This window comes from Malus sylvestris, chromosome 11 (assembly GCF_916048215.2).
Source record: "Malus sylvestris chromosome 11, drMalSylv7.2, whole genome shotgun sequence".
Classification (NCBI taxonomy): Eukaryota; Viridiplantae; Streptophyta; class Magnoliopsida; order Rosales; family Rosaceae; genus Malus; species Malus sylvestris.
The window spans coordinates 7,439,546-7,503,464 of record NC_062270.1 but is presented as its reverse complement, the minus strand read 5'-3'; the positions used below and the strand labels follow the sequence as shown (position 1 = coordinate 7,503,464).

The 63,919-nt window shown below is 37.4% G+C and overlaps 7 protein-coding genes, 2 long non-coding RNA genes, 1 other non-coding gene and 2 pseudogenes across 18 annotated transcripts; 7 read left to right on the top strand and 5 right to left on the bottom strand.

Annotated features, from left to right (window-relative positions):
- Positions 1-14,772: 14,772 nt before the first annotated feature.
- LOC126589110 (cytochrome P450 736A117-like) lies at positions 14,773-25,928 on the top strand. Of its 4 annotated transcripts, none has more exons than XM_050254312.1 (3): positions 14,773-14,830; positions 24,258-25,132; positions 25,236-25,928. In XM_050254312.1, exons 1-3 carry the CDS (start codon positions 14,794-14,796, stop codon positions 25,848-25,850), a joined length of 1,527 nt encoding a protein of 508 aa, XP_050110269.1. In that variant the 5' UTR covers positions 14,773-14,793; the 3' UTR covers positions 25,851-25,928. The 4 variants fall into 4 exon arrangements, with proteins under 4 accessions (XP_050110269.1, XP_050110270.1, XP_050110272.1 ...); XM_050254313.1 differs by having other exon boundaries at positions 14,794-15,198; positions 24,626-25,132; XM_050254315.1 differs by lacking the exon at positions 24,258-25,132 and having other exon boundaries at positions 14,794-15,705.
- On the top strand, positions 18,207-22,889 carry LOC126589170 (protein THYLAKOID ASSEMBLY 8-like, chloroplastic; annotated as a pseudogene).
- Positions 25,929-26,873: 945 nt separating the features above from the next.
- Positions 26,874-31,011, bottom strand: LOC126589137 (protein SPIRRIG-like). 5 transcript variants are annotated; one of them, XM_050254366.1, is made up of 6 exons: positions 30,971-31,011; positions 30,553-30,639; positions 27,906-28,157; positions 27,606-27,748; positions 27,397-27,510; positions 26,874-27,215 (listed from the first exon to the last, which is right to left on the bottom strand). In XM_050254366.1, exons 3-6 carry the CDS (start codon positions 28,126-28,128, stop codon positions 27,009-27,011), a joined length of 687 nt encoding a protein of 228 aa, XP_050110323.1. In that variant the 5' UTR covers positions 28,129-28,157; positions 30,553-30,639; positions 30,971-31,011; the 3' UTR covers positions 26,874-27,008. The 5 variants fall into 5 exon arrangements, with proteins under 5 accessions (XP_050110323.1, XP_050110320.1, XP_050110322.1 ...); XM_050254363.1 differs by lacking the exon at positions 30,971-31,011 and adding an exon at positions 30,910-30,931 and having other exon boundaries at positions 27,397-27,541; positions 27,703-27,748; XM_050254365.1 differs by lacking the exon at positions 30,971-31,011 and having other exon boundaries at positions 30,553-30,901.
- On the top strand, positions 29,027-29,671 carry LOC126589187 (uncharacterized). The gene is made up of 2 exons (XR_007611753.1): positions 29,027-29,168; positions 29,552-29,671. It is a non-coding gene; the product is annotated as an uncharacterized LOC126589187 (long non-coding RNA).
- A 410-nt stretch (positions 31,012-31,421) lies between the features above and the next one.
- On the top strand, positions 31,422-33,252 carry LOC126589181 (uncharacterized). The gene is made up of 3 exons (XR_007611746.1): positions 31,422-31,831; positions 32,195-32,424; positions 32,534-33,252. It is a non-coding gene; the product is annotated as an uncharacterized LOC126589181 (long non-coding RNA).
- Positions 33,253-36,511: 3,259 nt separating this feature from the next.
- Positions 36,512-38,562, top strand: LOC126589136 (protein THYLAKOID ASSEMBLY 8-like, chloroplastic). Its single transcript, XM_050254362.1, has 2 exons — positions 36,512-36,984; positions 37,803-38,562. The coding sequence occupies exons 1-2, from the start codon at positions 36,607-36,609 to the stop codon at positions 38,193-38,195; spliced, it is 771 nt and encodes a 256-aa protein (XP_050110319.1). The 5' UTR covers positions 36,512-36,606; the 3' UTR covers positions 38,196-38,562.
- A 3,482-nt stretch (positions 38,563-42,044) lies between these two features.
- Positions 42,045-44,968, top strand: LOC126589144 (uncharacterized). Of its 2 annotated transcripts, none has more exons than XM_050254373.1 (6): positions 42,045-42,561; positions 43,249-43,345; positions 43,882-44,048; positions 44,172-44,247; positions 44,343-44,404; positions 44,627-44,968. In XM_050254373.1, the coding sequence occupies exons 1-5, from the start codon at positions 42,433-42,435 to the stop codon at positions 44,357-44,359; spliced, it is 486 nt and encodes a 161-aa protein (XP_050110330.1). In that variant the 5' UTR covers positions 42,045-42,432; the 3' UTR covers positions 44,360-44,404; positions 44,627-44,968. The 2 variants fall into 2 exon arrangements, with proteins under 2 accessions (XP_050110330.1, XP_050110331.1); XM_050254374.1 differs by having other exon boundaries at positions 42,047-42,561; positions 43,249-43,336.
- A 285-nt stretch (positions 44,969-45,253) lies between these two features.
- LOC126589127 (uncharacterized) lies at positions 45,254-47,838 on the bottom strand (annotated as a pseudogene).
- A 145-nt stretch (positions 47,839-47,983) lies between these two features.
- LOC126589167 (uncharacterized) lies at positions 47,984-48,780 on the bottom strand. Its single transcript, XM_050254396.1, has one exon. It carries the CDS (start codon positions 48,620-48,622, stop codon positions 48,062-48,064), a length of 561 nt encoding a protein of 186 aa, XP_050110353.1. The 5' UTR covers positions 48,623-48,780; the 3' UTR covers positions 47,984-48,061.
- A 123-nt stretch (positions 48,781-48,903) lies between these two features.
- On the bottom strand, positions 48,904-48,975 carry TRNAD-GUC (transfer RNA aspartic acid (anticodon GUC)). The gene has a single exon. It is a non-coding gene; the product is annotated as a tRNA-Asp (tRNA).
- Positions 48,976-50,633: 1,658 nt separating this feature from the next.
- Positions 50,634-51,987, bottom strand: LOC126589143 (universal stress protein PHOS34-like). Its single transcript, XM_050254372.1, has 4 exons — positions 51,680-51,987; positions 51,426-51,535; positions 51,001-51,119; positions 50,634-50,901 (listed from the first exon to the last, which is right to left on the bottom strand). The coding sequence occupies exons 1-4, from the start codon at positions 51,855-51,857 to the stop codon at positions 50,820-50,822; spliced, it is 489 nt and encodes a 162-aa protein (XP_050110329.1). The 5' UTR covers positions 51,858-51,987; the 3' UTR covers positions 50,634-50,819.
- Positions 51,988-55,153: 3,166 nt separating this feature from the next.
- On the top strand, positions 55,154-58,433 carry LOC126589130 (uncharacterized). Its single transcript, XM_050254354.1, has 5 exons — positions 55,154-55,613; positions 55,751-56,047; positions 56,269-56,617; positions 57,588-57,698; positions 58,004-58,433. Exons 1-5 carry the CDS (start codon positions 55,329-55,331, stop codon positions 58,114-58,116), a joined length of 1,155 nt encoding a protein of 384 aa, XP_050110311.1. The 5' UTR covers positions 55,154-55,328; the 3' UTR covers positions 58,117-58,433.
- The last annotated feature ends 5,486 nt before the right edge of the window (positions 58,434-63,919 follow it).

Sequence of the window (63,919 nt, the reverse complement as noted above, 5' to 3'; positions counted from 1 at the left end):
TATTGTTTACAATGATGTTTACACAAACGGGGGAATTCTGTGAACAGTTTCACATTAAATGGAACCAGTTTTCCTCTTGTTCATGAAAAAGATGTAATGAGTCGATTTTATAATATATATTATTCCCTATTCTTGGTATATTTTAGTTATTATTTTGATGAGATTTTAATGCTTTGCTATGTATTTTGGAGCATTAAGTAATCAAACGGTGGAATTTTTGAGTGATTCTAATTGGAGTGGGTTCGTGAATCTGTTAAGAAGGTTATATCAAAATTTCATAATTTTATCCCGAAGCATCTGATCGTGATGAATTAATTTATGTCCAGCCTGCAATGCTGGTAGATTGGGCTGCAAAGCTTGTTTGTAATTTTTGGGCTGGAAGATGATGGATTTTGGAATTGGGCTCTTCTTGGAACTTGAAGTGAGGTCCTAATCTTTAGTTTGAGTTGTTTTGGGCCTCTTTTGGAGCCCTCAAGGTCTAGAAACGTGGTTATTTTTGTGTTGGGCAGATTTCCTAGTCATAATGGGAATGTAATTCCTACCTATCATTTTATTATTTATTTCCTGTTTTTTAGAAAGCCTTTTCTTGGAGGGTTTTAATTTGGGGTAGTATAAATAAGGTTTTTAGCCATTAGGGTTCATGACGCGACATTGAGAGAATTTAGCAAGCTTTGGAGAATTTCGGACTTTTTACCGAAAATGTGTTTTCATTCTTTTTCTAGTTAATGATATTTTCTTTGATTTTTATTATGAGTATGCATAACTAATCCGTTTTGCTAGGGCGAAGCTTTGAGCTTTAGTATGAATATGTAATTTTTATTTAATTGCTTATGATTGATTGAATGCATACTTTGAATTATTAATTACCGTGATTAAAACTATCTAATTGTCTTAATGCCTGATCACCATTAGGATCTTTAGAAAAGTAATTTGATGTAATTTTGGTCGGAAAGTTCCTTGAAATTAGCGTTGGCTTCTTGTGATTAATAATTGTAATTTCACTTAAGATGAACATCACGTCTTAAGGGTTGCATGATTTTTCAAAATGTTTTCATAAAACTTAATAAGTCTCTCATGTTTATATTTGATCCGAACGTTCTGACAGATTGCATGTTAGATATACGTTCTATTTGGAGGTTCCAAGTAGGATATATATTACGAAAACCTAACCTTCAAAGTGGCATGTGTAGATCATAAGTAATTGGTAAAAATGCATAGGATTGGTAGGTGATGGGGGAACCCTAGTGCTTTTATAAATTGGTATTTAAAAAACTGTTTCTTTTTCTTTCAGCTTTAATATTGCAGATTGTTTTATTAATTAAATTCGTTTTATTAAATTAGGTCATAAAAATCAATCATCTCGTATTTCTATTTTACAATAATTAATTGGAATTTGGTTTGCTTCAAATTATTTAATAATTCTTGTGGTGAACGATCTTGCGAGATTTGTTTATACTATAATAACCTTGTCATTCTTACAAGTATTGTAGGAGTTTTTAGCCCTTTTGCGTGTGTAGTAAAATCTCTATCAAGATGCATCAAGTGATTACACGGAACAAGATGCCAGGCAACTCTTGTACCTTCTTTAAAAATTATACAGTGATTAATAAGGTATCCTGCAGATGTAATGAACATTTATGAGGGCATGACGCAGTCTCCAGATCCAGCGGAGGAGCTGCCATTCCGGATTTTGTTGAAGGGACATCTGCCACACCCCCTTTTGAGAAACAGAGTCAAGCAAGACTTTGAGGAGCTGTTTCCCGAGCAGCATGTGTACGATCCTCCGGAAGAGATATTTGGCAAGCGCGGCTGAGGTCTGCATTCTATGCTTTGCTCCTACTTCAATCTGTTGTAGAATTTTGCATGCGCTTCTCTCCACACAGATGTTATACATTGGAGGGGTTCGTTGTATCCCAACTGATTATAAGGTAATGGATTGCCTGCTAAACCCTTTAGGTGGTTTATCCCATACATGTAAAATTGTTATCTTTCTTTAGAGCATCAAAGATCGGAGTTCTTGGAACGTAACTTGTCACATTTTGTACATGTTCTTGTAGGCATGTAAACTTTTGACCTGATTATGTGGACAAAGATGAGCACATATGATTGATTGTGGTTTTTGTACCCTTTGTATCTTGGTACTGCCAATCTCCAAGTTTAGGAGGCTGCAGTAATACGGAACGGAATAAGCTTTTATGGGATGGACAAGCCTCGGATCCCATGGAGGTTGCCCAGCGTACTCTCAGCTGGCAGCAGGAGTTTAGGTAGGCTAATCTACAGCCCAGTCATGTAAAGCCACCCAAGCAACTGAGATGGGTGGCCCTTAGGGATGGATAGTTTAAATTAAATGTCGATGGGGTGGGGCTGCGAAGGTGAAGGAGGGTGTCGGTGGAGTTGGAAGAGAGATCCGAGGTATAAATGGGGCGTTCATGGTTGCTGGTATCTGGCGGTTTCAGAGTTGTTTCTTGGTGGAACAGGTTGAGCTGCAGGCAATCCGAGAAGGGCTCATGCTTGCGATGCGTTTTGGTTTCTTGAGAGTGCAGGTGGAGATGGATTCCCTCGAAGCTGTGGAGGCGTGCAAGGGTGTTCTCGTAGAGCTCTCTAATATTGGCTTCATTGTCTCTGATATTCAAGAGCTTCTGGTGGAGTTCTTGGAGTGCACAATATTGTATATTCCTCGTGAATGTAATAGTGCGGCTCATTGCCTTGCTAAATGAAGTTTAGTAGGAGGTGTCTCAGTAAGTTGGTTTGAAGAACCTCTTGATGTTCATGTCATTAGGGAGCTTCTTGACCATGAAATATATTCTCATTAAGTTCCATTTCAATAAAATTATCATATTCCTTTGAAAAGAAAATTGATTTGGCTCAAAATGACGTCGTTTTGGCCAAGTAATTTAAAAAAATTGTTTGTTCTCCCTCTTTCATTTGGCAGCAGCAGAACTTGTAACTTAATCTGCAACCATGATTGCTCTTCGTCCCCCACAGCCCAGACTTAGGTGGTTCTCATGGCCACTCATTCGAGCTTTTGGATGGTCCCGATGTTGTGCGGAAACGGCATTCGACTGTACGTGAATAGTAAAACAGAACATAAACAAAACCAACATCAACAAGAACACCAAGATTTATACTGGTTCGGCAATGCCTACATCCAGTTTGGAGACGACGGAGTATTCCACTATAATCAATAAGAACATACAATAGTGTTTATCACTCAATTTCCCAAAGACCCAAATAACCCAAGCTCTCACACTTACAATAGGAAGAGAAAACCAAAAATACAAAGCAAGACAATTTGAGAAACTTCTTCTCTATGCCGAATGGCTTCTTGCTATTTTTCTCTCTTCCTTGTTGTCCTCTTGTCTCTACTCCATGCTTATGAGATGCACCTTGCTCTCCTTTTATAGCCAAAGAAAAGCTTCTCAAAGACATCAATGGCCAAAGGCCTAACATCAAGTAAAAAAGAGTTAGGCACAATTGCATGTAATTTTTGTTTCCCACATGTAGCATGCTAACCAACAATTTTGACCACAAAAGTAGCCGAAATCAATTGTTGGTTTTAGACTACTTTGTTTGAGTCAATAATCAACAATCTCCACCTTGGCTCAAACCCTCTAAGTAGAACTCCTAATAGTCGTCTCCCAATCCCCCATGGGGCAATCAACAAATTTTACAAATACCAATCAAGTCTAAGCAGTGCTTAAACTTGTGCAATGAAACTGGCTTTGTTAACATATCCGCAGGATTGTCAGCGGTCCCAATCTTCTGAAGAAGAATATCTCCCTCGTCAATAACCTCACGAACAAAATGGAACCTCACGTCAATGTGTTTCGTATGTGCATGATGAACTTGATTCTTTGCTAAATGAATAGCACTCTGACTGTCGCAATGAACATCCACATGGTCTTGTTGAACCCCTAAGTCATCAAGCAACCCTTGAAGCCAGATGGCTTCCTTTATAGCTTCTGTTACAGCCATGTATTCTGCCTCAGTAGTCGACAAAGCAACTGTAGATTGCAGAATCGACCTCTAACTTACTGGACCTCCAGCAATAGAGAATACAAAACCAGTAGTGGACCTACGCTTGTCCAAATCACCTGCGTAATCAGAATCCACATATCCAACAACACATTTACCAGTAACTTTATCCTGCTGGAATAATAAACCAACATCCACAGTACCCAGAATATACCGTAGAATCCATTTCACAGCTTGCCAATGCCCTTTTCCTGGATTATGCATATATCTACTGACAATGCTAACAGCTTGTGAAATATCAAGCCTAGTACACACCATAGCATACATCAAACTACCAACAACATTTGCATAAGGAATTTGAGCCATGTACTGACTCTCTTCAACAGTTTTAGGAGACATAGAAGCGCTAAGTTTGAAATGAGAGGCAAGAGGTGTACTAACCGGTTTTGAATTTTCATTCATCCTGAAACGTTGTAGTACCTTCTTCAAATACTGCTTCTGACACAGACTAATCTTGCCCTTCGCTCTATCTCTTTCAATTTCCATACCTAGTATCTTCCGAGCTTCTCCCAAGTCATTCATCTCAAATTCATTACTTAGTTGAGTCTTCAACCTTGTAATCTCCACTTTGCTCTTACATGTTATAAGCATATCATCAACATATAAAAGCAGATAAATGAAGGTTCCATCTTGTAGTTTGCGAAAGTATACACAATGGTCATAGTGACTTCTTGTGTACTTCTGCCCGATCATAAATCTATCAAATCGCTTGTACCATTGTCTTGGATACTGCTTCAAGCCATACAATGATTTTTCCAATTTGCAAACCCAATTTTCCTTTCCAGCAACCTTAAAACCTTCTGGTTGAGACATATAAATCTCCTCCTCCAAATCACCATGTGAAAATGCAGTCTTGACATCAAGTTGGGCCAACTCAAGGTCAAACTGCACAACCAAAGCCAACAAAATACGAATAGAAGAATGTTTTACTACAGGAGAAAATACCTCATTGTAGTCAATGCCTTCCTTCTGAGCGTAGCCTTTAGCTACCAATCTGGCTTTGAATCTTACATTGTCTTTTCCCAAAGATTCCATCTTTTTGGCATACACCCATTTACAACCAATTGCTTTCTTCCCCTTTGGTAACTGAACCAGATTCCAAGTCTCATTTTTATGAAGAGATTTCATCTCCTCATCCATAGATTTCTTCCACAACTCGCACTCTAAACTCATGACAGCTTCTTTGTAGGCGGATGAAATATCATCTTCAATAACGGGAAATGCATATGCCACAATATCAGTAAATCGAGCAGGCTTTCGGATTTCCCTTCTCGATCTTCTGGTTGCAATATAGTCTTGTTGCTGTGGAGGCTCTTGGGTAGGTGCCTCCTCTTCATCATCCTCGTCCTCATCATCAGAATTAACTGTAGGACTAGTGGTTGTAACATCAGACCTTACTGGAACAACTGGAGTCTTCAGTAACTCCACCTGCTTTGAGCTACTCATGGTATCGGTCGCTTCAGTTTCACCTTCATGCTTGTTCTGATTAACCATAGCAGCCTCATCAAAAGTCACATCTCTGCTTACAACAAATTTCTTCTCATCTGGACACCAGAGTCGGTATCCCTTCACGCCAGTGCTAAAGCCCATAAATAGAGCTTTCTTTGCTCTTGGATCCAACTTGCTTTCTCTGACATGATAGTAAGCAGGACAACCAAATATGTGTAAAAACTTGTAATCAGTACAAGGTTTACCAGACCATACCTCCATGGGCGTTTTGCCCTCATTCGCAGCAACTGGCAATCGATTAATGAGATGGCTTGCATAAGTGAGTGCCTCAGCCCAAAATGCCTTGCCTAATCCAGCATTAGACAACATACACCGAACTTTCTCAAGCAAAGTACGGTTCATGCGCTCCGCCACCCCATTCTGTTGTGGTGTCTCCCTAACCGTGAAGTGCCTCACAATACCCTCATCTTGACAAACTTTCAAGAAAGGATCAGACTTATATTCACCCCCATTGTCTGATCTGAGAGTCTTGATCTTTCGACCGCTTTGCGTTTCAATCATCTTTTTCCACTTCAGGAATATCTTCAAGACTTCATCTTTACGCTTCATGGTGTACACCCATATTCTTCTAGAGAAGTCATCAACAAAGGAGACAAAATAATGGCTACCTCCCCAAGATGCATTCTTGGAAGGTCCCCAAACATCAGTGTGAACATAATCAAGAATGCCTTTAGTGTGGTGAATAGCAGTGCCAAATTTTACTCTAGTTTGTTTACCCAACACACAATGCTCACAGAATTCCAATTTGCATGCCTTTGCACCTTTCAATAAGCCTTGCTTCACCAATCCTTGCAACGCTTTTTCACCAGCATGCCCAAGACGCATATGCCATAACCTTGTGGTGTCTGTGCTATCTGCGTCAGCAGCTTCGGTGACAGCTGCTCCACCAATAACTGTACTCCCCTGCAAGAAATACAAGTTATTTCGTCTTGTACCTTTCATCACCACCAGTGCCCCGTACACAGCTTTAAGAACTCCACCCTCCATGGTGATCTTGAGACCCTTGGATTCCAATGCACCCAGTGAGATGAGATTTTTCTTCATATCCGGTACATACCGAACATCACTTAATTCTCTGACTGTTCCATCATGCATCTTCAAACAGATTTTGCCTATCCCTTGTGTTTTGCAGGCATTATTATTACCCATCAAAACAACTCCACCATCCAGCTCCTCGAAATTAGAAAACCATTCTCGAATGGGACACATATGATAGGTGCAACCTGAATCCAAAATCCACTCATTGGAGTGACCATCAGCATATGAACTAGCCAAAGCAAACTCGAAATCATCATCTCCAGATTTTGCAATATTTGCTTCAGAACCCGCTTTCTCCTTCTCTTTGTTCTTCAATTTGGGGCAGTCTTTCTTCCAATGACCCTTTTGGCGACAAAAAGCGCATTCATCTTTAGCAGGAAACTTCCCTCGTGACTTTGAACGAGATTTTCCCCGCTTCCCAGATTTTCTTTCCTCTGTTCGACCCCTTGCAACAAATGCCTCGGTTTGTGAATTGTAAGTCTTCAGTTCCTTCTTACGACACTCATGATTCACCAATGCCGCAGACACCTCATCAAGTTTCACCTCGGATTTTCCATACAACAGAGTAGTTGTCAAATGATCATAATCATCAGGCAATGAATTTAACAAACATAGTGCCTTGTCCTCGTCAGGAATTTTCACATCAAGGTTTGCTAAATCAGCAAGTATTTTATTATAATTATTGAGGTGTTCGTGCATAGAGATACCTGGACGATACTGAAATCGGAAGAGTCGCTTCTTCAAGAAGAGACGATTTTCTGCGCTCTTGGTCATATACTTCTCCTCCAATTTCGTCCATAACTCCTTAGCAGAAGTTTCCTTCATATACGGGTATTTCAACTCCTTATCAAGGAACGATCGAATAGCAGCACAAGCATGAAGATTAATTCGCGTCTACTGCCTGTCATCAATATCTTCTGGTTTATCTTCCAGAACCATATCCAACTCTTGTTGATACAACACATCCATAACTTCACATTGCCACATACCAAAATTATTAGAGCCATTGAATTTATCAACCCCTAACCTTGTAGTAGTGGTTGAATTTCTATTGGATGAAGACGATGCTGACCCCTTCTTTACAGATTCATCTTTATCTCCAGCCATCTACTCGGCACTATTCACAAATACGGCACTGTTCACAGGTACTGTAACAGTTCACTGTTCACGGAACTGTAGCGCCAACACTATTCACAGAACTGGGCTCTGGTACCACTTGTTGTGCGGAAGCGGCATTCGACTGTACGTGAATAGTAAAACAGAACAGAAACAAAACCAACATCAACAAGAACACCAAGATTTATACTGGTTCGGCAATGCCTACATCCAGTTTGGAGACGACGGAGTATTCCACTATAATCAATGAGAACATACAATAGTGTTTATCACTCAATTTCCCAAAGACCCAAATAACTCAAGCTCTCACACTTACAATAGGAAGAGAAAACCAAAAATACAAAGCAAGACAATTTGAGAAACTTCTTCTCTATGCCGAATGGCTTCTTGCTATTTTTCTCTCTTCCTTGTTGTCCTCTTGTCTCTACTCCATGCTTATGAGATGCACCTTGCTCTCCTTTTATAGCCAAAGAAAAGCTTCTCAAAGACATCAATGGCCAAAGGCCTAACATCAAGTCAAAAAGAGTTAGGCACAATTGCATGTAATTTTTGTTTCCCACATGTAGCATGCCAACCAACAATTTTGACCACAAAAGTAGCCGAAATCAATTGTTGGTTTTAGACTACTTTGTTTGAGTCAATAATCAACACCCGAGACCTCTTCGGTCCCTTAAGGGTTTGTTTGTTTGCACTCACAGTCTTTCACTAGACTAAGTTTTAGTCCAACCTTGAGTTTGTTCCCTACCCATACTAAGTTTAGTGGGATTAGCAGGGACTCGCCTTGACTGAGTCCCTCACTAACAGGTCTTAGCAAGACCCTCCGATTCGGAGAGGACTACTAAGCCACCTTCTAATCTTGTCATCTCCCTTCTCTTTCGTACCTTCACACATCAACCGCGCAGCTGCAACTTACTCCCTCGTTGCCTTTGCACCTGCGCCCTTGCCCTTCTCCTTCCTTATCGCACCTCCTTGTAGTTGTCCAACATATAAACAATCAATGATGGATCTGTATCGCTGGCGATGGTCTTTGTTTGGTGCTTTCTGCTACATCGTGAAATTGGAGTCCCAACAATTGAAGGAAAAAAAGACGAAGAAGTCTGCCTTGGATTTGGGTGCCCTACCTTTCTGATTTCTAAATTCGTTTTGGTTTTCTAGTCTTTCATGTTGATCTTTGTTGAATTGTAGTTGGGTTAATTTTCATTTGCTGGGCTTGTGAAATCTCGTTCCTGGATTTCACTATTATAATTTACATATTTGTATTATTGAGATTTTATATTATTTTTGAGAAATTATATTAATTTATTTGGATTTAGATTTTAATTAAATTAGTTACGAAGTTTGAAGTTTGGAAGGTAATTATAAAAAATTCATTGACCTTTTGAGATCACAAGTAACGTTTTCGAATAGGTCTCGAAGCCACGAGCGCATAGGCGAAAGCCGTTTGCGAGTCCGAGTTATAATGGTATAGTTACGGACGTTTGAAATTGTGAACTATAGATTGTGGGAATTATGTAATTCTCTCATGTGGGTTAAAGGTTAAGGGAGTTTAATAAAAGAGGGAGGGACCAATTAGAAAGGGGGAGTTTTCTGGAAAAAAAAAAAAAAAAAAAAAAAGGAAGGAGGGGTATGTTTTTTTTTACCCGTTTTGGGGCGTTTTCAACCCAACCTCAAACTTGACCCGCTTGTATCTCCTTCATCCGATCTCCGTTTTGGGTGATCTTGGTGTCCATGGAAAGCTCTTGACAAGCCCTACAACTCTATAGTGTTAGATTTTCCATTTTCATATCCATTTTTCCAGTTCAAGGCAGCAAAATACCGTGGGTTTTCCGACGATTTTGTCATTTTTCCGGCGATTCCAACAACCATTTCCTTCAAGTGAGGTATGAAACTTCATCTACTCTTCATAATCTTCAAGTTGGCATGCTTAGTTTGTGCTTTCGTATTCATTTTAGAGTTGGGTGTGTAGAACCTTAGAAATTCGGTTTTCATCGGTGAATTTAGGCGGTTTCCGGTTAGAATTTGTCGTCGGCCTAGTTGTGAAAAGTGTTTCCCTGGCTGAGCTCTAGCTACCACGTAAATTTGAGCTTATTTAGTTAATGTTGAAAATTTGGGGTTTATAAACCCTCCACCTTGACTAACCCACGTGTGGCAGTGCGTGGGACCGTCCACGAGTGTTGTCTAAGTACCAAATACCTTTTAGTGACCCTGTGAACCTATATCTAGCTTGGTTTCCCGAATTTCAATTGTTTGGTGTGGTGATCAAATTGGACCGCCACTTATTTGTGTGATTGATGACAATCCGATCGTTGGTTCGTTGTACAATTTTGTGAATACTCTAGTTATCAGTTGTTGGACCTTTGAGAACTTACAGATCAAAAATCCGATGTACAGATCTTCCAGATTGAATAACGTTAGGTTGTTGACCTTAATGGACCTACCTTATCGACGATTGATGTTCTAGTCAACGTGTTCTACTATAGGGTGTCGCTTATCTCTAGTTTGTTATTGAGGCTTGATGGAGCTTAGTTGGCTCATCACGATGACGTGTCGTGTCCAGTTGACGTGTCTCGATATATGCATTAGCGGCACCATATTGAGTTATACTTGTTTATTAAATGTACTTTCTAGTGAATTGTTTTCTTTATTTTTTTAGCATCGATCTATGTTTATTAATTGTGAATCGACTGTAGCTTGGAGACGTTTATGAAATGTGGTTAGATAGATATGATTAGTATGATGTATATGATTGTTTTTATGACGATGTGAACCTAAAATCTTATGAGAAGTTTATGTAGAACTTTTATGCTTGTATGATAAGATAGTGGTCATGAGAAGTTGATAGTGCAAGTGATTACGATGTAAATCATAATGGATGAGATAAGGGTACGTGGGTTGTGTGTTGATCTTACTACACCATGTAGTAGTTGTACGTTGATGGTCATGCTTGGTATATTCGCATTGGGGGACCATACGCATTTTAGGAGTGATCATGCTTGGTATATCCGCATTGGGTGATCACTACCTACTTGATTATCTTGACCCTGCTTGGTTAATCCGCATTGGGGAGGGTCACTAGTGGTTCTTCTTAGTTAATTCGCATTGGGGGGGGGCACTTCTTATTTGGTTACTTATATAGGCTTCGGCCGAACTACGTCCCTCTAGCCCTAGTTTTTAATGCACGTATGAATGATGGTTTTTTGGAATCTTTGTTGGTTGAATGGGAAAAGCCGTTGGATGTTGGGTGACTCCTATGGAGTTTTCAATGACTTGATTATGATTCCATAAAGCATGATTCTATACTTGATGTTTATAGATTGTGATCGATGGTATGTTTTTATTGAATATCTCATATTGAATTATTGTCACTCACCCAAGCTCCGCAGCTTATCTAAGTTCCATTTGGCCAGTGCACCATTTCCATGATGTAGGCATTGATTTTACCTATAATAGGTCTGAGTATATTGTGAGAAACCGCTTGATAGTTTGGTTCCGTTTAGTGGTCTAGAACCCGAGGTTGTTGGATTCCGTTGAGTGGTCCAGAATCCTTACTTTCACTAATTCCCATAAGATTAGTCTAGAACCCTAGATTCGAGTGAATGAGAATTACCCACAATGGATCTTGTGAATACAAATTAGAATTACCATGTTATTATTCATAACCCAAGTAGGGAATTATGTAGGGTTCTTTAATTAAATTCGTGAAATGATATGCTATCTCACTGATTGATTAACGTAATTAAATATTAATATTGTGCTTCGTGATTCCTTGTTATGTTACAAGCTATGGATTGAGATATAATGTTGGAAACTTAGTGATTGGTATGATGTAGTGAAATGTGATTTGACTTGTGTATTGGAAATGGTTGTGACATGTGATTGAAATTCTTATTGAATTGCTTGGGTGATGTGAGGTCTGGTAATAGACCGATAATCCATTATGATGGGGATTTGTTGCTCGATATTGTTTTGTTTCGTTAGTCTTCGTGAATTGACTAACTTGAATCATGTCTTGTTCCTTCGAGTCGTAGTTATGCTTCTTGGACTTCCGTTCAATTCTGTTGAGTGGTCCGGAACTAAGTTCTGCTTGGATTCTGTTGAGTCATGGTCCGGAATCGTATCCTGATTTGGATTCCGTTGAGTGATGGTCCAGAATCGTATCTTGATTTGGATTCTGTTGAGTGATGGCCCAGAGTCCCCTTTGGTGCTTTGATTATGTTGGATGATCCAAAATCCCCTTTTCCAGAAATGTAGTCTTCGACCAAACTGTGTCACTCTAGTCCTGCATTTCGGTCTATGATATGTGATATTGATTGATGTGATTGTGAATGATGTTGGTTGTGATTGTTGTCATTATGATTAGACTTGTTGACCAATGTGGCTAGATAATAACATTGTGCTTCGTTGACCGTTCTTTGAGATGTTGCATACTATGAATTGTGGTGATATGTGAAACATGATGATTTATGTGATGCATGAAGTGGAAATGTTAATCGTCATGTGGGATTGTTATGTTGGATATCATTGTATTTGTTATGATTAGACTCGTTGATAAATATGGCTAGAAAATATGTTGTGTTTCGTCGTTGTTCTTTAATATATCGCATAATATGCATTGTAATATATTGTTGGGACAAAACGTTTTATGTGATGGATATTCGATTGTAGTGAAACAATGAACTACAAATGGCTTGATCCCTATTGAGGGTACGTGGGCAGTCTAACGACGAGATTAGATGCAGCCATAAAATATACAAAAATTTCTATGAGATTTGGATCTTGAATTATGCTATGTACATATCTCGGATGCGGGGTAGGTTGAGATACGGGTATTTGGTGACGTCATGTGTCGATCCTGGACGTATGTCGGGTTCGGGACATGACAGGGCTAGTGGATTGGATTGCCACCTTTGTTTCTGATTTTGCTTCATTTGAAATTTGCAACTCTAATTAGGGTTGGGTTTTCGGAATATCTTCCATTTTTGTGTTGAATTTCAGTGATTTTCCTTCATATTTTCGGAAATTTCCTTTAGATTTGGGAAATTTCCATCTTGTCATTCGTTTCTTTGATCTTTGAAGGTTTTTTTGAAGGTTTTTTTTTCCTTGATATGATGCTAATATGAATCTTTGAAGCATATAAGTTTTTGTGAATTCATTGATTTTGATGTTGAAATAAATATTTGAAGGATTTTTTCTAATAACATACTTATGCTGGTTTTTTGGTAAGAGCAAATTCGTAATTTTGATCTAGTCGATACATACTTATGCTGGCATTCAATTAACATAATCACATTATTTGTTGTGTGTTTGTATACAATGTGTAGAATATATTTAGGTTTCGATCTGACCGATACATACAAGTTAATCATTTTCTCCAACCAAACTGAATAGTGTCTATTATATAAATAATGGGTATTTTGCAATTTAGGATTTGATTGTGGGTTGATTAATATACCATGTTGTTGTATTAAATTCCTTTGTTGTGATTGTTCAATTCCATTTCTTACTGATCTTTATTATACTGCTTCTTAGTACGACACTGCATCAAATACTTTACTAAATTATTTCAATTTAATCTAATCTAAATCAATTCAACTTAGTTTCTAAAACTAATCTAATTCAAGATGATTCGGTGTAACAAACGTGTATTCTAATAGATCTATCCGTGCCTAGTACCAAAAGGCTCAGAAATATGGATATGTTTAAGAAAAAATTGAGTCCGTTAAGTTTAATGTGGCTTCCCAAATTGGCTGTCTTTTCAATCAAAGCTGCAGATCATGTGTACCATTTCCTCTCACACGTGGCCTATTTGAGACCAAGTACCTTTATGTTCTTGTGAAGCAAAAAACCTTACAAATATCGTTTTGAAAACTTCCAAATATATATGTAATGTTGTAATAGTAGTGGGGTGAATGCCCACACGCTGAGAAGACTTTAGGATAGTAATATATTTGTTATTATCTTAAGTTCTCAAAAAAGCTACAGTATTAGTTTGTTATTATGCGAAGTTTTTCAAAAGAAGCGATCATTTCATATATTATTTTGTCACGGATGCCGTTTTATATAAATAGCATTTTGTGTGTAATTGTAACACACACAGCTACGAAAAGAAGCAAATCAATAATATCAATATCTCTCATTTCCTCATTCCTGCAATCTTTTGTATTATAGTTATGAAACTTAATAGTGTCATCTTCTGTCCCTAGTAAAGGTTAGGTATTGTTGTGCTTTGAAAAAACATGTTTCTGCTGTACTTTGAGAATAAACTCATTTTTGCTACTTCACATTTTCAGTTTTTTTTTCACCCGAAATTGTGAAAATAAGTTGTTTTTAAGTGTTTATCAAACACCTTTTGAGCTCAACTTTTTTTATACCAACTTTTTATAAAAGTATCTTAGTATCTAACCAGTACTAACTTTTCCCTATTTATAGCATCTAAGCTTCTTTAGCAATTAGTATTTTTTTTTTACTTATAGAATCATGGGTGATTTTTATAAAGAAAGTTGAAGTTTCTTTATGAAATTAATTGGTAATGTTGGGAATATCTCAATTTATTTGTAAGTCTACCCAAGTTCAAGGCTTCTTCTTCTATTAATATGAATTCATTTTCAACTGTGTGAAGATGTGAAGGTAAAAAAGTTTCATCCAATAAAAGGAGACCAATTTATTTATAAGTCCATGAAGTCTCTAATATGATCAAGGTGAGATTCGTTCTCAACGCATGTGAGGATATGAAGGTAAAACAATTCAACAGCAATGAAAAGAGAAATCTTGCAAGGACTTATAAGACGTTGAGCTACTCCTCATATTGCTAATTGGTTTTATGATGGAACCTTAACTTTCTTTATGGTATCAGAGTAGATTGCCCTATGTAAAGCCCAATAGCCACACATGCTCTACATCACTTAATTTGTGTTAGCACTTGTTTGGCTTGAAATTTGTCACACATGATAGAGAATGGGAGAATGTGAAAGTAAAAGAGTCACACATGCTCACTCTTTACATTGTATAGTGGGATAACCTTGACTTATATAAACCCAGAAACGAAGACCACACAACACACATTTTCTTTTCCAATATAGAGTAGAAGGAAGAACTATGATGATGGTGAGTGAAACCTCCTCTTTTTTGCAACCTTTGGCCTTCACTCTGCTGCCCATTTTCCTCATCCTCCTATACAGATGGTACTCCTCCGCTACAACAACCAACAAAACCCCTTCACCACCTTCTCCACCGAAGCTCCCATTCATTGGGAACTTGCACCAAGTAGGGTTGCACCCTCATCGCTCGTTTCAAGCCTTATCACAACGCCATGGCCCTCTCATGCTTCTCCACTTTGGAAGTGTCCCAGTCCTAGTTGTATCTTCAGCTGAGGCTGCCCGTGAGATCATGAAAGCCCACGACCTCACATTTTCTAACCGTCCCAAGTCCACCATCGTTGAGAAGCTTCTATACAACTACAACGACGTTACATTTGCTCCTTATGGTGAGTACTGGAGGCAGGTAAAAAGTATATGCGTCTTAAATCTTTTGACCAACAAAAGAGTTCGGTCTTTTCGCTCGGTGAGAGAAGAGGAAACCATATCCATGATCAGAAACATAAAGCAATCGTCATCATCACTTCAGAATTTAAGCGAAATATTTGTCAGGCTTACTAATGATGTGGTATGTAGAGTGGCTCTGGGAAGGACGCACAATGGTGGAGAAGGTGGGAGGATGTTTACGGAGCTTTTGGAGGAGTTTATGGAATTATTGGGAATTATCGACATGGGGGACTATATCCCGTGGCTTTCTTGGGTGCGCCATGTAAATGGTTTGGTGGCCAAGGTAGACAAGGTGGCTAAGCAGTTTGATGACTTTATAGTTGGTGTTATTCAAGAGCATATGAAATGTAGTTCAAAGAGTGAAGATGATGACAAGAACGATTTTGTCGACGTTTTGCTTGCAGTTCAGAAAGAAAACTTGTCTGGTATTCCTATTGATACAGTTACAATAAAAGCTCTCATCTTGGTAACTCTCTCTCTCTCTCTCTCTCTCTCTCTCTCTCTCTCTCTCTCTCTCTCTCTACTTTATAAGTTAGAGGCTAATATCTTAGTCAACACATTTCATTCTTGTAGGATATGTTCGCTGCTGGTACGGATACATCCTCTACATTTCTAGAGTGGGCAATGACTGAGCTTTTAAGGCATCCAAGGGTCATGAAAAAATTACAGAAAGAAGTAAGGGGAATAGCCGTAAGCAAAACAGACGTACTCACGGAGGATGATTTGGTCGAAATGCACTACTTGAAGGCGGTGATAAAGGAAACTCTTCGATTACATCCACCACTTCCATTACTAGTGCCCAGGTTGTCGACCCAAGACGTGGAAATAAATGGTTACAACATTAAAGCCAAGACACAAGTTATGATCAACGCATGGCACATTGGAAGGGATCCCAAGGTCTACGACAAACCAGAAGATTTCGAGCCAGAAAGGTTCTTGAATAGCGAGATAGATTATAAAGGGACTGACTTTCAGTTGATTCCGTTCGGAGCTGGTAGGAGGATGTGCCCTGGAATTCATTTTGCCATGGCAATTAATGAGATTGCCTTAGCAAGCGTTGTGCACAAGTACGATTGGGAATTGCCTAGCGGAGCAAGTGGGCAGGATTTAGACATGACTGAATCTACTGGTTTAAGCATACATAGAAAAAATCCTCTCAAAGCTGTTGCTATTCCATATTCATGTTGAAAGATGGATATAAGAAAATGAAATTCATAGTCCTCCGTTTATGTTTTATTTATCAAAATAAAATTAGCGATCCTCAAGTTTACCTACTAGATATTTGATTTAGTTTATAGCTGTGGATTGTATCTATCACTTTATACCTTTTTTAAGAAAAACTACCGAAAAATTCAAAAACTTTTAATTTTAATAAAAAATGATAAATAAAGGTGTAATAAATAGTACTAAAAAAACATCTAAAATATAATTTTTTATTAAAAATAATTAGTTCTGAAAATATTTCATTAAAATTCCTTAAAAGGCTATGGACTTGTACCTAAACCAACACCAATTACCCCACATCCTCCGCACCTTCCACCACCGCTGCTCATCAGCCCCTTTACTCTCTGCTCCCTGATTTTGTGAAGAAAATAGCACAATACTTTACCTTCTTGAACCTTTACCACTGAACATGAAGTCGAGCAATGACTCCATTCCTTCTCGACGGAGGATATAGGAGGAGGAGACGGGGATGGGTTCGACGGAAGCAGATGTTGTGGGTGGGTTCAAAGAAGGCAAAGATTGGAGGAGGAGAGAAGGTGGGTTCGACGGAGGCAGAAGTTGGAGGTGGATAGGGTTGGCCAGGTAACAGAAGAGGTAATAGAGGAAGAAGATGGTGAATAAACATACAAGTGCAGCAGACACGCAATTTCTTTTTCTTTTCTTTTTTTTAACACAGGACTATGATACCGATGAACAAAACATCTTGGTCTTCGCAACCTTTGGCCTTCGCATATATAGTTGCCAATTTTCCTAATCAGATCATTTGTGTGTGTCGGAACTGTTTCTTTTGCGGAACTGAGTTGGTCAATGACTAATAAAATACAGCTTCCTCATTCGGGCGAGAATCCTTGCGAATCCTCAAATTACATATGTTTATTGTATATTGTACGGTAAAAAGTTATTATATATTTTTATTTAAAATTGAATATAAATAGTACTTAACAAAAACTAACCGCATAATGTACGATAAATGAATGTGAATACAAAATATCCGTAATCCTCACAAAAAAGAATCCGCGTGATGATCCAGCGATAATCATCTACTTCTTTCCCTAAAATACCACTAATTTAATTTTTTTCGATGAAGTACAATATGAATAGTAAGTTAAGGGTGCTTTGGGTTAAAAATAACTAAAGAGAGTGTATTTCAAAAGTAAAACCATTTTTAGTTGGTGAGTTTGTAGGAGGAGTCTCTTTTTGCTCGCTCCTGACGCAAGATAACTGTTATCTCCCTCTAAAATCGTGTCACGAGTTTATTTACTAACTATGATTATCTATAATTTAATTTAGTCTTTATGAAAAAGAAAAATAATTAAAATATTGGGGAATACAAATAGGAAATTCAACAATTGTTTAATTGATAGGATATCGATAAAGGAATAAACGGTAATTTTGTTATGAATCATTTGGCTATTATTCTTTTCTTTAAAGATTTAATTAAATGTATAAGTAAACTTAGTTACTTAAACAAATTCATTACAAGATTTTAGAGAGGATATAACGGTTATCTGATATTAGAAAGCTGAGCAAAATGCAACTTTTGTAAAAACAAAGGACTAAAGCCAATTTCAATTTATAAAAAATTTATCGTGCACTTCAAACTTTTTAAATTAAAAAAAATATTTATAACAAGTGTATAATAAGAAATTGAAAATGTTGGATTGGCAAAACATAATTAAGATTTTTTAATGTTTCTCTCTTTTCGGGGACATGAAAACATAAGAAGGTTTCTATCTACGACCGTAAAGCCCCACTCTCCTTCTTTCATTTGGAGCAGCAGTAGCTTCTCATTTCCCAAACAAAACCTGCATCAGTCTCACTGACTGACCAACTCGTTCCCTTCATCACCCTCACTGCGGATCACCAATTCGTCCCCTTCATCAAACCTCCAATGGCGACTCGTGCATTTTCGCGATCAAAGTTCGCATTTTCTCTTCAATACTCCTTCAAAACCTGAAAACAACGCCCATCAAGTCGACCCCAATGCTTCTAAAATCCACAGAACTTGAACTCGAGTCCTGGAGATTCATTCGTGGGCTGAGGCTGTATCACGACGGGAGGCCCAGAGGACCGCTCTGGAGGGGCAAAAAGCTGATCGGCAAAGAAGCGCTTTTCGTAATCTCGGGTTTGAAGCGGTTCGAGGACGACGAAGAGATGCTCGGGAAGTTTGTAAATACCCCCGTTTTGAGACTGTTGAAGATGGATATGATTGTTGTTCTCACTGAGCTCAAGCGCCAGGAAGAAGTCGCTTTGGCAATTAAGGTATTGAATTTCTGTGATTAAATTTTGTGAATGTTTTGCATTTGATCTTCTGGTTTGTTCTGAAATTTTTGTACTTTGGGTGTTGAAGTTGTGCTGTGTGAATCCACTTATGTGTTGTTAGTTTACAGTCGTTGCGAAATGGGGCTCCGTGGGTTGCACGCTATGTATTTGGTTGAATGCCTGACTCAATGTGTGATCTTGGGCACCTTCAGTAATGCTTTGTCAATACAGTATTAGAAGCAATGCTTAGCTTTAGTATAAGTGTTTCTGGGTCTTCCAGTTAGTAGTGCAGGTTCATGGTGTATGGAAAAGCGCGATCGGAGTGACGTGGTTTTCGTGGCCAAATCCATCTTTGACTCAAGACGGGCATTTTTTTCACTTGTAGTTCTAGGTGCTAGGACAGCTTTTTGGATTTTGAAATAGCTAGTAATGGTGAAATGTTGAAATCTCATTCATGAGAGTCAACACTCACTGCCATATTTCCCATTTGAATCTACGAGAAACCAGACTAGTTTGATTTTGAAACCCAACTCTTCAAATACACAATGGTGCTTTCCTTATTCATTGTTTCCTGTGTTAAATGCCGAACCACATTACAGGTATGCTGTGGTTTTGCAGACTTGTTTATCAGAGTACATTTAGACCATTATTTGGAATGAATTCCTTCTAGACTGTACATCTTTATTTCTGTTTAACTACGTATGCAATGAACATATGTCTTTGTTTATTGGAATTACAAGCAACTTGGTGAATTTTCGGGTATTTAATGTTATTCGAAAGCAAGACTGGTACAAACCGGATGTCTATCTGTATTAGGACTTAATTATTGCATTAGCAAGATCTAAGAAAATGGAGGATGTTATGCTACTGTGGGACAGCATGAAAAAGGAGGATCTGTTTCCTGATTCTCAAACATATACAGAAGTTATCAGGGGTTTTTTGAACTCTGGTTGTCCTGCAGATGCAATGAACATTTATGAGGACATGAAGCAGTCTCCAGATCCGCCAGAGGAGCTGCCATTCCAGATTTTGTTGAAGGGACTTCTGCCACACCCCCTTTTGAGAAACAGAGTCAAGCAAGACTTTGAGGAGCTGTTTCCCAAACAGCATGTGTATGATCCTCCGGAAGAGATATTTGGCATGCGCGGCTGAGGTCTGCATTCAGTGCTTTGCTCCTACTTCAATCTGTTGTAGAATTTTGCATGCGCTTCTCTCCACACAGATGTTATATTGATTTCGTCGGGATTAAAAGTTATATGGTTTCAGGGCTTCAATCTCTCTCTTCATTGGAGGGGTTCGTTGCATCCCAACTGATTATAGGGTAATGGATTGCCTGCTAAAACCTTTAGGTGGTGTTTGTTTCCCTTCACTAGCCCTCGTTGGACTGGACTAGATTAATAGTTAGTCCAGTCCCATGTTTGTTACTTCATGGGACTAACTTTAGTGGGAGTACGCCGGACTCGCCTCGACTAAGGACCGTGCTAGACGGTCTTAGCGAGAGACGTCGTGAACCATGGGACTAGCTAATCCCTTCGATCGCTCTCTGCTCGCGTCCTCTACTCTCCTCTCTGCTCGCGTTCTCTCCCTCACCTCGTCCCCAACCCTGAATCATGAACAAAGACCTCGATTCGAATTTCAATCGGAGAACTCATGAGCTCTGTCGTCCGATTCACCTCCGCTCAGACCAAGCTCATCGGTCGCGCCTCCGATTGGCCTCCTTCCCCCTTGACCTCTTTCACCAACCATGCCCAGATGCAGAAACCCAGATGCAACACCTAACCATGCCAGATGCAGAAACCCAGATGCAACACCTAAATCTCAAAACAATAACAACAATCCCAATAACAGCGTCCTGTGCACAATTTCAGCAGAGGCCTCTATACAACCAGCAATCCGACGAAGCATCTGAAAATTCTGACGACACAATCAGACGAAGTCTCTGCAAATGGAAAAAAAAAACAATTTGGAATTTTTCTGGGTTTGATTTGAATTCTTCATTGTAATTGATATTGGAGAAATTGGGTACAATATTTGGATTATGGGTTGAAGTACATATTCACAATTTCCTAAATTGTTCATAGGAAATGAAATGGAAAGAAGAAGAAAAGTTCTGGGTGGGCGGTGCGAAGCAGACGAGGATGAAAAGAAAAGAAGGGTAGAGAGACGGGAGAGAGAGAGAGAGCCACATAAAAAAGCATAGAATAAAATATTTCTAAATATTTATTAAGTAATATAAAATATTAATAAATATGGATTAAATAATATAATATTAGAATTTATTATTAGTCTGTTCCTTAGTCCTGACACTGCACCAAACACTTCACTAAGTTAGCCCAGCTTAGTCTAGTCTAAGCCAGTCCAGCTTAGTCCCTGCAACTAGTCCAGTCCGAGACAGTCCGGTGCAACAAACGCACCCTTAGGTGGTTTATCCCATACATGTAAAATTGTTATCCTTCTTTAGAGCATCAAAGATCGGAGTTGTTGAAACGTAACTTGTCACATTTTGTACATGTTCTCGTTAAACTTTTGACCTGATTATGTGGACAAAGATGAGCACATATGATTGATTGTGGGTTTTGTACCCTTTGTATCTTGGTACTGCTAATCTCCAAGTTTAGGAGGCTGCAGTAATACAGAACGGAATAAGCTTTTATGGGATGGACAAGCCTCAGATCCCATGGAGGTTGCCCAGCGTACTCTCAGCTGGCTGCAGGAGTTTAGGCAGGCTAATCTACAGCCCAGTCATGTAAAGCCGCCCAAGCAACCGAGATGGGTGGCCCCTATCAATGGATGGTTTAAATTAAATGTTGATGGGGTGGGGCTGCGAAGGTGAAGGAGGGTGTGGGTGGAGCTGGAAGAGTGATCCGAGGTATAAATGGGGCGTTCATGGTTGCTGGTATCTGGCGGTTTCAGTGTTGTTTCTCAGTGGAACAGGTTGAGCTGCTGGCAATCCGAGAAGGGCTCATGCTTGCGCTGCGTTTTGGTTTCTTTGAAAGTGCAGGTGGTGATGGATGCCCTCGAAGCTGTGGAGGCCTGCAAGGGTGTTCTCGTAGAGCTCTCTAATATTGGCTTCGAAGTCTCTGATATTCAAGAGCTTCTGGTGGAGTTCTTGGAGTGCACAATATTGTATATTCCCCGTGAATGTAATAGTATGGCTTATTGCCTCGCTAAATCAAGTTTAGTAGGAGGTTTTTCAGTAAGTTGGTTAGGAGCTTCTTGATCATGATATGCATTCTCATTAAGTTCTATTTCAATAAATTATCGTATTCCTTTAAAAAGAAAATTGACTTGGCTCAAAATGACGTCTTTCTAGGCAAGTCGTCATAAAAAAAAAATAAAAAAAAAAAAATTGTTTCTTCTCCTTCTTTCCTTTGGCTGCAGCAGAACTTGTAACTTAATTTGCAGCCATGACTGCTCCTCCCCCCCCCCACAGCCCAGACTTGGGTGGTTCACATGGCCACTCATTCAAGCTTTTGGATGGTCTCGAGACCACTCTGGTCCCTTAAAGGTGTGTTTGTTTGCACTGTCTTTCACTGGACTAAGTTTTAGTCCAGTATTGTGTTTGTTACCCGGACTAAGTTTAGTGGGATTAGCAGGGACTCGCCTCGACTGAGTCCCTTGCTAATAGGTCTTAGCGAGACCCCCCGATTCGGAGAGAACTGCTAAGCCACCTTGTAATCCCATCATCTCGCTTCTCCTTCGTACCTTTGCACATCAATCGTAGCAGCATCTTGCTCCCTCGTCGCCTTCGCACCTTCGCCCCTTCCCTTCTCCTTCCTTGTCGCACCACCTCGTAGTTGTCCAACATATAAACAATCGACAACGGACCTGTATTGTTGGCAATGGTCTTCGTTTGGTGCTTTCTGCCGCGTCATGAAATCGGAGTCCTAGCCGTTGAAGGAAAAGAAGACGAACAAGTTTGCCTTGGATTTGGGTGCCCTAGCTTTCTGATTTCTAAATTCATTTGGGTTTTCTGGTCTTTCATGTCGATCTCTGTTGAATTGTATATGAGTTAATTTTCTTTTGATGGGTTAGTGGATTGGATTGCCATCTTAAACCCTAGATTTTGCTTCATTTGAAATTTACAACTCTAATTGGGTTGGGTTTTCAGAATATCTTCCATTTCTGTTTTTTTGTGTTGAATTTCAGTAATTTTCCTTCATATTTTGGGAAATTTCCTTTAGATTTGGGAAATTTTCATCTTGTCATTCGTTTCTTTGATCTTTGAAGGGATAACATGAATCTTTGAAGCATAAAAGTTTGTGTGAATTCGTTGATTTTGCAAATTAGAATTTGATTGTGGGTTGATTAATATACCACGTTGTTGTATGAAATTCCTCTGTTGTGATTGTTCAGGTTCATTTTTTACTGATTTTTATTCTCCTACTTTTTAGTTCGACAATGCACCAAAATTTTTATTAAATCAGTCTAATTTAGTCTAGCTTAAATCAATTCAGCTTCATTTCTATAATTAGTCTAATTCAAGATAATTCGGTGTTTATTAACCCAAAAAAAAAAAAAAAAAAAAAAAAGATAATTCGGTGTAACAAATACATTCTAATAAATCTATCCGTCCCTAGTACCACCCAAAAAGCTCAGAAATATTAATATGTTTAAGAAAAAATTGGGTCCGTAAGTTTTACGTGGCTCCCCAAATTGGCTGTCTTTTCAATCAAAACTGCAGATTATGTGGACCATCTCCTCTTACACGTGGCCTATTTGAGACCGAGAACGTTTATGTTTTAGCTCAAGCAATTTGTATGAACAAGAAAATGCTTACAGATATCGTTTGAAAACTTCCAAATACATATGTAATGTTGTAAAAGTAGTGGGGTGAATGCCGGACTTGGATCCTCTCCTGAGCCCAAGGAGAGGATCCTCCTAACCCAAATATTTGGGTTATTGGATGAAATTTCAACGGCTATAATTATTATAACTTTAAAGAAATTCTCTGATTGTAATCGTTGGATTTTCATTCAACGGCCCAAATATTTGGATCAGGAAGATCCTCTCCTTGGGCTCAGGAGAGGATCCAAGTCTGTGAATGCCCACATGCTGAGACTTTAGAATAGTAATATATTTGTAATTATCGTAAGTTTTCAAAAAGGTTACAGTAATAGTTCGTTATTACGTGAAGTTTTTCAAAAGAAACGATTGATTCATATTTTATTTTAACACATATATGGTTCTTTATAAAGAGTACTTCATGTGTAATTGCAACACATATATTTTATTTTTTCATGGTATCAGAGTATATTGCCTCATGTGTAAAGCCTAACAACTACACATGATTCACATCATTTAATTCGTGTTAGTACGGTTTAATTTGAAAATTCACCAAAGAGATGAGAGAGAATGAGAGAATGTGAAGGTAAAAAGTCACACATGCTCACTCTTTACATTGTATACTGGGATAACCTTGACTTATATAAACACAGAAACGAAGACCACACAACACACATTTTCTTTTCCAAGATAGGGTAGAAGGAAGAACTATGATGATGGTGAGTGAAACCTCTTCTTTTTTGCAACCTTTGGCCTTCACTCTGCTGGCCATTTTCCTCATCCTCCTATACAGATGGTACTCCTCCGCTACAACCACCAACAAAACCCCTTCACCACCTTCTCCACCGAAGCTCCCAATCATTGGGAACTTGCACCAAGTAGGGTTGCACCCTCATCGCTCGTTTCAAGCCTTATCTCAACGCCATGGCCCTCTCATGCTTCTCCACTTTGGAAGTGTCCCAGTCCTAGTTGTATCTTCAGCTGAGGCTGCCCGTGAGATCATGAAAACCCATGACCTTACATTTTCTAATCGTCCCAAGTCCACCATCTTTGAGAAGCTTCTATACAACTACAACGACGTTGCATCTGCTCCTTATGGTGAGTACTGGAGGCAGGTAAAAAGTATATGCGTCTTAAATCTTTTGAGCAACAAAAGAGTTCGGTCTTTTCGCTCGGTGAGAGAAGAGGAAACCATATCCATGATCAGCAAGATAAAGCATTCGTCATCATCCCTTCTGAATTTAAGCGAAATGTTTGTGAGGCTTACTAATGATGTGGTATGTAGAGTGGCTCTGGGGAGGACGTACAATGGTGGAGAAGATGGGAGGATGTTTTCGGAGCTTTTGAGGGAGTTCGCAGAATTATTGGGAATTATCGACATCGGGGACTATATACCGTGGCTTTCTTGGTTGCGCCATGTCAATGGTTTGGTGGCCAAGGTAGACAAGGTGGCTAAGCAGTTTGATGACTTTATATGTGGAGTTATTCAAGAGCATATGAACTGTAGCTCAAAGAGTGAAGATGATGACAGGAATGATTTTGTCAACGTTTTGCTTGCAGTTCAGAAAGAAAACTTGGCTGGTTTTCCTATTGATACAGTTACTATAAAAGCTCTCATCTTGGTAACTCTCTCTCTCTCTCTCTCTCTCTCTCTCTCTCTCTCTCTCTCTCTCTACTTTAGAAGTTAGAGGCTAATGTCTTAATCAACACATTTCATTCTTGTAGGATATGTTTGCTGCTGGTACGGACACATCATCTACATTACTAGAGTGGGCAATGACTGAGCTTTTAAGGAATCCAAGGGTCATGAACAAATTGCAGAAAGAAGTAAGGGGAATAGCCGTAAGCAAAACAGACGTACTCACGGAGGATGATTTGGTCGAAATGCACTACTTGAAGGCGGTGATAAAGGAAACTCTTCGATTACATCCACCACTTCCATTACTAGTGCCCAGGTTGTCGACCCAAGACGTGGAAATAAATGGTTACAACATCAAAGCCAAGACACAAGTTATGATCAATGCATGGCACATTGGAAGGGATCCCAAGGTCTATGAAAAACCAGAAGATTTCGAGCCAGAAAGGTTCTTGAATAGTGAGATAGATTATAAAGGGACTGACTTTCAGTTGATTCCGTTCGGAGCTGGTAGGAGGATCTGCCCGGGAATTCATTTTGCGATTGCCATTAATGAGATCGCCTTAGCAAGTACTGTGCACAAGTACGATTGGGAATTGCCCAGCGGAGCAAGTGCGGAGGATTTAGACATGACTGAATCTACTGGTTTAACCGTACGTAGAAAAAATCCTCTCAAAGCTGTTGCTATTCCATATTCACTTTGAATGATGGATATAAGAATATGAATCCATAGTCCTTGTATGTTTATTTATCAAAATAAAATTAGCGATCCTTAAGTTTAACTACTAGATACATTGATTGAGTTTATAGTTGTGGACTCCATCGGTTACTTTTCCAATGTCATGTATCTTTTAATGAAGAAGTAGAGAAATGGAGAATTAGGTGAGCAAAACTACGCATAGTTAATAATTTGAAAACTCACAAATATATATATATATATATATATATATATATATATATATATATATATATGTAAGCTTTTTATAGCAATTAGCACTTTATTTTTGTTTTCATATGAAATCATGGATGATCTTAAAATAATATACTGGGATGACCTTTATATAAACACACAAACAAAGCACACGCAAATGCACACATTTTCTTTTCCTAGATACGATTTGACTATGACCTGGTGAATGAAACCTCCTCTGTTCTGCAACCTTTGGCCTATTCTACTACTTTGTATCAGGATGATCTTTACCTTTATATAAACAAACAAGTGCAGCAGACACACCCATACACACAATTTCGTTTCCTACATAGGACTATGAAGCCGACGAACAAAACATCGTTTTTGCAACCTTTGGCCTTCATATATATTGCTGGCAATTTTCCTAATCGAAGTATTTGTGTGCAGTGTCGGAACTGTTTTTCTGATGAGGAATTGAGTTGGTTAATCACTAATATATAAATCTCAAATTTAGAATTGTACTAGAAATTAGGTCTGCGCGTTGCCGCAGGAACCAGCTGTTTCAAGCGTAATCGGATGAATAAAACACTTTTAAGTTGAATAAATTCAACACAATTATGAACAAACAAAGGAATAAATGAGTGAATAAGATCAATAAGATAAGCAGTTTTGTTTTTATACATTCAAGTGAGCTGGCATATAAACACATTGTACAATGAGTAGGAAGAAACTGTACGGTTTGATTAGGAAGAGATGGTTACCCAAAAAGTTATGTTTCCTTAAGAAACAGAACAAACATGTAGTTCACACATCTAACTGAATCCACAAAAAGTTTTGATTAGCAATGCACCAACAAATACTCAATCAACATAACTGAATCTACACAATCATATAGTATCAATGCTTTCGTTCTCTACTAATTAATCAATGCAACATTTCAAATTTCGTTTCCTCATATACGGTAAGTATTCAAAGTCATCCCATCCCAATTCCACATAAGATAGTACACAAACCTTCGGAGAGATGCCAGCGGATAGCCGAAAGCTGGATTTCGTGTTACAGCATCTGAAGAAGCATGAATGGCAGCTGCAGGAAGATTGCAGTGCTCAGGAGCAGAAACAGCATATGGTTTGACTTCTTTTGGGTTCTGGAAGATGGTCTGACATTCCAAAATATCAAGATGATCTTTCTTTAACAGAAAACATGCATAATATTTTCATAAGAAATCGAATCCTCATCGGTTATTCCCAATGTAATATGTTAGATTGAATAATTTCCAGAAATAAAATAAACATTCCGAAAGGTTCAGCTGAGTTTCTTGTTTCTCCAAAGAAAGTTACCTGTAAATGAAGAACATCTGCTAATGGCAACCTCTTCAAGTGAGGGAAGGTAAGCAGTTGGGATGGCGTTTGCCCAAAGTATGCAATTTGGTCCTGTGTTGCATGCTGTTGAACCTGATTTTGGCACAGAGGAAAAAAGAATGTACTGAAAAAAATTATCAAACAATAATGGAAAAAATCATACAGATGCCAACAGAAACTATACTTACTGGGTCTGAGATCTTATCAATATCCACTGTCCCTTCATAGGTAATGTAAAAGAAAAAATTATTTGCCATTATATCTTCTTTGCCACGCTGCTTATACCTGTATATCCCAAAGATGCGCTTCGTATCGACTGGTCCCTTCGTGCCTGATCAACACAAATGCATCAAGAAATATAAAAAACTCAGCATCAAGGCAACTATTCTTTATGGTTTCATATAACAAAAATGCTCAATCAACCATGAATGAACAATAGCAATCATCACTGATCAATCTTTCACCAAGAAACAACAAAAAAAACATACTTTTAAACTGAGTGAGGGATCTGAGATGTTTGAGAGCTGGAATGTTTGAGCAATTTGTGCGAAAAAGTTGAAGAGCTTTGAACTGAGTGAGAGACAGAGAGTGTGGAGTGAGAATGGCAGAGAGAATTAAAACCAAACCAAACAGTAGAAAATCAAGTATAAAAATGGTACTTATCTTGTGCATGAGGACATGCAGACGTAGGATGGACGAAGGAGAGCACATCCAGGGTCCACCTCCTTGTCCTCCTTTTCCTGTAATTGCAGCATATAAACAGCAAAATACAAAACCAGAAACCCCCAAATTTATTCATTTCTTAATTGAAAATCCAGAAAAAAAAAATGCAAAATTTAAGTAATGCACAGAAAACCCAGATCCCACCCCAAATTTATCCTCGAAGGTTTTTTAGAAATCAACCAACCATGAATCAGAGAAGAAGCAGAGGATTGAGTAAGGGGAGGAGAGAGTTCCACTGCGAGATAGAGTGTTTGAGCGCAGTGGTGCTGTCGAAAACGGACCAAGGGGACCAATCTAGACCCCCAGCCACGATCCCTACCCCTCTCCCTCAAATCCCGACGGCCCCCATGGTTTTCTCTGACTGTCCCCCCCTCTCCCACTCATGAAATCGAGGATCTGTAGCAATGGCACTAAGATCCCCACTCCTCCATCTCCCTCAGTCGCTCTGTTTCTGTCTCCCTCTCTCTTTATCTCTATGTCTATGTCTATCGGCATGGCCTCCTCCCTCTCCCTCTCTATCTCTATCTTAGAGGCGGCATGGCCTCCCATCCCCAAAACCCTCACCGAACGAAGAATGAAGAGGCAGTGGTAATTTTGTTAGTAACGTGAAATCCACCAACAGCAGCAGGGGCAGAAAGAGCCAGTGGCAAAATGGTAAATAATTTGCACAAAAAGATACACTACAAAGGTGGTACGAACGGTGTCACCCCCTAAAATGCACCAATGCAGATAACACACATTTCACCAGAGTGAATCCAATAAAATCACAAATCAATATTGGCATCTCTAAAGAATTTAAATAACCAAGAGATGGGTGAACAAATCAAAGCAGTTTGATTTGTACTTATATTCAATTCAGCTGACATCAAGAGCCGCTTTACAATCAAAAGGATAAACTTATAAGCTTTTATTCACAAAAGTTGTAATCTCAACAAAATAATCTGTTTGCATAAGAAACATAAGCGGCATGTAGTTCACATATGGTCTGTGAAAGCACCCAAAATTACAAAAGAAAAGACTAAGGGCTGGTTTGGTATTGCTGTGCTTTGAAAAAAAAGCTGCTGTGAGAATAAACGGTTGTGCTGTGAGAATAAACGGCTGTGAAATAAATCAGCAGAGTGTTTGGTAAACTTTTTTGTAAAAGTGCTTTTGGAAAAAAAAAAAAAAGCAGTCTGATAGTGGGTCTTTTCATTAAATGAGCACTGTAGCTCCGTGTGCTTTGAAAAAAAAGCCAGTTTTCCAAAGCTGCAAATAGGAGCTTCAGCTTTTTCCTTTGATTTCAGTTTATTCTCACAGCAGCTTCCAAAATAAGCCTTTTTTTTTCAGTTTACCAAACATCTAAAACCCCCACAGCTTTTTTTCATGGGTGTTTTTTTTTTTAAGCACCTCACTCCCAAATCATCCCTAAGAGAATCCACACTAAACAAAAAAAAAAAAAAATCCAACAAATCCCTCATTGTTTCATAAATATAATATTTACTCAGCATCACTATTGCGGCAGATTTTTATGACACTACGACACATACTATACGACCAACTTCATTTCTTACTCATTTTAGACTAAAGTGATTTTAAAATGAAGGCTTACAATTTATTGAACCAACAAATCTAAAGCCACATACATATATGCAGTTGAAACTCATATGGAACGTACCCAAGAAAGTATCTGAGTTAAGAACTCCAAAGCTTAAGCAAAACCATTATCAACAATGTTGTAAAAAAAGAAAGAAAAAAATAGTCATTGATAATTTGAAATAATTCAAAATTGCAAGCAAGAAAAGGCTTCAATTCAAAAAGCTCTGCAAGGTCGTGAAATTGGTTCTTCACTAAGATTTTTATAGGAATCCAATCCATTTTTTTAAAATAAATGAGAAGCATGCAAGACAATTTGGTTCTTCACCTAATCAGCTCAAAGTGCCCTTGCCAAAATACATTTTTCGACTACAATAGATTTATGAGACTAAGTATCCTCTCTTTTTATGCCATATCTAATTAATTTCATGTCATTCCGAAAATGGCCTATTTACCATTTCCGCAAGATACAGATTAGATCTTGTAGTAAATTTAGACGAAATAAGGCATTTGATTTAAAATCATAATAAATAGAACCTGAATCACATCACTACAAATACAAATAAAAGAAAATGAAATTATTCCCATTTGGTGGCTAAGAAAACCAAAAAAAGTAAGTAACTTTTTTCCCCTAAGAACATTCACACAAAAATTCCACCAGAAATTGCAGTTCCCACAAATCCAACAACAAATCAAGAAACCCCATGACCCCATTTTCCTTTCCACATTTTCCAGGCAACCAAACAGACGCCAACCCAACCCTAATTCCGAAATCGCTCAACAATGGGCGGAGAACGCATTTATATAAGATGAAATTAGAATTTGGGTTGGGAGAGTTACCAGCAGTGTCCCATAAGCCTAAATTCACAGTAGTGCCTTCAACCACCACATTTGCACAGAAGTTATCAAACACAGTTGGTAATAGTCCTGATGAACACAAAAACAATTGAAAAACAAAATGAAATTACTTGGAAAGGGAAAGGGGGAAAAGCAAAGCACTTTGTCTAGAGAGAAAAAGAGAGAAGAAAGAGAGAAGAAAGAGAAAGACAGAGATAGAGAGAGAGAGAGAGGGGGGGGAGAAAGATCTGAACTAAAATCTTGAAAACAACAGAAAAAAAGTTGCAAAACCAGATGCATAAACAAATAAAGTAATCCAAAAAACCCAAAAGTCACACAGATTAGTCAAATGTGAGAGACCCATAAATCCATAAGAAATTACTCCATCTCATGCAATTTGTATGAACAAGAAAATGCTTACAGATATCGTTTGAAAACTTCCAAACACATATGTAATGTTGTCAAATTAGTGGGGTGAATGCCCACATGCTGAGAAGACTTTAGAATAGTAATAGTTTGTTATTACGTGAAGTTCTTCACAAGAAGCGATCGTATCACATTTTATTTTGTCACGGATATGACTTTATATAAAGAGTACTTTGTGTGTAATTGCAACACACACATTTTATTTTTTCATGGTATCAGAGTAGATTATCCTATATGTAAAGCCTAACAGTTATACATGCTACACGTCACTTAATTCGTGTTAGTACGTGTTTGACTTGAAAATTCGTCACACATTCAAGAGAATGAGAGGATGTGAAGGTAAAAAGCCACACATGCTCACTCTTTACATTGTATACTGGGATAACCTTGACTTATATAAACACAGAAACGAAGACCACACAACACAACACACATTTTCTTTTCCAAGATAGGGTAGATGGAAGAACTATGATGATGGTGAGTGAAACCTCCTCTTTTTTGCAACCTTTGGCCTTCACTCTGCTGCCCATTTTCCTCATCCTCCTATACCGATGGTACTCCTCCGCTACAACCACCAACAAAACCCCTTCACCACCTTCTCCACCGAAGCTCCCAATCATTGGGAACTTGCACCAAGTAGGGTTGCACCCTCATCGCTCGTTTCAAGCCTTGTCTCAACGCCATGGCCCTCTCATGCTTCTCCACTTTGGAAGTGTTCCAGTCCTAGTTGTGTCTTCAGCTGAGGCTGCCCGTGAGATCATGAAAACCCATGACCTCACATTTTCTAACCGTCCCAAGTCCACCATCGTTTAGAAGCTTCTATACAACTACAACGACGTTGCATCTGCTCCTTATGGTGAGTACTGGAGGCAGGTAAAAGTATATGCGTCTTAAATCTTTTGAGCAACAAAAGAGTTCGGTCTTTTCGCTCGGTGAGAGAAGAGGAAACCATATCCATGATCAGCAAGATAAAGCATTCGTCATCATCCCTTTTGAATTTAAGCGAAATTTTTGTGAGGCTTACTAATTATTAACTACATTGTAAAAGATGAAGAATTGGTACAAATAAAGATGAAGATGATAGAGAGAAAAACCAGAAAGATTGTATTGATTAAAATGGAGAAAATGAATACAAAAGAACTTAAAGAAATGATAGCTAAACAATCCCTTATATAGCCATATAACCTAATTACAATAATACCCCTTTCTGTTATATCAGTTATTACTCCCCCCTCAAACTGAACTCTGGAGTATCCAAGTGAAGTTTGAACTAGCCACGTGAGATTGATCTGGGAAAGATGCAGTGACGCCCAATCGAAGTAATGTAATGACAGTTTCCTCTCCTCCAAAATAGGACGCCCAGTGAAGCCCTGTTCTTCCGTGAGCATCTCTAAAATTTGCAAAAATATGAACTGATTTTGTATTGAAGAAGCCACTTAAAATATGGGGGTTAGTATGTTGATAATTGTTTTATTATATATATATATATATATATATATATATATATATATATATATATCAATTTGGTCCACTCATGTTTGTTTTGTGCCCCATTTAGGACCTAGGAACGAGGAATACAATATGAGCTTCGAGGCATTCCCCTACCAGTGAGATCGTGCTATTTACTCTCTACTTCGACATCTATTGTAATAGCACTTTTCTATCTTAAATTTCCATGTGTACTCTATATTAGACGTATGCTCTGAACATATCATGCATTATCTTAATATTTCATTGTTGATAGTTGAACTTAAGTTTTGTGTTATACGTTCCTATTGCATGAATAAACCCAATTTATATGCATGTTTCACATGTTCATAGCATTTGCATTAATTAAATGGCTTTCATCACCCTTCGGATGTCAGCCAGCACGTGACCATCTCGATATCCCGAGGACATCGAGATCGGGGGCGTGTCAAGAACTATTAATGTTTTAGCTCATATGTATCGATCAATAATTTGAAAATTCACAAATATACATACATATATATACACACACACACACACGCAAGCTTTTTTTAGCAATTAGCACTTTATTTTTGTTTTCATATGAAATCATGGATGATCTTAAAATAATATACTGGGAGACTGAGATGACCTTTATATAAACACACGAACAAAGCACACGCAGATGCACACATTTTCTTTTCCTAGATACGACAGGACTATGCCATAAGACGCGCCGTCGCAGTCAAAACTCTCCTCTCCAGTGGGACCAGCGGGCCGGAAGCCTCGATTCCTTCAATTAAAAAAAGCGATTCGGTCAGTAGAAAAATCATCTCAGGGTGCGTTTGGTACGCAGACGGAACGGAACAGGACGGGACGGGACGAAACGGGACGGGACGGAACGAAGGTGTAATTTTTAAAAAAGACATGGGGTATATTTGTCTTAAAATGGTAAAACATTGTGTTCCACAGACGTGGAACAAACCCGTTCCAGAGGGAGGTGGGACACAAAAACACCCAAAATCTGTCCCGTGGAACAGCCCGTTCCACCCATTTTTGACGCACCAAACGCGGGACGGAACGCCTCGTCCCGTCCTGTCCCACGTACCAAACGCACCCACTGAACATTGAATTATATACAAAGGACAAGGATTGTCTGCCATTCTTGTTCCCGTGCCCTCCCATGCTCTCCTGTTTGTGTAGTCACGGTTAAGCCACATCAACATTTTATATTACTATTCATTTTTGTCTTATTATCTCTATAAAAAAATAATATAAAATGTTGACGTGTCTTAACTTTAACCACACAGGAGAGCACGAAAACAAGGAGGGCAGACAATCCTTGTCCATATACAAAACCTCGTGAAAAAACCAACCTGGCGAATGAAACCTCCTCCTCTTTTCTGCAACCTTTGGCCTATTCTACTACATTGTATCAGGATGATCTTTACCTTTATATAAACAAACAAGTGCAGCGGACACACCCAAACACACAATTTCGTTTCCTACATAGGACTATGAAGCCGTTGAACAAAACATCGTTTTTGCAACCCTTGGCCTTCACATATATAGCTGGCAATTTTCCTAATCGAAGCATTTGTGTGCAGTGTCGGAATTGTTTTTCTTATGAGGAACTAAGTTGGTTAATCACTAATATATAACTCAAATTGAGATTGTATGACTAGTGAATATCTGAATGCTCATTCATTCAAATTTTCATGAATTTAAGTTTTTTTCTATTTATTTTGAGTAAACAAAATATTTTAGTTATGTTACTGGTCATATCATTCACTTACCTAAACTGTAACGTTTACCCTTTCTCAATTATTTCACATAAAGTTGACCGGACAAATATCATATTTGTAATGTACGAATATTACACTTTGCTATAATTTCTCGCTAAATACTAGATGTTGAAGTGCAAAATTCCTTTCTTTGATGGTCTCTTGTCAATATCAAGATGCTTTATGTTCTTTAGTAACTTTTTTTTTTTTGTTACATGGATAAAGAAAATAAGTTTCAATAGCAAACTAATAGTGTTTCTGGTATACACCTTCACTAAACTTGTACAAAGGGGACATTTTCGGCATTTTCATCATTAAAAATGCTCCATATTGAAAACTAGTTTTATGTCAATTACAAAACGCCACCCAAACTGACATGTTGTCTGACGTTCGTTAGACGGCATGGAAACATGTTTTCGTGACATGTTTAAGCCGCCACGTTAAAGTTAAATTTTATAGGATACCTCGGATAACAACGTCATGTGCATACAACTTGAATTTTGAATCCAAAGGTCATTGAGGGTTGTATCAGAACTTTATTTTCAAGTGGTCATGAGTTTCATCATTGTTCCTCACTTATTTATTGATGATGTGCAGGGAAATGCATACTACCAACTTCTAATTTTCCGTGATAGGATAGAAGTGACGCTGGTGAACGAAACCTCCTCCTTTCTGCAACCTTTGGGCTTACTGCTGGCCATTTTCCTCATCCTTCTATACAGGCTGTGCTCCTCCGCTACCACCAGTGGCGGATCCAGGAAATAATGTTTGGGGGGTCAATAAGGATAGTGCGCGTAGTGCGAAATTTTTTTTTAACAGAAACGGCATGCATATCGTCATTTCATCGGGTCTTGGTAGGATAGCGCGATCAGCCTCTCGCCGATAGTTACCATACTGAAAGGTGCCTTCACTTTCCCTGACAACCAAAAATACCACAACTAATCAGCATCAATGTAATCTTAGATCTCAAATTGAAAAAAAATGCAAACTTTGCAAGTACGAACAGTATGATAAGGAAAGAGCCAGGCTTACAACTATGAAACTAACGAGGTGCACACAACGAAACTCTACACAGAACCTGCAACCGAAGTCTTTTTCTTCTCGCGCGCGCCCTTCCTTCTTCTTCAACCTGCAACCGAAGTCTTTTTCTTCTTTCAGACATTTCATCGAACACGTGGTGTGCAGCTCCAAGAGGTCGCACCAGCAACTCCAAGGGGTTGCACCAGCAGCTCCAAGGGACCTCTAATGTTATTTCCATGGCTTCCAAGGGGTCGTGCGACCCCATTGACCCCACTGTGGCTCCGCCTCTGGCTACCACCACCAACAAAACCCCGTCGCCGCCTCTTCCACCCAACCTCCCCATCATTGGAAAGTTGCACCAACTAGGGTTTTACCCTTATCGCTCGTTTCAAGCTTTATCTCAATGCCATTGTTAATAACTATATGGATAATACAAAGCCAAAATAACCAAATAAAAAAATAGGTTCCCGTGTCCATTTTGGAAGTGTCCCCATCCCTGTTGTCTCTTCAGCTGAGGTTCCCGTGAGATCAAAAGGCATGAGATTACAAAGCCAAAATAAAAAAATAGGTTGCTCCCAAACACTATATGAACTAGCCTCATTGCCAATAACAATATGGATAATACAATATGAATAGTAAGTTGAGAGTATTTTTGTTAAAGATGATTAAAAGAGTTTGCATTTTTAAAAGTACAACTATTTTCAGTTCATGAGTTTGTAATAGGAGCCTGTATTTGTTCACTATCCTAATATAAGGTAATCGTTACTTTCTTTCTGAATCGTGTCACGTGTCTATTTAACCAACTATAGGTATTCATCATTTAATTAAATCTTTATAAAAAATAAAAAAATTACTTGAACAATTGTTTAATGAGAAATGTTAGGGAAACTAAACTTGTAAACAAAGTTTTGTAAACTAAATGATATGGAAGTTAATGATTAGATTATTACTTAAGCGTTGATAAACATGCTCATTTACTATTGGTGACACATCATTTAGTTTGCAAATTTTGTTTACAAATTAAGTCTCCATACCGTTACTGTTGTTTAATTGATAGGATATTGAGTAAATGACAATTTTACTATTAATCAGTTAGTTATTATTCTTTTCTGTTAAATTGATGGAATTTTCAATTTTAGGCATTAATTCTAACAAGCTCCACCACATGGGCTTAAATATTATTTTATTACCGCAAAATTATCTTCCAACTGCCATGTCACCACATAGACTATTAATCCAATTAAGCTCTTAATTAAATGTTTAAGTAATCATAGTTAGTTAAACGACTCGTGACACGATTTTGGAGGAGAGTTAGATTCTCATTTCTCAAACACCGTTCATCAATCTCACTGACCAACTCGTCCCCTTCATCACACCTCCAATGGCAATGGCGACTCGTGCATTTTCGCGATCGAAGTTCGCATTTTTCTCTTCAATACTCCTCCAAAACCTGAAAACAACGCCCATCAAATCAAACCCAATGCTTCTAAAATCCACAGAACTAGCACTCGAGTCCTGGAGGCCCATTTGTGGGCTGAGGCTGTATCACGACGGGAGGCCCAGAGGACCGCTCTGGAGGGGCAAAAAGCTGATCGGCAAAGAAGCGCTTTTCGTAATCTCGGGTTTGAAGCTGTTCGAGGACGTGGAAGAGAAGCTCGGGAAGTTTGTAAATACCCACGTTTTGAGACTGTTGAAGACGGATATGATTGCTGTTCTCACTGAGCTCGAGCGCCAGGAAGAAGTCGCTTTGGCAATTAAGGTACCGAATTTCTGTGTTTAAATTTTGTGAATGTTTTGCATTTGATCTTGTGGGTTGTTCTGAAATTTTTGTACTTTGGGTGTTGAAGTTGTGCTGTGCGAATCCACCTATGTGTTGTTAGTTTACAGTCGTTGCGAAATGGGGCTCCGTGGGTTGCACGCTATGTATTTGGTTGAATGCCTGACTCAATGTGTGATCTTGGGCACCTTCAGTAATGCTTTGTCAATATGTTTAACAGTATTAGAAGCAATGCTTAGCTTTAGTGTAAGTGTTTCTGGGTATTCCTGTTAGTAGTGCAGGTTCATGGTGTATGGTAAAGCGTGATCGGAGTGACGTGGTTTTCGTGGCCAAATCCATCTTTGACTCAAGACGGGCATTTTTTTCACTTGTAGTTATAGGTGCGAGGACAGTTCTTTGGATTTTGAAGTAGCTAGTAATGGTGAAATGTTGAAATCTCATTCATGAGAGTCAAGACGACCATATCAACACTCACTGCCATATTTCCCATTTGAATATACGAGAAACAAGACTAGTTTGATTTTGAATTGCGGATTTACTATTTCCTTCAAGAAGTCAGGTTGAAACCCAACTCTTCAAATACACAATGGTGCTTTCCTTATTCATTGTTTCCTATGTTAAATGCCGAACCACATTACAGGTATGCTGTGGTTTTGCAGACTTGTTTATCAGAGCACATTTAGACCATTATTTGGAATGAATTCCTTCTAGACTGCACATCTTTATTTCTGTTTAACTACGTATGTAATGAACGTATGTCTTTGTTTATTGGAATTACAAGCGACTCGGTGAATTTTCAGGTATTTAATGTTATTCGAAAGCAAGACTGGTACAAACCGGATGTCTATCTGTATAAGGACTTAATTATTGCATTAGCAAGATCTAAGAAAATGGAGGATGTTATGCTACTGTGGGACAGCGTGAAAAGGGAGGATCTGTTTCCTGATTCTCAAACATATACAGAAGTTATCAGGGGTTTTTTGAACTCTGGTTGTCCTACAGATGCAATGAACATTTATGAGGACATGAAGCAGTCTCCAGATCCACCAGAGGAGCTGCCATTCCGGATTTTGTTAAAGGGACTTCTGCCACACCCCCTTTTGAGAAACAGAGTCAAGCAAGACTTTGAGGAGCTGTTTCCCGAACAGCATGTGTATGATCCTCCGGAAGAGATATTTGGCATGCGCGGCTGAGGTCTGTATTCTATGCTTTGCTCCTACTTCAATCTGTTGTAGAAATTAGCATGCGCTTCTCTCCACACAGATGTTATATTCATTTCATCGCCGGATTGAAGGTTATATGGTTTCAGGGCTTAAATCTCTCTCTTTATTGGAGGGGTTCGTTGTATCCCAACTGATTATAGGGTAATGGATTGCCTGCTAAAACCTTTAGGTGGTTTATCCCATACATGTAAAATTGTTATCCTTCTTTAGAGCATCAAAGATCGGAGTTCTTGGAACGTAACTTGTCATATTTTGTACATGTTCTTGTAGGCATGTAAACTTTTGACCTGACTATGTTGACAAAGATGAGCACATATGATTGACTGTGGTTTTTGTACCCTTTGTATCTTGGTACTGCTAATCTCTCCAAGTTTAGGAGGCTGCAGTAATACTTGGGATGCAATGCAGTTGAGGGGCTTTAATGTGAGGAGCCCTAGAAATAACTATAACTTGGTTTTGGGTCGGGTTTAAACTGGACTGGGCCTGACTGAATTTAAATTGGGCTTTCTAAGATAGAGAATTGTCCAGTAACAGTGCTTTGCTAAGAAAGTCATTGATTAACAAATTTTTGAAGATTTTTCCTTCTCATTTGAAATTTCTCGTTCTATTTATTTGGCTCTCCTTATTCTACAATGTTGCATGATGAGTTATGCCGTTATTTTCTAAGTCACCCTTGAAAACTCTAGTAGAAATCAACCAATTCCAAACTCATTTAGTCATCTAATGATATAGATCAAAGATATGCAGTTAGAACAATTAAATCTTAACAATATTAAACGAACAATTAATGATTTTTTATTTGATTGATTTTCAACAAAGTTGATCTTTAAAAGTTAGAAAATAGACGATTCCAATCATTGTGCAACATTGCATAACGAAAAAGAGAACCGAAAATACAGAATGAGAAGGTTCGATCAAGATCCTGAGAAAGTCTGGTAAAAAATTTTTCCATTCTCAAGTACCCTTATTTTATATTATTTTTAATAAAAAAGTTCCCCAAGTCTTATTCCTCAAAAACCAAGAATAACCAATAACATTTTTCTTTCATGTGAATCCTATGTGAATTCCAACTGTCTTTTGATTCTTATAATGCAAGTAGACATTCGAATGAGAATAATTCGTATTTCTTCCCTTTCTGTTCAAAGTAAAGTGAAAATAATACTTTTCTTTTACACTTTTACTCATTTACTTTTAAATCGTTATTATCTTTATTTTATATTTTTTGTTGAAAACGGGGCATAAATTCGAAAGAAAAGGAAAGACTATAAACATATTACGAGGCTACGAAACTCCAGTTATATCCATGACCGATGACAAGAAGGATGAGCTTGCTCAATAAAGACCGAACCCAAACTGCATGACAAACCCAAACAAGCCAAATCATCATCAACAAAATTATTTTCATGGTAAATACGTCAAATTTCACAAGACTAACTTGGTGCATAAGTGCATAACAATTCAATACCAAACTTCTCATAAGGTGATTATCTATTTATGCATTTAAAATCAATTGTAGGGCAAGTACAACATCCGATTCAACTATAATCTTCTTAATTTCATTAGTCTACACAAGCTGCGACCCAATAAAAACACCTCAAACTTCAGCACTTAAAATCTCACCTCGACCAAGATTAGCATAAAAACTAAAGGCCCATGTCCCCAATGCGTTCTAAGGACATCACCAACACCAATGAAATTGGCCACCCCCTTGCGACACCATTAACATTAAGCTTTGCCCAACCCTCAAGAGGAGGTTCCCAATGAAGAAAAGCGTGTGTTCGAAGGGGCTTTATGGAGGAAACCATATTTGCCTGAAGCCAATCTTTCAAGTAGACAATAACAACTGATTTGGGATCATTACGAAGAGATTGAGAAGATATTTCCTCGTACAACTTGTATTACTTAGGAAACAAGGTTCTCTCTCCCTTGTTAATATAAATAAAGATACAAAAGAATATCACACTCAAGAATTCCTCAAGCAATTCTCTTCTCTCTGACCGATCTTCCTCTTTCTTCCCTCACTAAATTCATACTACAACTCGAACGTATTTTTCACACTAAAGACCAAAGCATGGGAATTTTTTATTGAAGAAATCCAACTGACCTATATAGTAAGCAAAAGTGACACATCCAGCTTTAAAATGAATCACCAAAACCCATACATATTCTTTCAAACCAAATAATTGTACCAACTTTGTCGTAAGCATCCCACTTAGTACAACAAGTCCCACTTCAAACCAAAACCCATATCCAAACAAAATTACATTCATAATACCATGTTCACACAATCTGCCTTTTTCCTATTCATGACATCTCAGGGTATTGATTCCAATCCTCATAAGAACGTCAGATGGAAGCTTGTGTGGAGGTTGGACGCAGCAAGTGGATAATTTGTTCTGATATATGAGCATCTACTTTAAAGTTTTTACGTAATTGAGTGTGAAGATTCAAATTCAACTGCCAAAGATTCCAGTACATAATATGCTCCGATTTGCACTTATAACACCACAAGTTTTATCTAAGTTTTCTACATGTTCAAGAGCTATGGTCCTACATAACACTGGTGGGTTTACTCATGAATCGTGCCTTGATATCAATAGCAAGAGAATGTTGGACCATGAAGCATATCGGACAAAGCAAAGCTTATCTGATTATCCACTTGGTGGGAACAGAAGCTTTCAGAGATTCATTTCTCCTATCCCTCACTTGAAGTCATCAACTCATACATCCCACAGAATATGATCAAACAATGGGGGCCAATGGGCGAGAGGAATTAAAAGTCGAGTCCAGGCCTAGAGTGCTCGAGAGAGATGAGATGAAGATACCCCACAGTATCAATACAGAAATTGTCATCGTTAGTATGAAAGTTCTGAATTCGATTTATATTTTAAATCAAATGATATGGTTGTTGATGATTGAATTATTAGTTAAATGTTGATTCACATGCTTATTTCCTATTGGTGACACGCAATTTGGTTTAAAATTTTGATCTCTCTCAAAATAATATGGCACTACTGTACATCCACTTGGCAAAAGGAGTGGAGCCCACGTGGCACCTATCCATTATGTTTGTGGGGAAAAGATGATTATAGTGTTCAACCAAAAAAAAAAAAGGAGTAATTAGGTTTTCATCCTTATTTTTACTACTCTATTGATTAAAACCTTATTACTTTTCAATTTTTGATCAAGGTCCTTTTTATTAATAATATCATTAATTATTTCAATAATAAAATATTTTTTATTTCTAAATATATTCATTTAATATTAAAAATGTTACAATTAGTATATTTATATTTATGGCTAAATTTTTTATCATATATTTTTATTTTTAGTTTGTACCCATTTTTAATTTGCAACCCTTTTTTAATTTGTACCAATTTTCCTTTCAATTTTAATTTGTACCCATATATTAATTTCTTTTTGTGCCCATATTTTTTAAAATTTTATTTGTATTGTACCCATATTTTTTTATTTATTTGTACCCATTTTTATTTTTGCTAAATGTACCCATTTTGAAGAATGTACCCATGTTTTGATACAATAATTTTTTGGTTATTTTTTATGAATGTACCCATGTTTACACACACACACACAATAGTATATTTATATTTTAATATTTGTAATCCCACAAATTATGTTTTTTATTTAAAATCTCATTACTATAAACAACTATAAATTTTAATTTTTAATTTAAAAAATATAGTAACGTACATAGAAATAAATTATCAATTAATTTTAGGGACTTGGATCAAAAATTGAAAACCAACAAAGTTTCAGTCAAAGATTATTCATAACTAGGGACCGCATCCAAAGTCTCCCAAAAAAAAAAGATGATTATAGTGAGGAAAACAGAAGGGCAAGTTCCAAATCTTTTTTGATGAGGAGAAACAAATCTTTGGTTGCATGAAAACGGAAGAGCGTTTGTTTTTCTTTGGGTGAAGATGGCACATGAGCGGCACTACATGCAGTACCATCTTTTATACAGCAAGTGCCTATATAAATTTTGAGTTTTGGATACTCTGTGTGTCATCATCTTCACCCCGTGCTCTCTCTCAACTTTCTGTCTGATTTCTTTCTTCCTCTGCAAATCTTACCTGCTTTGTTTCTTCAACTGGGTTTTTCTCTTGGAAGCTGCTTTTTTGGAAAGTGCTTTTTTATTCTGGAGTTGGCTCTTCTGGTTGACTTAGAGAAAGAGAGGAAGTAAAAAATGGAGAGTAACAATAAGAAGCCGGGCAATTCAGGTTCCTCATTGACTGCTGATCTTTTTGGTACCAAGGAATCTCCTCCCAAGTCTTCTACTGGGATTTTTGCTTCCATTTTCCCACCTCCATCACAGGTAGTTATGATTCTTCTACTGCGTTCATATTTATGCTTTCTGTTTTTTTTTTTTTTTTAACTTGAGCAATACGGAAAGGGAGATTCAAATTTGAATACTAAGAGCACACTGCTCCACTTAATTTGCGTAAGCCCGAGGAGGATTCAGGGTTGATTTAAAATTGAAAGCAGAGGATGAACTTTATTCATTGGGTGCATATATATGCTTCTTGTTATAATTTTTTATATAATTTCTGGACTTTATGTATAATAGTGAATTGAAAATTGCTTAGAAAGGAAATGTGAAATATTGCAGAGAAATACCAAAAGGGGAAATGAAAAAGTTTTTTTGGTTTGTTTAAGCAAAACATGATTTGGGTTCCTAGTGGATTTGTTGGTTAGTTTTTGTAAGAAGGGGGAAAGCTGATAACCCAAAAGAAAAAAGCACTATTTTTCCTCGTGCTCATAGCTCTTTGTATAGCATTATTCTCTAGCTTAGTGGTTGGAAAAGTGAGGGGCTTGTGAATAGAGGTGTACAAATGGCCGTCTTTAAGCGGGCTGGTCTTTTGAAGGATCCAGGCCGGTCCGGCCCATTGTACACCTCTGCTTGTTAGTGTTCCGTCCACTGAAAGTGTATTTGGCCACTACTAGATCTTCTGTTGAATATATGCTCTAGTATCTGACATTTTTTACCTGATTTAATTTTAAGGTGGTTGGGAGGAACTCTTCAAGCTCTGAGCTGACAGAATATTGGCAGCGGCAGTCCTTGGGAAATCGTGCACGGAACACCAAGCAAGGTACTGCAGGTTTGTATCATGTTGATTTTAGTTTCTTTGTTTTCTGTTCTACCATGTCCAAAGTTTCCGACTAACGAACTTTATTGGATCATTTATGCCTAATTAATGTAGAATTTCTTGTATTACTCCTAACTGGAAGAAATCTTGTTTGATAGGCAACATTTCTACTTTGATAGAAGTTTAAGTTCTTAGAACTGTACTGTTTAATCTCTGCTACGATTATGTTCCATCGTCATCAGATTCCCTGCCTAATTCTTTTCGACACTTTCTGGACATATTTTTGTTTTCATTTTTCAATTTAAGAGTTTGTTAATGTGATATTATATCCATATATAATGAAGTGTTTTCTCTTTTAGCATTTTCATTAACAAAAAGGGCATTTAATGGATTTTTGAATGTTTAACCTTTAACGCTTTCTTTATGTATATGTATATAGATTATCGTATGTTGCTTTTGCAATTCTCTACAACCTCTTGATGTTAGATATTGATCTTTGTTTTTAAAGTTTATTGCCTCGGCCTTTGCCTTTTTCTCGAACTATATAGCTATAAGTAGCGAAGGTGCACGCTATAGCGTACCCAACAAGGACCGGAGTTCAGTCCTTCAGGAAGAAAGAGCAGAACCATGTTATCTAAGTTCATCTATTCACTATGGTGGGCAAGAGGTGTATTCCCAGTCCCCAAGGACCCATGCCTCTGGATCCTATCCTATAGTGAGTCTTGATGAGTTGATCACATAATATACAGACTTGTACTGTAGTATTAACGCTATCAACATGATTAACGGATAAAAGGATATGAAAAACTGATTCTGTTTGTTACTCTGACTGAATTAGTTCAAGAAAGATGCGGGAGAAGATGATCCAAATGGAACCAACTCGAACAGTGCCGCCCGAGGAAATTGGTGGCAAGGTACTGATATTGGAGATGAAATTAGTAGTATTAATAATTTAGAGCTACATTGAAGAGGAGATCAGCGTATGAACTTCTGACTTGCGTTTCTGCAGGTTCGCTCTATTATTAGGACTTCCCCTTCACTGGCCATATGAATTCTTCATCTATTTTCAAGGTACATTCATTCACTCTTAGATCAATTTCTCGAAATAAATTCTCTTATTATTTCAACACTTAAACAGATCAGAACGTCTCTTAGCATTGCGTTTTCTCCCTTTCACAAGATAAATAGCCACAATATATTTTCCTCTTTTCAATTTATACGAATTCATGAAGCCTGGCATACTGTAAAGATATCACGCAAGGAGCTGATCTAAGAAGATTTTATGTTTTGCAGGAATTCACTAGGCCTGGGGTTTTAAGTATGTAAGTGTAATATAAATAAGTGGCTGATGTGCGCATTGGTTGCAAAAGATGCTGGACAGGAAGTGCAAGCTTTTATGTCGGTATGGTCAACTGTTCCATTGGACTTTTTATCAAGAAGATGGTTTCCGAAGATGTAATGTTCTTACTACTCTCCGCCGAACTAAGTTTCTGTGTGTAGTTTGAAAGTTGTTTATCCTGTTAAATTAAAGCCTGTGGAGGACTCACGGGCGAATGATATGAGCCCGTTGCTCTTTCATTGTGAACATATATGCTTGAAGTGACTACGGTTTCTTATGCAATGTGTTTTGTATTATGATGCGTTTACGGTTTGTTAAGAGTAATGCATTTCCATTAGATTAAAAGTGCTCATAGTTGCTGGCCAAGCAAAGCTCCAACCTTGTTCGTTCGAAAGATTTAGATGATGCATGGAATTTTAGCAGAGAACAACTGTCACAAGATTCCTGGCCAATCAGCCAGTTTGTATATCCAAATTGTCAAAGATACTTACAACTTCAACACAGAATGTATAAGGTACCGCTATCTGGCCTTTTATCCTTATGCCGGTTCCTTAACTTCAACACAGAATGTATAAGGTACAGCTATCTAGCCTTTTATCCTTATGCCGGTTCCTTGTTAGAAAAGCTTTGTTTCTAACACTGAAATTTCGGTGACAAGATGATGCCGCAATCGGGGGCTAGATATGCATTAGTCATCTGCTAAGTTAGTGTCATGGAATCTGAAATTGACAATAGTTCTCCCCAATTTTCTCATCATTGGATATGCAGAGGAAAAGCCTTTCGTAAGCAGCCACCATTTTCTTTGCAGTGAACAACTGCAATCCTCTCTGTCTTGCTGCCTGGCCTTTCTGCTTCAAATCTCCTCTGCCATTACTCCAAACTCTATAGAGGATCTTCTTTAGTGACGCTACTGTTCTTTGCCAACAACGACAGAGCCTGTAATGCTGGCAAGCTTTGTTGCCATTACTGGCTTCCCTAAGAGCATTGTTTCCAACAATGTATGATGCAATACCTGACGAGAGGAGTCGGGTTCACGAAAATATCAATTGCTCAATTGCGTTGTAGAACTCAGTAAGCTGAGCTTGTTCCAGTGGCCCCAAAACAAGTATATTCATTCCAAGATCTCTGTACCTTGCACCCCAAGGACCATTCCCGGCAACCAGAACAACAACAGTTTGCCTAAACGCATCATTTTCTTTGAGAATTTGCTTCAACGCTTCGAACATCAGCGGATGCCCTTCATCCCTCACCAACCTCCCAGCCATTCTCAGAACTAGTCTTAGATTCCAGCACCCCAAACTTTCTACTAAAATCCTTTCTCAAGGCAATGTCCCGCTTGAAAACCTCCTCATCAACCCCGTTAAGAATAATGTGAAAGCGATCATCGGGGATCATGTAAATCCTCTTGAGTACATCTCCAACATGGTCACTGGTAGCGACATGGTGAGCGTAACTAGGGAAAATCCTTACCTCTTCAACAACCTTAATAACTTTTTCAGTCCATGCATACCCTTGTGGTTTTTCATGGCTCCGTAGAAGTTCTTGTATGATGTCGGAATGAATGGGGTTTCGTATGCAATCCCATGCAAGAAACACCAAGTTTCATCTGGTTACGCGCTTAAGTATGCAAGAGGCCAATGCTTTCGGTGTGGATCACATTGAAAGGCCTTACCGTAGGGTTTTGAGATTGAAACATCTTCCAAATCAGAGCTTGGTCCAGATAGCGAGCAGCAGTTGGTTTCGAAAGGAGAAAGTACAAATTGAGTGTCGGGTAGCTTGAGATCTATGAGGCCTGACAAACAGAGCAATTTTACGAAGCCTCGAAGGCGGCATTGAGGAAAAAGCAAGCTGGTTCAGTGCTGAAGGGAATGCAAGTAGGTTATTGATTTGGTAGCATGGACTATATATGGTAATTGTATCAGTAAATGAATAAGATGAATGAGCAGACACAAAACACGAAACGACGCGGCAAAGACGGAGAAAATTGAGCAGAGTAACTGAATCCTTTTCCATGGAAGAAGTATGCAAGAAAAACAACTATACCAATTTGGAAAGTGATGAAATGAGACTTGGTTTCTGTTTCAAATGGTACTTGCACATGGGGGATCTACAAAGAACAAGTTCAAGAGAAGCAGTTCCTATAAAATTGGCGATCTCGAATTCTCGATAGATTGTTTATGAAGAATTAACGAACCTTGTAAAACAAGCAACATCCTTTGATTTCATAAATTAATATTAGCCTACTTACAAAAATTTCAGTCAGAAGTAAATTCATTTAAACATAACTCGTCTGTACTTTGTACTTCCAAATTAACAGTTAAATTTTGGACAACGTGAACGTACGGACACGTTGAGAAAACTTTATTTTCACACAAAAGGTTATAAAAATTAAATAACCAAAATTAACCTCATTAAATCTCGAATTTTAGTACTTATAAGTATACGAATCAAATGATAGTATAGCAAATGAGCACGAATATTGTCCTATAGAAATCAAATTATTTTAAGAATCTTTATGACTAAATTGAAACAAATTATAATTGAGACTTCTACTGTAAAGATATGAGATTTTGAATTAAAATGAAATTAAATACAACGTGAAATAAAATGCACGGAATATAAGATTGACAACATAAGAAAACAGGACCTAAACAATTCTACTTAATCTCCTTGATGTTATGAATAAGTAATTATCCAAGACTGATGATTGATTTTCTCTAAATTATTCAATGAGCATGGCAATCTATTTGCACGTTCTCTCTATGCCTATAGATGTATTTAAACAAGTAAAAACTCATTAAATGCTATGGAAATCGTTGAAAAATCAGACAAACCTTACATTTACAAATAGGAGTTCTTAAGCATGACATCTACTCTAACTTGCATCAAATCAACTCAATTAAAACCTAGATAATGATCAAGCATCCAAACAATCAAAACCTAAATAATCAACCCTAAAATGACCATTTAAATTAGACTTAAACTTCAGTATTCTAATCTCGAATTTGCTCACAACTTAGTACTTAGAGCCTAAAATCGAAGCTCTAAAGGAAGATTCTACACCATAAATAATCAAACCTATCAATTTATCAAAGCTTAACATCATCGATCAAGATGGTTAATGGGTACCAATTTAATTAAATGGAGATCCATTTGAGTGTGGATATGTGATGTCTGTGGTGATGAGTGGTGATATTTGTACTTGTAATGGTAATGATGGTGATATATAGAGTATCCATGAGCATCCATTAACCATCTCTATTAAGGGCAAGTGAAATTTATTCAGACAAGACGACGTCCTATATACTGAATTTATGTAAATATAATTTATATTAAAGATGCAAAGAAGATGCACAAATTTAACATTTCGTTTGATTAATCATACGTTTCTATCTAGTAAAAGCATGTAGCACAAGAAAAACATAGATAACAAGAGCTAGAGGAACCAAAGTGACCAGAGGACCAATTGCAGCCAAAGTGTAGAGACTCCCACAACCCAATCTCCCCAATTTGATTTGAACCAAGTCCACCAGCGCCATCATCAAAAACCCACATCCCAAAACAGACCCGAAAGCCGAAACCAGCGTCCCGACCCGCAAAGCTACCCGGTTCACATGACCCACGTGCGAACCGGAGTCACCGCCATTTTGAACCACAATGTCTCTGCTGATCTTGATGGCTTGCTTGAGGGCCAAGGCAACGAGGCTGGAGAAGAGGAAGGAGCTGAAGGAGTACACGTGGAAGGCGATGAGGCCCTCTGCGGAGGAGACCCCAGCGGCGCAGGCCGTGTCGGAGCCAATGAGCATGGCGGCGGGATCGGTGGTGGGGTAAAACGTGAGGCCGACGAAGAGCGCGAAAGAGAAGAGTGAGTTGACGTTGACGATTCCGTCTAAGGCCATTATGTGGATTCGAGTGGTGGATATTGGAAGGCACCGTAACGCAGCGGACATTTCCGGTTTCTTGGTTTTGGTGGCGGTGTAGGTGGTGGAAAAGAAAACGGAAAAAACAATTTTTTTTTGTGATTTAATGGGAGTGTTTTTTTGCTTTGTACGGTGATAGTAGTGGAGTGGCTTTGAAGCTTGAAATTTGGAATCAAGGGTTTGCGTGCGTGTGTTTATGGGTAACGTGTTTTTACAGGCAAGGAACTGAGAGGAAGGGGAAGAAGCAAGAGGCTAGTGAGAGTTTGAAAGGTGTGAAAGGAAAAAAAAATGTTTGGAAAAGCGAAACATTACGCCGTTGCCGGGGATCGAACCCGGGTCACCCGCGTGACAGGCGGGAATACTTACCACTATACTACAACGACTTGTTGGGATGAGACTATAACATGATATATTTATATTATAAGAAGCTAATCACCGGTTTACTGAAAGTCGATACCAGCTTTTTTAAGGCAAATGTTTGAACAACTCTAAGTTTGTCAAGTTTACACCTAGTATAACCCTTTGGCCTGTGAAAGTACCCCGAATGCTTAGGTCGACTATAAGGTCGAACATATATATATGGGTAAAAGACTGTTTACTACCCTAATGTTTCGTGGTTTTCAACATTTAGTACATCAAGTTTTTTTCGTTTCAGAGTCATACCTAAAGTGTAAATTTTGGGACAGTCTCATACATCCGGTAGTCAAACTGTTAAGTTTTTCGTTAACTGTGACGTGGCGCACTGATTGGGCGCCACGTGTCTTCCACGTTTTTTTTTTTTTTTCTTTTTTCTTTCTTTTCTTTTCTTCTTCTTCCTTCTTCTTCTTCTTCCTCCGACTGCAACTTTCTGCTTTTTTTTTTGTTTTTTTTTTTTGCTTCTTCCTTCCTTCCTCCTTCCTTCTTCTTCCTCCGAAATCTGGGGAATGTTTTTTTTTTTTTTTCTTTCTTCTTCTTCTTCTTCTTCTTCCTCAAAAAAAAAAAAAAACACTTTCATCTTCCCCCAAATTCGGAGGAAGAAGAAGAAGAACGAAGAAGGGGAAGGAAGAAGGAGAAGAAGGAGGAAGAAAAAAAAAATTGATTCTGGGCAGATTCGGAGGAAGAAGAAGAAGAAGAAGAAGAAGAAGGAAGGAGGAAAGAGAAAGAAGAAGAAGAAGAAGAAGAGGAAGAAAAGATAAAAGTGTTTTTTTTTTTTTTTTTGAGGAAGAAGAAGAAGAAGAAGGAAGAAAGAAAAAAAAAAAAAAACAAACTTCCCCAGATTTCGGAGGAAGAAGAAGAAGAAGAAGAAGGAGAAGGAAGAAGAAGGAAGAAGGGGAAGGAAGAAGGAGGAAGAAGAAGAAAGAAAAAAAAAAAAAAACATTCCCCAGATTTCGGAGGAAGAAGAAGGAAGAAGAAGGAAGAAGGGGAAGAAAGGGAAAGGAAGGAGGAAGGAAGGAAGAAGCAAAAAAAAAAAAAAAAAAAACAAAAAGTTGCAGTCGGAGGAAGAAGAAGAAGAAGAAGGAAGAAGAAGAAAAGAAAAGAAAGAAAAAAGAAAAAAAAAACGTGGATGACACGTGGCGCCCAGTCAGTGCGCCACGTCACAGTTAACGAAAAACTTAACAGTTTGACTAACGGATGTATGAGACTGTCCCAAAATTTACATTTTAGGTATGACTCTGAGACGAAAAAAACATGATGTACTAAATGTTGAAAACCACGGAACATGAGGGTAGTAAACAGTCTTTTACCCTATATATATTTATGCAAGGTTTAGGTTTGACACCAGAAGATTTATCGCTCATTAAGCGAGGTCATTTAGTATAATTCTCCTACTTGTTTCTCTAAGTAAAATGACGCCATCACACGAGGTTTAACGATATGATTTTTTGGTTTTCAATCCTAAGGTAGTGTGCAATATTGAGTGCCACATAGTTGGAGAAAAAAAAAGTTGGGAGAAAAAGGAATATTAGGTTTTTAGAATTTTAGAATTTTAGAATTTTGAACTTGTACAGATATCAAGAAGATTTTTTTTATCAATTCAACTAAAAGAAAATGCAAATTGGGAGGCACATAATTCAAGTTCATTATTCAAACTGATACAACAAGAGTAGTTTCATACAAACAAAGATTAAATTATTGGATACATGCAAATTGGGAGGCACATAATTCAAGATCATTAACATTAGCAACAAGCAGTACAACATCCATTTATCTCCCTCATCAAGCTCGTTTTAGAGGTACACATTCTTAATCAAGCACTATGATCCTTGACAATGGTAACAGGGCAGATTGCATTTGCCATAACGTAGCTGGACACACTTCCCAGCAGCACCCTAAAATTTATTCAACAAAATATCCAAGAATTATACTGTGAATTGTAATATGTAGCACAAGTGTTTGATGTATTAAGTTTGGGTTCTTCTTTTATTTACCTTTGAATGGAACCAAGGCCCCTGCTGCCAAGGACCAAGCAGTCGAGTTTTAGTTCTTCAGCTGCTCCGCAAAGTTTTTCTCTTGCATCTCCCCAGTAGAGCTTTGCCACCACCGTCGCCTATAACCATCGAAAATGTTCTTGTCAGACAGTTTATATCATGTCAAACCATCAATCAATATCACTGATTAATTGAATTTTGGTTTTTAGGTTTGATAACAAATTAACAGTCTAACAACAAAATGTATTTGATGTCTAATCACGTTTCAAATTTATACTTTCAGACAAATAAATATATTGTCGAATCACAAATTTAAACAAGAATTAATTAGCATAATTGATAGTTCATCAAGTTCATGGGCAAACAAAACATTTCTGAACCTACAAATTACATAAAGTGGGGATGAATACAAAAACTACACATACATGTTTCTGCCTAGACACTGTGTCAAGCAAATCCAAGACCTCTGCATCAACCTTGACGTCATACTTCTCCATCACCAATTTTTCACGGAACTCCGTGAATGGAATCAGAGCTGCATAATTAAACATCCAAATCACAAGCTCAAAAAAAATCAAAATCATCAGACAGAAAATACGATATATACAATAAAACTTGATGAATAAATAGGATGAAATTTTGAAGAAGCAATAAGATCATGAAAATTAAAGTACAGTACGTGATCCGGTTGAAGACCAAAGAGTGCTGCGACTCTCATCGCCCTGAGAGGGCTTGATATGGATGACATACAAGGTGTCACCCTTTTCATGGATCAGATTATCCATGGCCCATTTTAGAGCAACCTTGCATCCTTTTGAGAAATCTACGGCCACCCCGATTTTCCTATCCCTCGTCATGGTATCGAAATACACCAAAACCAATTAGAGTGAATTACAGAACAAATGCTTGAGAGCCTTGAAATTGAACAACTTAATGGCAGTACTGAGCTATACAGTAGAAAAAAACTAGTAGTTAGATCTGAGCGTTGAACTTTTGGTAGCTAGGCTTTGCATACAAAGTCAACAGAGCCTGATATTTTGATGTATATCTGTAACCCATGTCACATTCCACATGTGTAGAAGTTTTTTTTTTTTTTTTTGATTGAGCATGTGTAAAAAATTAAAAACTATGTGGTTTGATTGCTTACCACTTAGTAAATAGAGTTGTGATTAATTTGCGCATCGAATGGGAATTGTGGCTTGGTTTGGTTCATTTCTACATTTTGGGAATGTGGCTCGATTTGGTTCATTTTTCCTTGAGAGAACAAGGACAAAACAATTATCTTAATCTCTATTTGGCCACACCCCGACACATGATAATAGAGCTCGTGTGTTATAGAACATAGTACTCTATATTAAGGTATAAATTCATCGTTTTCTTAATATTATATTATGACATATTTTTTACGTGAATCATAACTCGTCGTCTGTACATATTAAATCGTGACAATATAATGATCCCACTCAAAAACATTTTTTCAGGATAAATTTTTCAAATAATGATCCGCTATTCTATGTATTGAGGACTGTTTGTTGGCGGGTCCAACTTGGCAACTTGCATTATGTAAGGTATATGTGTATTCCTTAACGATAATGATTAAGAGAGCTGACTTTTCATTGAATATTGAACAAGACATCTCAGCAAGCAGTCCACTAGCTGAAGAAACTGCGAGTATATTACAATTCGTGGGGGGACTGAAGGTAAACGAGAAGAATCTCCCGGAAGGTTTGAAACTTTGAAACCAAGCAGGCACCTTGTTTTTTTGTAAAACTTTTCTTGGTATTTTTATACTTTTGATTAATCAACTACTTTAAAACCATGTCACTTTGAAATAAAGTGAATACTATGTGTATAAGGTGAGGAATTTTAAGTTCGAAAGGATTGAGGTTTGGTTAGTAAGGAATTAACAACAAATGTTAAATAAAAAGAAATCATAATTATTACAAAGACGTGAGAGATTTGTAAATACCTCATTCCAAATGAAGTGATTTGCAAAATCTCTTTTGCTTACTTTTGCAATGCTCACGAGAAAGGCTTTTCTAACCGCCTTCATATAACATTTTGTTTTTAACTTGTGCTCAATCTCTTGAAACTTGAAAAATTTTCACCCGAACATAGGCTAAATGTTATTACCAACTCAAAATTGGCATTCACAATAAGCATAGTATTAGGGCATGTTTACTTAAAAGGAATAGAAATTAGAATATTTGGGTTCTTGAGTTCTCCGCATTTTTAGTAATATATGGTAAATGAATGATTTATATTTTTGCGTCCGATTTGATTAAACGGCCCTTACACACCTCTCACCTAGAGAAATTCTCTTCGTTGTGCATGATCCGTATTGACAATGTATCCCCATAATATAATGATTACATAATATCTATATATTATCAACATAATGGCTATACATTGTTCATACACTACACTATTAGTATGTCATGCACAATCATGCACACAAACCCCTTACTAATACCTTTCGCTGTAGAAACTCCAATGGTTTAATGGTGACACCAATGGCATTAAAAACTTTAGGCTTTGACATGAGAGAGCCCAACTATGAAAGTTATTGGGTTGGGCAAGGCAACTTGGTAGCTAGATCTACTTAATCTTACATAGGGGCGTTTTGATATGGGGATCTAATTTTCTCTTATATATATATATATATATATATATATATATATATATATATATATATATATATATATATCTGCTCCAATGAAATGGACTCTTTACTTGATATGATATTACATCCAAAGTTAAAGTAGTGGGAACCGTGACCTAATGGATTGTCGAATAATCGCCAATTATGAAGACTAGAAAGTACTGATTCATGTAGTGCAGCAGAAGTGGGCAATTCATAAATCAAAAGGTCGAGCTGCCCCAAAAGTCGCTATACCTTACCTATTACATGCAATTGTTGAACCGTACTTGTCGTGTGTATGGCAAGCAACAGAACAGAAGTCAGGATAAAACAGAGGAAAAACAAATGAAAAGAATGTTGCGCTCGTTAAATAATATGAATAGTCAACACTGAAGCAACATCAACCCCCAACCATATATATTGGTAGTAATGAAAGACCAACCCTAACCATTTCTAACAACGTTAATAAAAGAAATAGAATAAGAATTTGTTTCCCAGTTATCATCACTTGAAGAAAGAATTGTCAAGAAACAGTTTACTGAATAAGAACATTGACAACTGTTGATGCACAAAATCGGAGGTCTTGGAACAACGTAAATCCGACCGTGAATCTGCAATAAATGTAAATAACACAAGATGTATCGTGGTTCACCCCAAAGTTTGGGTTATGTCCACACTGATATTGTATTTCTAAGAGGATTATGAGGGAGAGAGTGTGAGGATCCTCAAGGCCTAAGAATTGGCCTCTCTCAAATGTGAGGGTGAGGAGTCCTTTTATAGAATAAGGGTTCATCACTTATTACATAATTGCCCTTCACTTATTACATAATTACATTTGAGTCCTCCGAGTATTTATACGAGGTCTAAATACGGATGCCCTAAGTATGGTATAAACAACAACAATACATTATCATTATTAAATTTATAAAAACTTAATAAGTAAACAAATACGTATTAAAAAGAAGTATCAGAAAAATTGTGCCAAATTATTTGCAAAGTTATGTGCAATAAGTATAGGTGTGAAAATTTCGTAACAAGAACCATTATGTGATTTTCAGCAGTATTCTTTCTTATTTATCTAATAAACTACATCGAGAAAATTTCGAAAAATGCACCCTATCTCTTAAACTCAACTATTTAAAAGCCCTTATGCATTCTTGATTAATTAGTATTTATGATGCCTATCTATCTGGAGAGAGTGAAGCACACTACTCTGCTTAAAAAATCAATTGTTTTTTTTTCTCCGATAAGCTTAATAAACTGTACATTGAGATTAGGTTTACGGTGGGTTCGGTGGATATAGATATAGGGCACCGCAAAATATATCTAACGAATCGAAGGAGCATACATAGCACAGCTGGGCAAACGGTCCAACTACCGAGCCCTAACCCTTCTAAATTTCAACACCAACACACCAAACAAGTCATCCAGCTACTGTATGACACTGGACCCACTTACTTAGCTTCTGGGTCCCACCCAAATTCCCTTTAAAAACACCTTGCAAACAATTTGACCCCTACTCTATCTTTCTCGAGCTGCTCTTTGATCATATAATTACCTTGATCTTTGTTCTTTCTTCTCCAATAAAACCCACCTGATCAGTTCTTCTCCTCCATCATCTTTTGTTCAAGTTAATTAGCATTACTGCTAGTTAGTTAAAACAAAAGTTGATTAGTACATAATTAACATGATGGATTTTGTGTGCTCCAAACCAGATGCCAAGGTCTGGGATATTTGTGAAGCAGCTGCTAACTATAATTACAAAGGGTTTATTAGGCCATCAGATTTGAGTTCTCCTTCTTCATCTTCAGCACTTGAGGATTCTGAACTTGTTTCATCTGATCAGTCGACAGAGACTACTACTGATGAGGACGACGATTACATTGCCGAGTTGACACGCCAGATGACTCACTACATGCTTCAAGATGATCACGAGAAAATCAATACTACTAGCTCTCAGAAAAACCAAGAGGTGAACCCATAATTAAAAATTAATACTTATATATATACACAAGCGATAGAGGGGAATTCAAGCTTGGATGCAGCACATGTCTACAAATTGTTGATAATATTTTGTGGTTAATTAATATGAGTTTTCTTCTTTTTCAGTTTTTGGGTTCTGTTGGTTCGCAACAGTACTCGGTGTGGTCACCGTTGGGGTCCAGCCATGGCAGTTCAGAAGGGTCATCTCTTGAACCAACGCCACCAGAAACACCAGGCAAAGGCAAAGCTAGGAAGAGCTGTACCTACGCCGACGTTTTGAGAAAGTTTGACAAGTTAGATACAAGAACAACCAACGAAGGGTTAAATCATCCTCGGCGAATAGACCCAAGTACAAAAGTAGACCCAGGTGTTGGATTTTTCTCAAAGCAAGATCTATCTTGCGGTCAAAGCCAAGATTTTCAGGTAAGAACTGAATTCTAATTTTTCGGTAGTGTTTATTACTGTTAATAAGTTTCTCGACTGATTGACTGGTACCAATCTAAAGTAGATGTATGATGCACTTGTTATTGTGTTTATTAAGTTTCTAGAATGATTAGCTGGTAACGATTGCCGATCTATTGTGCACAAGCTATTGTGGTTGTTACATTTATTTATCTGACTCATATATGTCATACTTTTGACAGAAACTTGAGGCTTATTATAAGGTAAACCAAGAGCACATTTCAAATAAACAAGGATCATCAGCAAATGGAGGGAGACAAGCCAAGATTTGCCATGAGCAATTTGAGCCTAATAATTATCAGCACTTGAAGAAAGGAGGATCTTGTATTGGGTCTACTAATGGAGGAAGGTCAAAGTCTCCAACACAGTTTGGATTGCCTGGTTCAAACCCATGGTTGAACCAGCAAGCAGGACCGGGTATGAGGGCTGTTTTCCTTGGCGGGTCATGTTCGAAAATTGGGTCATCTTCTGGGACAGGAGTATTTTTGCCTTGTGTTATTGGTAGCACTTCACAGTCACCCAAGAAAAGAGGTATACATATAATAAGTTAAATCTTTAATTTGTCAATTTGGTGTCGCATTCTAGTGTTAGGGTTTTAAGCGTAATGTGATTGATTTTTTTGGGAGCAACTTTTGTGGTTTCCTAGTCGTTGGCGTGGTTGGGTTAGAAGTGGAATATCACCTATATCCCATATAAGAAATATTATTCATAATATTCGGACTTATGTGTGTTGCATATTTTTGTGTTTGACTTTGGATCTAGATTAGGCTTCCTTATTATAAATTAATTAAAGATTTTTTTTAGTCCCTAGTCTCAAATTGTGAAGAGGTGTTTCTTTTCCTCTTTCTTAAATACAACTATATTTGAGTTTTCACTGTTACATGATTTTTTATTATTTTTTATTTGTATACTAAACTTGATATGTACAAAAGTCAAACTTAAAATATTTCACTTATTAATAAAGCGAAATAACATCACAAATTGAGTAGGGGGTTCTGTGTTCTAAGTATTCCTTTTATTCCCCGATCTCAAGTTAGGCGGTCTGGTTATTTATTCTGAATGTTCCTGTTTAGCTCCCAATCAAAAATTGGGCAGTGGCCAAAATTGTTGTTAGCTAGTTACTGGTGTGAAAGGGAATCTTTATGTATGATCCACTAATTGATTTTTTATTTTTTATTTTGTCAAAGTCCACTAATTGATTGGGGTTTGGTCTTTTGGCAAAATCTCTCTTTTTGGTTTATTGTTAATTGCTTAAGTAAGCTTAAGAGATAAAGAAAACAATTAATCCAGCAACTTCTCCTTATCAATTAGAACACTCAAAAAATTAAAAAGTATTCTTTATATTTATATTGAATTGATTCTTCCCAGATTGTAACATGTTATATTATCAAATTATCGTTGTAAGGTTGTGAATTAAAAATGTTTGACATATTGGAAGAACCAAATACCATCACAAGCTTTCTAAACTAACATTTCGGCTCTTTTCATTGTCAACGTATAGGATGTCCCCCGGTTCTTATACCCGCAAAGGTCGTGCAAGCCTTGAAAGTTCACTTTGACAGAGTGGGTGACCTACCTCGACCTAATGCTTCTGGTACCTCTACACAAAATGGTACATATGTCAACACAGATCTATTCGTATTACTATTTGCTTGAAAATGATTTTTACACGAATTAAAGTTTGCATAGTATGTTATCTTGTCAATTTAAATCATTTATTAAACAAAATATTATTAAAAAAAGATTCAAATTGATGATTTAATAAATAATTATGCACGTAACATATCTCAAATAATCAAGCACAAAACATTACGATATAATACACATGTTAAGTTTGGTCATGGAATTTGGGCTACTCTCTGACTTCTTTTCTTCTTCTTTTTTTTTTTTTTTTTTTTTTTTTTGGGCTTGTTAAAGATGCTTTGAAGGGTGGTAGGGCAAACGCGCATTCAACTAATAAACGTCACTCGCGGACGGTACCGGACATGAACACTAAGGAGATCGGTCTGCCTCAAGAATGGACATATTGACGCGCAGTTAGCACATCACATGCAATGCCTAAATAATCATCACCACCGCCGATATTGTTAGTCTCTCGATCCCTCTCAGATGTGGTTGTGTGTTTTGGCTTTTTTTTCTTAGAAAGGAAGAAAAAGTCCAAGAAAAGAATAAAGAAGAAAATGACGGACAGAAGAAGTTCGGAATCTTAAGATAGGTAGATTAGGAAAAACAAATACAGATTTAAGAATATAATCCTTTTTTCATATATATTTTTTGAATAAACAATAAGTTTGAATAATGTATACAGCAGGAAGCTCTTGACCGGTAATGCAACTACTTGTGCCAACCCCTAGTTGTGATGTAAAAGGATGTATTTTAAAAATCCTAGTGCTAATTCTGCTTTCATCATGTGGGGTAACTGCTGCTTGTTTTTCAAGCATTGGTTTCTTCATAATTTAGGCGTTTAATTTGTCCTTGAATAGCCTTTGGAGCTCTCTTTCTAGTTCATGCTTTTAGGTGGAAGCTCTTGTAGAAAGAGTTGACAACAAATACATTTGTTTCCCATGCCAATTCATTAAACAACAGGAAAACCCAAGTGCAATGAAGTCTGACTTTTGGAGCCGAATATTTAAGCTTTCCAAAGTTTAGAATTTGGACCTAAAGTAGTTTTTTTTTTTGTTTGGAAATGCATTTAAAATGACTAAAAACTAGTAAAAATACTAATAAATCTTAGAAAAACACTCAAGTCCTGGAAGAAGCAATAATAGGTGCTTCTTCCAAAATTCACTTCAAGTGCTTTTGGAACTCAAAAATACTTTCACCAAAATTGCTTATTTCAATCATTTTAAAAGCTCTTCAATCCTAAGTGTAACATTTGGCTAGAAAAAAAATGTCAAGCAATAGCTTTATTTTTTTGAGAGCTTTAATTAGAGGCCTAATTGGATTATTAGTCCCTATGGTGATACGGTAGTTGGAAGATAACCCATGTGGCAAAAATAAAATAAAAACTAGAATTTAAGCTTCTACGGTGAAATCTTTAGGATTTATACCCAAAATTAAAAATTCCATCAATTATCCGTTAATTATTAGCACTTGAGCCACATATATTAGGCTAAAACAGAACTTTTCGTTAATGGTTAGCACGTGGGGCTTACATGTAGGCTAACTTTATTTTTTAAGTCTCAAATGTGAGCCTCATATGCTAACAATTAACGGAAAATTCATGAAAATTTTAATTTTGTGCTTAAATCTTAATAACTTTACCACAGAAGCTTATATTCTAATTTTTTTACCACATGACTATCTTATAACTACTCTATCATCACATGTACTATTAATCTAATTAAGCATTAATTAAAAGGAAAACTAATGAAAAAGATTTGAAAATTTTAAGTTTTAATGATAAGGACAAAATAAAGGGTAAAGTGAATAGTACTAGGATTGACTTTTTAGTGTAAAAATATGATTTTTCGTTAAAATGAACAATACCGGAAGCTTTTCGTTAAAGTTCCCTTAATTAAATGGACTTCGTCAAACTTTTTCTTAAAAACAAATCACTACGAAATCTTTATTTAATAAAAAAAAGACGCAAATCGTGCGCTTACTCAACTTTTATTAACAATAAGAACGAAAAAACATTAATAAAATAATAATAAAACATGGCGCTGACGCAGGCAGACCATGAGTGGGTCTGTAACCCAAAAGTTTGATTTTAGTTCAAAATGATCAAATACATAGAATCAGAACAAGTCACGGGAGCACAGTTGAGGCACATACCAACCACGTATGATTCACGCACTCTTTCTTTCACTCATCCCATCGTTTCTCTATCTCACTCTCACACATGTATGGGTTTTTGTTTTTTTGTTTTTTTCCTCTCCCTCACTCAACAGTCTCCACCTTTGTTCCCTGTCCAATTTTCTTGGTTTTTGTTTTGTATCATCCAGTCTCTCTCTCCTCCCTCCTCGCGCGCAGACCAAGAGTGGGTAAACGTACTTTGTCCGACGAAAGTTGGTTTGTCAGGCAAAATTGCGTATGGCAAATGGTAATTTTTGTTAGTGAGAGGAGAGGGAGGGAAAGAGAGAAAAGAAATCTGATAGGATGGGTGAAGGAAGAGAGAGATAGGTACATCTATATTATTATTAAGAGAACTCTCATTGTCAAATTTGTGTCCTTTTTTTTCTATTTTGCCATCACTTTTGATATACAATGTTTACATAATGAGAGTAAAATAGTAATTTTGTATCTTTTGAACTTTTTGACCATTTTTTCCTATTTTGCCCTCATTTTTGATATACAATATTTGCATAAGGAGGGTAAAATAGTAATTTTGTATCTTTTGAGAAAATAACAATCATATCTCTATTTTTCCTATTTTACCCTCATTTTTTATATACAATATTTGCATAAGGAGGGTAAAATAGTAATTTTGTATCTTTTGAGAAAATAACAATTATATCTCTATTTTTCCTATTTTACCCTTAGTTTTGATGCACAATATTTACATAAAATAAAGATAAATTGTCCCACCATCATTTTCTCATACAGGTAAGTGAAATCATGATTTTTTTTTTTGATAGTTTAAATGAACTGAAGTGGTTGCGATTTAGGAGAACGTGGGAGGAGGTGGGTGGTTGAAGAGGCTTTAATTTTGTACATTTTGACAAATTAACAATCATATCCCTATTTTACCCTCATTTTTTGAGAAAATGACAATCATATACCTATTTTTTCTATTTTACCCTCACTTTTGATACACAATATTTACATACGGAGGACAAAACAGTCATTATAAAGAAAAAATATGCACTTATTAAGAGAAATTGTCTCATTATCGTTATTCCATACTCTTTTAAAAAATTTAAAAACTAATCACACTCCTTAATCAATAACAAAAACTAAAATGAAATTTTTCGTACACACAGAATAAAATAATAAGTAGAAATAGACTAAGGGGGCGTTTGTTGCGTCGGACTATCTCGGACTGGACTAGCTTCAAGGACTAAGCTGAACTGGTTTAGACTAGACTAAGCTGGACTAACTTAGTGAAGCGTTTGGTGCAATGTTGGACTAAGAAGCTGGATAATAACAAATTCTAATATTATATTATTTAATATATAAATTATTAATATTTTATTATGATCTAGGTGACCGGAGATGACGAGGAGTCTATCGGGAATGGTCGTTGAGCATGACGAGGACGAGAAAGGATAGTCTTAGCTAGTCCCATGGTTATTGGGGGGTCTCGCTAAGACCTCTTAGTGAAGGGTTTTGTCCATGCTAGTCCCCTTTAGTCTCATTAATGTTAGTCCCAGCATGGAACAAACACGGTATTGGACTAACAGCTAGTCCAATCCAGTCCAGTCTCACTTAGTGAGGGCAAACAAACGCCCCCTAAAAGTCTAAAATGCATTTTCTCTTTGTCCCTTTATAACAAAAAGAATTGGTTGTAATCTTGCCCTTCATTTTACCAACCAACCACAACTCACTATAATTCTTCACTAATCCTACAGGCTTGACGGAGTTAAGCTGTCTGGAGGGAATTTTTTTGTATCAATCTATATCTATATGTTTAGACGAATCCTTTCGTTTGATGAACCCTATTTCAGGAGCTTCTTTTGTCCTGTTTTATTTAACTCGGCTAGCTTTCTACTTAAAGTTTCTAGGCTGTACTCCCATTTTTTGTTTAGTTAAAATACCTTCTCTAAGAAGGCGGTTTCAGTTGTGCTCCTCCATCCAGAAAGGATGTGGGTTGAGTTCTGCCATGCGTGTAAGAACTCTCTCCTTTAGCACGATTAAGGTCATAATTTGTTGAACCGACGGTTGCCATCCCATTTTTCTTTCTGCCGCAAGGAGAAGCCATCTCAATCTACAAAAAGCATTTCCCTGGGAGAAAGACTGCTCGCTCGAAGAAGACTCTTTTAGAGCCTGGTACAAGCTCGATTCGGCAACAAAAGTCGATTATGGTGGCCAGCTTTCTCATTCTTGATGAGGTAGGCTTTATAGCAGACATGTGGGAGGATATTAAATAGACCCCCCCACCGCGCTTACGGCTCTATACCCCAACCCAACTTGCCCCGGCCCCCGGTCCTCCCTTTCTATTCCTCGGGGAGCGGACCGTGGGAGCATGGGGGGGGCGGTATCTGCTTTTGACTGATAGAAAGCATCCCTCTTTTGTCCCTCCTGACCCCCAAAAAATAACAATTGAAAAAGTTGTTCTTGCCGCGTCGGAGACATCTTTATCTGAGGAGCCATGCATTTTCAGTTTGTCCCTCAAATGTCAAGACCGTGTTGGTAGACTTTACAACCAAGGCTCATGGCTTGCATGCATCCAAAGTGCAACCTAAGCTTTTTGTAGGTTCCAGGAAACTCACTACTCTATCTTTGCTTGTTCTTAAGATCTCAAAATCGGGTAAAAGTTTACTACTAATCATACTAATATTGTCTCAATTTATTATTTATACAACTCGACATATGTTAGGTTTTATCAAAGAAAAAATATATAATTTTATAATATAATAATGAATTGTGAAACCTTTCATTTATCTGTGAACAATTTCATTTTAGTTTTTGTTATTGATTAAGGAGTGTGATTAGTTTTTAAAATTTTAGAAAGAGTATGGAATAATGATGTTGATACAATTTCTCTTAATAAGTGCATATTTTTTTCTTGATAATTCCTGTTTTATCCTCCTTATGTAAATATTGTGTACCAAAAGTGAGGGTAAAATAGAAAAAATAGGTATATGATTGTCATTTTCTAAAATATGAGGGTAAAATAGGAAAAATAGGGATATGATTGTCATTTTGTCAAAAGGTACAAAATTAAAGCCTCTTCAACCGTCCACCTCCTCCCACGTTCTCCTGAAGCGCAACCGCTTTAGTTCATTCAAACTATCCAAAAAAACATTATAATTTCACTTACCTGTATGAAAAAAATGATGGTGAGACAATTTCTCTTTATCTTATATAAATATTGTGTATCAAAAGTGAGAGTAAAATTAGAAAAATAAGAATATAATTGTCATTTTCTCAAAAGATATAAAATTACTATTTTACCCTCCTTCGAGTTGTTGTAGCAGAGTGATCCCAAAATACATCAGAGCCATCAGAATTCTCAGTCTTCGGAAAACTGTAGCTAAACCATATTATGAACAATTAAAACTAGATATATATGATTAAAGTTTAAACCAACCAGTAATGCGTAACCAAAATTGTATTCTGAGCTTTAAGAAATAAAACACACCTCACCAGGCTTCCCATTCCTGACAGCGGCCGAATCTGCTTCATCATCATCTACCTGCAAGTTACAACCAATGACCTCGTCCTTAATTCAGTTTACTAGGATTTACATACTGGAGAGCCGGGATCCAGATAGATTAATGTCAAATTGAATACAAAAAATGCAAATAAAGGAAAGTAGTACTAGATTTCACACAACTATACATATAAAAAAGAGGTATTCATTAATTCCCTCCTTGAACTTGTGATCATTGGCCAATTTTTCCCCTCAACTTTAGACCATCTCCAACCCTGGGCTAAAAGCTAAATTACCCCCCAAATTACCCCCCCCAACACTCTCCAACCCATGCTAAAATTTTAGGCTAAATGCCAAATGCTATTTCTGGGCCAAATACCCCCAGCATTCCCCCGGGCTAAATGGGAAATGTTTATCGGAATTTAAATTTTTTTAGATTAAAATGTTCATAAAATTAATTTACAATAATCTACATATTTTTTTTTTAAATGATTTAAGAAAAAAATTTAGGTTAATTTCATTCTTTAATAATTCCGGGCTAAAATTTTAGGGTAGAAGGGTTGGAGCAGAAAAGA

Coding starts and splice junctions, on each gene's coding strand:
- LOC126589110 (XM_050254312.1), top strand. CDS start 14,794: ATGATGATGGTGAGTGAAACCTCCTCTTTTTTGCAAC. Junction 14,831..24,257: donor AACCTCCTCTTTTTTGCAAC/CTTTGGCCTTCA, acceptor CTTTTTTGCAAC/CTTTGGCCTTCACTCTGCTG. Junction 25,133..25,235: donor CTATAAAAGCTCTCATCTTG/GTAACTCTCTCT, acceptor TCATTCTTGTAG/GATATGTTTGCTGCTGGTAC.
- LOC126589137 (XM_050254363.1), bottom strand. Junction 28,158..30,552: donor AGGCTTATGGGACACTGCTG/GTAACTCTCCCA, acceptor CTGCAATTACAG/GAAAAGGAGGACAAGGAGGT. Junction 27,542..27,702: donor CGCATCTTTGGGATATACAG/GTATAAGCAGCG, acceptor AATTTTTTTCAG/TACATTCTTTTTTCCTCTGT.
- LOC126589136 (XM_050254362.1), top strand. CDS start 36,607: ATGGCAATGGCGACTCGTGCATTTTCGCGATCGAAGTTCGCATTTTTC. Junction 36,985..37,802: donor AAGTCGCTTTGGCAATTAAG/GTACCGAATTTC, acceptor GTGAATTTTCAG/GTATTTAATGTTATTCGAAA.
- LOC126589144 (XM_050254373.1), top strand. CDS start 42,433: ATGGAGAGTAACAATAAGAAGCCGGGCAATTCAGGTTCCTCATTGACT. Junction 42,562..43,248: donor TTTTCCCACCTCCATCACAG/GTAGTTATGATT, acceptor TTTAATTTTAAG/GTGGTTGGGAGGAACTCTTC. Junction 44,049..44,171: donor CCTCTGGATCCTATCCTATA/GTGAGTCTTGAT, acceptor TGACTGAATTAG/TTCAAGAAAGATGCGGGAGA.
- LOC126589167 (XM_050254396.1), bottom strand. CDS start 48,622: ATGTCCGCTGCGTTACGGTGCCTTCCAATATCCACCACTCGAATCCAC.
- LOC126589143 (XM_050254372.1), bottom strand. CDS start 51,857: ATGACGAGGGATAGGAAAATCGGGGTGGCCGTAGATTTCTCAAAAGGA. Junction 51,536..51,679: donor TTGGTCTTCAACCGGATCAC/GTACTGTACTTT, acceptor TTAATTATGCAG/CTCTGATTCCATTCACGGAG. Junction 51,120..51,425: donor CAGTGTCTAGGCAGAAACAT/GTATGTGTAGTT, acceptor CGATGGTTATAG/GCGACGGTGGTGGCAAAGCT.
- LOC126589130 (XM_050254354.1), top strand. CDS start 55,329: ATGATGGATTTTGTGTGCTCCAAACCAGATGCCAAGGTCTGGGATATT. Junction 56,048..56,268: donor GTCAAAGCCAAGATTTTCAG/GTAAGAACTGAA, acceptor TACTTTTGACAG/AAACTTGAGGCTTATTATAA. Junction 56,618..57,587: donor ACAGTCACCCAAGAAAAGAG/GTATACATATAA, acceptor GTCAACGTATAG/GATGTCCCCCGGTTCTTATA.